General features: G+C 40.3%; 1 long non-coding RNA gene across 1 annotated transcript; it reads right to left on the reverse strand.

Moving 5' to 3' along the window:
* Positions 1-8238: 8238 nt before the first annotated feature.
* LOC115279505 lies at positions 8239-29298 on the reverse strand. The gene is made up of 3 exons (XR_003903474.1): positions 29264-29298; positions 13012-13150; positions 8239-8315 (listed from the first exon to the last, which is right to left on the reverse strand). It is a non-coding gene; the product is annotated as an uncharacterized LOC115279505 (long non-coding RNA).
* Positions 29299-72089: the final 42791 nt, after the last annotated feature.

A 72089-nucleotide genomic window follows, 5' to 3' on the forward strand; every position in this document is an offset into this window, starting at 1 on the left:
TGTTATAAATTCCTAGCCTACTTCCCTGCTTCTGCCATTGCTACCCTTCAGTATGTTATGAATTGTTCTGTTGAAATATAAGTCATTTTGTTCTGAATCTCTCAATGGTTCTTTATTTCACTCAACAGAAGAGCTAAGATTCTTGTTATTGTCTCTAAGACTATACAGGAGGTGGCCCTTTGTTTCCCTCATCTTATCTTCCCCTCCTCATCTCCCTGCACCACCCCTCTGCCCCCACCACTCAGCTCCAGCTACATTGGCCTTCTTACTGCTCCTTGAACACATTAGGCATTTGTTTTAAAATATACCTTGGATATGTTTTAATCGAGTCTAGTAAGACACGCACACACAGAAATGACTGTCATGGAGGAAAAAGTTTTAGTGCAGAGTTCTCCAGAAGCAGAAGGTTTGGCATGCCATGTGGGGCCACACATAGAAGCACCAGGGCCAGCTAGGAGGCAGAAGTAATGAGAGAAAAGCATGGACAAACACCTCTATTGTGGCTTCTGCAGGAAAAAGCATGACAAGACAGATTAGGTTTAGGATTACCTAGTTTGAAAACTTTCAGTGGTGTCTGAGGTATAGTGGCTCTCTCCGGTTGTCTGGTACCTGCTCCTAGGGTAATTAATATAGGCGGGTATTGGCCCTGAGTGTAAAAGCCCAATAAAGAAAGTAGCTGGGAGTGTGGAGTTGGAATTAGTTCATTTGCATGTGAGGTAGATGTGCTCTCAGGATGAGTTGCTTGCTGTCTCTAGGAATTAGCTGATCCTGGGAGGGTCAGTTTCTCCAGGATCAGCCAAGCCCCAAATGCCAGAGCATCAAGAATACAGAAAACAAGAAATATAATTAATAAGCATGCTCCCCATCTAAGTAAAAGTACAATTTTTTCCCTCTATGTGTATTGTCATTTCCATAGATATTTGCATAGATTGGTTCCCCATAGAGTCTTTACTCAATATTACCCTATAATACAGGCCTTCCCTAATGACTGCCCCGTGGACTCTGGCTCTCCTTTACCTCAGCCCATCATCTCCTTTCTCCTATCTTGCTTGCATATTTATTTATTTATTTATATTTTTTACTTGAGAGAGAGACACACACAGAAGGAAGGAGAGTGGGAGAGAGAGACAGAGGGAGAAAGAATCCCAAGCAGGCTCCACACTGAGCATGAAGCTCAACCCTGGGATTATGACCTGAGCCCAAATCAAGAATTGGATGATCAACTGACTGAGCCACCCAGGCACCCCACTCCTACCCTGCCTTTTGCTTTTCTGTTCTCTATAGCACTTATCACTTTTTGACATATACTTATTTATTTATTGTCTATCTCCTTCAAATGAAATGTAGACTTTATCTAATATATATATATGTTATCTGATACATATAATATATATCACATAATATAATAATCTACTTACATATCTACCTACACAGAGGGATCTTGCTGTGCATATCTGTACCTAGATTTATACATGTCTCCATATTTTTATCTCTATCTATCAATATAAACACACATATCCATGTATATCCACCCTTAGGACCTGAATAAATGAAATACTTAGTTTAAGATACAGCTTGTGTTTTCTTTAAAAAAAAAAAAAAAGACCCAGAATTATGACACTAGGCAGCATGACATGATTGTTAAAATGTTTTAATTCATATGGCATCTCCAGCAAGAAAAAGTAGTTGACTCTTCTCCCTACATACCAGACTCTCATAAATGCACATACATAAGAGAGAAAAGCCCAGCTCCTGGGCTCTGGGGAGATGATCCTATGTGGAGCGTCTCCTGCTCTGAAGGTGAAAAACAAGGGGGACCTTTGTACAGACACGGAGGCTCCTTCAGGATGGAGGACTTGCTTGGCCCATGCTTTCTTTTCTTTTTTTTTTTAAGGTTTTTTTCTAATGTTTTATTTATTTTTGATACAGAGAGAGACAGAGCATGAGAGGGGGAGGGGCAGAGAGAGAAGGCGGCACAGAACCGGAAGCAGGCTCCAGGCTCTGAGCTAGCTGTCAGCACAGAGCCTGACGCGGGGCTCGAACCCATGAGAGATGAGATCATGACCTGAGCTGAAGCCGGACGCTCAACCGACTGAGCCACCCAGGAGCCCCTGGCCCATGCTTTCTGTTTGGATAGTGTCCTGAGGCACCTTCCATGTTTCCTGGAGAGGGTCCTTGACAGAAATTCAGCTCAATTATGCAAGTAATGGTCAGAGAGGGACCAATCGTCTCATAACTGTCGTCTCACATGTCTGCCCCCAGAGGATGACCACGTGTGACAGGACAGTATCCTACCCTGAAGCCAAGAATGGGAGAACAGAGGAAGTGAATGGCCACACCTTTTTCTTTTTGTTTACAGAACATGAAAGAGCCTTGTTTTTCTTTAATAAGAGGTGGAGGCAACATCAGGTTGGTTAGTACAGGGAGTTGGGTGATAGATGATTTAATTAACCTGGCTCATCCAGATATCATTGTATAATACAATATGTGCAGTTTTAGACCATATTTCTGTCCTTTGGAATTGTAAGAATCAGTTTTCAAATGCATTAAAAATTAAATAAAAAACTACCTAACATGGTAATAGTGCTTTCCATCCTGGAAAATTTCCAAGTGTTCTTACATGTGTAACTTCATTCATTCAGTCATTCAATGTATACTTATTAAATATCAACTGTGTACTAGGCTCCGTGCTAGCCACCACAGATAAAATGATGAATGGGAAGCACAGGCATGAGGCTTATGGTCTAGGGAGGAAGATGATCATAGCCTGCTACCACAGAAGGGAGTCTGACGACCTAGGCACGCAGTGGTTGAGGAGGAGAAGGGCATGTGAGAAGGCTGGAGAGAGAGTACAGGCCAGACCCCTCAAGGCCATAGTGAAGTCTGCATCTCAGCAGAAGAGCAATGAAAGGAAGTCATTGAAATGCTGAATCAGAAAGTGACATGATCCCGTTCAAGTTCCTTGAACTTGTGCCAAGTTCGTTTGTTCTTTCTTTTTCTTTCCTTCCTTCCTTCCTAAAGTCTTCCTGTTTATTAAAAATTTTTAATGTTTCTTTTTGAGAGAGAGAGAGAGAGAGAGAGAGAGGGAGAATGAGTGGGGAGGGGCAGAGAGAGAGGGAGACACAGATCTGAAGCAGGCTCCAGGCTCTGAGCTGTCCGCACAGCGCCCCATTCAGGGCTTGAACTCACGAACTGCGAGATCATGGCCTGAGCAGCAGTTAGATGCTTAACTCACTGACCCACCCAACCTCTCCAAGAAAAGGATTCTTTAAAACAACTCCCTGATGATGTTTGTTCTTATGTTTGGTTTTTTATTTCTTTTCTTTTTATATTTATTTAGCTAGATCATGGCTACCACAGCAAAAAGCAGTTGCTAGATTTAAGGAAAATAATTATTACCAATTCATACTTTCTACTCTGAGCATAATAGCAGAAGAATCCTAGATTAAGAAATAAATTTGAATTTGATCCTACCTCTGTCACTGATTATTTGGGAAAATTTGAAAACAATCACATACCTTCTCTATCTTTCTGTTTCCCTGTCTGTAATGTAAGAAGGGTAGTAATAGAATATCTACAAAACGCTGCAAGTTTTGCAGCCATCATCTGGGACACATTGGGATATTCTAACCAAGTTCTTAACAAATATATAGTCATATGCTTAGAATGACACCCATTTTTACTTTATAGTCTCCATTACTGGGCCAGTCTACTCACATGAATTGATCTACTGACACACATACTTTAATACTCTTGACTTTTTCCAAACTACAAAATATTCCAGTGCTCATCCGTGAGATCAGAAGCATAAGGATTGAAAAAGATGTAAAGGAGCTCTTCTGCTACATGATCAAGTTTTATGATATCAATAGAATTGGCTGTTGGCCAAGTCATAATTAATTGGCTTGTTGGTAATTAGGAGGAATGCAACAACTTGTAATATTAAGTGGTGTCACGTTAGGTTTAACGGCTGTGAGACTGGGGTCACGTCTAAATTCAATCCTTGCATCTTTGATACTCACAGTCATTACGAGGGTCTGACCTGAGGTAAGCCTTGACTAGACCATGAAGAGGAGCACCTACTACTTTTCCCTTGGTATACGGGCTTTTAAGCAGTTTGGAGTTTTGACATGCTGTCTGCTTTTCCTGCTTCTCTCTCCCCAAATAGATGATGTGGACCAATTCAGCTTGATCATAAATCCATTTTCCTTTAAAAAATTGTTTTGCAAAAGGTTCTACAGCATGGTTAAAGCTGAGAATTGGCACTTGGGCACAGCAGGGGACACATTTGCTGCTTTGAATTTAGGTTTTCATTTTATCAAGTAACTTCCTCCCCCTCGCTCCCCCAAAGCCGTTTGGAGGATGTTCCCTAGAGTCTGTATTTATTGCAAAAATATAGAGCCATGGGCCAGATTTTAATTCTGTTAAACTTCCTATGCAATGGATGCTCAAAAGAGAAATGTTGATTAAGTTTATATATAAAAGCTGGAAATTTGGAGGCAAATATTTTCTCAGATATAACTGCTTCTCTAGATGTCCTTTCTCTAGGGCTTTAACTATTAATTTAGATCCCAGGCCCACTTTGTGTTTTCCATTTGCCCATGTGGTTTCTTTATAAGCAGTTTGTTTACGGAAAAGCTAAATGTCTTGTCTTTAAATAAGATGCTGATATTATTACTGCTCGTGGTAATCTCCAGCCTAATTTAATCATTCACACGGCACAGAGTCTCTAATTGAATTGTGTGAGTTATAGACAGTGACGGGGGCTCTAAGCTACCTGTTGTCCCATGGCTCGCTCATTCCCTCCGAGCAGGGGTCTGAGGTTTACAGAGGGATCGCTTGGTAAACAAGAATTTACAGAAACACACGCCAAGACCAATGGGGGCTGCTAAGACCTTGGATAATGTAATAATGTCACCCATAGCTCCGGGTGTACAAACTGCAGATTTATGCAAGTAACTAATAGTGTCTTGCCAAGAGAGTCGGTAGGCTTTTCAAAAGGAATCTTTCTTTGTGCCTTTTGATATTTAAAGAGCTGTAATTACAATGGCAGAGCTTTGAATTCTTTTTTTTTTTCCGTTCTCTTATACACATTAATTTATGGACCAATCCAGTATTACAGACAAGCTAATGAAAGAACCACACACTCCCTTTATAATTTTTTTTTACAGTTTCACTTGTGTGGATGAATGTAAAGTAGTTAATGCTATAAATAAGTATAATGATGTATCTCTTCTCTCAATTGCCAGTTGTTGATGCTGTTGTCTTGCACAATAGAAGAAAAGAATTGAATTTAAATCTCTACCCATCTCGTTTCTGCTTTTCTCTTGTGCACCAGTTAAGAAATTCAAATGTTTCTGCCATTATGAGGTGTTAAAAAAAAGACTCAAACTGGATCCCTCCCCCCCTTTATTTTTAGAGTTATGGAAGATTCAAGAAAATTACATAACTTCTGCAGTCAGCTTGGGCTTTGCCAGTTTCAACATTTAGCATCCAAGCGTCTCAGGAATAATTTCTTTCTTTTCCCTAGCTTTATGGAGGTAGAACTGACAATTGTATATTTCTATTAAGGTGTGTCAGGGCCTGTTTGATGTCCATGTACATTGTGAAATGATTACCACCATCAGGTTAGTTAGCACATCCATCACCTCACAGTAACCTTTATTCCCCCTCCTCGCCCCCCGTGTGTGGAGTGAGAAGGGCCAAGATCTCCTCTACGAGCAAATTTCAAGTGTAAAGTTCAGTATTATTAACCAGAGCTGCCCTGCTCTCCATGAACTCTCCAGACCCTATTCATCTCGTAACTGACAGTTTGTATTCTTTGACTAACCTCTCTTCCTCTCCACATCCCCCAGCCCCTGGTGACCACCATTCTATCCTCTGGTTCTAGGAGTTTGGCTTTTTTAGATTCCACACGTAAGTGGACCACACAGCATTTATCTTTCTGTGCCATGCTTTAGTCACTTGTCTTAATAACCTCTTTCACTGTGGTCAGGATTGGGAAGGAGCCTCCTGTGAATGGAGCATGTGGGCCCCAGGGCTACCACGGGGGCTACACTGCCGGTGTGCCTTCAGATGGTCACAGAAATCGTTGAGCTTGTTATGGAAGCACTTTGACCAGAACTATGTGCATGCATTCTCTGAGATCTTCGAATTTCCTTTTTAAGAGTTTAAAATGATGGGGACATCTGAGTGGCTCTGTCGGTTAAGCATCAGACTTCAGCTCAGGTCATGATCTCATGGTTCATGAGTTCGAGCCCCGCATTGGGCTCTGTGCTGCCAGCTCAGAGCCTGGAGCCTGCTTCAGATTCTGTGTCTCCCTCTTCACCTCCTCCTCCTGCTTGTGCTCTATCTCTAAAGAATAAATAAATGTTAAAAATATTTTTTAAAATAAATCAATAAGCATGTTTAAGCAAAAAGAGTTTGAAATGATATTTCCTTTTCCTACAAATAGGCCATTTTTGTATGTGACTTAACTAAAGGCATAAAGCTCCTTGGGACATTTTACCTAAATACACTTTTGAATACAAAGCTAAGGCTAGTACTCATGGGATTCAAATAACTGGGGACCAAAATATGGGCCACAATCATATAATTTTTACAGAGGCATGCGGGCCAAGACACTTCAGATCATTTCTGCATGTCATATTTCATGGAATTTTCCAAATGAAATACACATTGTGCTGCACTCAGTTCTTGGGACTTAATGACAGGTTCCATAGTACCAATATCAGGAAGGCTAATTCTCATCATCCATTTATTGTATGTATTCCTCCATGAATTTTGACTTTGAAGGAGCCTCAGCATCTAATCCGAATTTCATTTATTTCATGGCTGATAAAACTGAGATCCAAAAGATGAAAATGCTGTGCTTGGGTCCAACAGAGAGCTGATGGCAGAGGCAGGACTTAGGTCTCCATTATTCATGGATGGCATGTCCTTCTGTAGTGGAATCATTTGCTTTAATGACATCTGTCAGTTCAACAGGGTCAGAGGAGGAACAGTCATTCTGCTGATTTTTCAATTTGTTGACCCTTTTAAACCGCAATTTCCTTGAGGGCAAAGTCCTTATGTGTTTAATTTGCTCCTTATGGTACCTGGGAGAACTTTATAAAAAATAATGAGAGCATATAGTGCACATCGCACTCCAGCAGTAGCAGAGTGTAATTTTTTTAAAACCAACTTTGGGTACCATGATCTCGATGCTGTGAATGTTTCGGTGAATCATCTCGTTCAGCTTAACAATTCCAGAAGGGAGCCATTAAATTTGAACCATATTAACAACAACGAGAAGAGTTCTTGAGAAAAATAGAACCCAAATAATTGATACAATTTAATAAATATTTCAGCATTGTTTTGTACACAACAAATTACAAATCGTATGTAGTGGCTAGGCTAAGGGCATTAGCGTCGTGTTGGTCCTATAAACACCACGTGTTTCGTTGTCTTTTGGGGGGTTGTTTACTGATCTGTGATGGTATTTCAAATGTGCAGTAATTGGCTCTGGGAAGTTCCTCTTTTCTATCAAAACTTTTGTACTAATTGCGAAGAATTGCCAGACACTTTGTCTAGATTTGTTTAAGGTGACAACTCTAAATACTGGGTGATTATTAACTGTATTTCCATAGTAAGAGTCATTGTTATTTCTAATCTGCCACTGCACAGATCAGCCTGAAGGAAAAAAAGTGGCCTGTAATCTAGTTCTCTTCCTTTATGGGGAGATGGGGGTGTGTGCTGTTAAAGAAAAAAAATTCATGATAGTTGTTAAAGACAGTAAGGAAGATTTTATTTGTGGAGACTCCTACCATTGGGGTTTTGCAGAAGAGGAGAGAGATCAAGCTCAGCTCTAAATACAAGGAAAAGTGAAAATTTATAGCCAAGCATGATAGAAAATTTATAGCCAAGGTCAGTGGATAGAAAATTGCTAAGAGGAAACATCAGAAGTAAGGAGAGATTCTTCTTAAACTGACCTTCCAGGATTCTTGCTGAAAGCCAGCCAGAGTAATCACATATGGAAGATGGAAAGGGGAGGGTGTGTTTCTGGTTAAAGTGACTTAGCAGGATTCTTGCTAAAATTGGACAATTCAGAACAAATACAGAAGTCCAAAAATCAAGACCTGGTTGTAAAAAGAGCTCCGAAGACCTAGATCAGTTCAACGAGAGACTTTGTCAAAGCCCAAGAAAGAGAGGAGACACGTGATGGGGTGTTTTATCCCAGTAAGAAAGCTAATCACTAACCTGATTAACGGTGTTTAATAGGAGACGAGTCCTTATCCATGGAGTATTTTAGCAAGATGCCTCTGATTCAGAACGCTCTGGCAAACAAACATGGTATACATGGATTTATGGGGCATGCCTTCTTAGAAAATGTCACAGATCTGACTTTCTGAGTATTATTCAGAGATATAACCTAGAATGTTCTCTACCAGGAAGGAAAACAATACTTTACTTGGACAGCACACTCACTGCATGAACCCAGAGGGTACAACTAATGCAAAAAGTAAGAACCTAGAGCGTGTACTTGGAATATCAGAACTCACCTTGCTGTGTCTGTGGCTATTGTGTTCCTGAAATTATCACTAAAGCTCGACACTGCGTCAGATCCTTGATTTCTATGAGTGACTTAGCTACCCTGTTTTTTGGGTTAGCTCATCTCCAATACGGTGTTCTTTCTCAGTGATGCCCACTTGTAGTAGTGAAACCAGTGTTTTTTCTGAGGATCATTACTCTCTATGCCTTGTGCTGGAGAAGTCTAGGCTATGTAAATTTCTTCTTTTTTAGGCGTACAAGAGACCAACTTCTAGATTGAACACCACCTGAAAAATTCTCTTCAACCCTGAAGAAAACATCAATTCCTTGGGATTCCACTATTGAATTCTCCAAAAATTCTCTTCTTCCTGAAGCCACCTGGATTTTTATTGTTTTACAATTTTGTGTCTACTGTGTTTGTGAGCTGTGGGTAGATGGCAAACAATCATAGCAGTGTTGAATTCTCTTTGAGATAACTGACATTATCCATTCTTTATATTCTTATTGAAAGAATAATGCTTTTTCTAGTTATGGATTGAACACTAGACTGAAAGTCAATTGCCTTTCTGAAGTACCTAATTACCTTTCTGAATTTGAATGGGTAAATTATTTTCTGGTCTTCAATCTCTTCAAAAACACAGTTAAAGATTTTCCTTTTGTGGCAAGAGTTCTCAATCTATTTGTGTTTATGCCTGTGTATACATGCATGAGTATGTGTGGGAGACCGATAGTGAAATCTGTCGTCCTTGGCTCTGTTATAGCAGGCAGTAAATGTAATAAGCAAACATTTTATAATCGATTTTTAGATAATAGCACAGCATAATTTATGAGTTTTTAAGATCAAATATTCAATATACATTCAATAAAATGACAATAATTCCATTGGATTGATCGGCAGACAGATTTCTGTAACATAATTTGTAAGCAAATGACATACATGTTAACAGTTTTGATCTTTCTGACTGTCTCTTATGAAATTATAGTTTTAGAGCAAGGGGTCCTATATTTCCATATCTTTTTGTGCAGTGGGAAATAAACGCTTTAAAGCCGGAAAAGACTTGTAACTGATATGTGAAATTCTGTCCAAGGACAGTAAAGAATCAATTCAGTGACTTCTATAGACATATAAAATTTAATCAAAACAAGTTAAAAATGTATTTACCATTTATAACTCTAGTCTTCATCTTTTTCTTTAGTGTGTAGCTGGAAGGAGAGTCTTTAGAATATGTGTAAATGACAAAAATCAAGGATTTTATCTTTAAAAGTATCTACTTTTAAGAAAACAAAACTGCATGAAAAGTTGTGTAATATCCTGTCAGCTGTTTAAGCACGTGTTTGAATTCACTTCAACAATCATTTATTGAGCGCTGCTAAGTACTGGCTTCGGAACTACACGTAACGCTCGTAAGCGAAGCAGATAGTCCCTGCCCTCATGGAGCTTGTATTCTAGTGGGTAAGAAAGAACATAAATAAACTGAATATGTAACTTATAAAATATATTTCAAGCTGACACGTGATGAGGAGGAAAAAAAGAAAGCATATTTTGAGCAGAGGAAGTGAGGGAGTGCATCTTGTCAATTTGGGGGTAGAGCAGAAGCAACAGTTAGTGTAATAGGAGCAAGTCTTGAACGTTTGAGACTCAGTCAAGCGGCCAATGAGGTGAGAGTTAAATACAAAAGGAGAGCAGTAGGAGATAAGATCAGAGAAGTAATGGGGTGTGTGTATGAGTGTGTGAGTGTGAATTTGGGCATTTATATGGGCATGTGTGTACACACATGTACAGGCAGGTCATATGAGGCCTTCTGGACCATTGTAAGGTATAGCTTACTCTGAATGAGCTGGGAAGTCACTGACTGAATTATCTGACTTAAGTAAGTGTGAAGTATTCTGTCTTAGAGTAGGATAGGAACTTTACAGGTTGATACCTGAGACCTAGATTAGCAAGACTAGATAGGATTGAAAGGAGCATTTGGCTTGCAGTGCTGAAAATAGGTAGAAGCAGAGAGGCTAGTTTGGAAGATACAGCAATAGTCCAGGTGGAAGGCTTGGTGGCTTGGCCCAAGAGGGGAGTGTTGGATGGAGTGAGGCACGGTTGAATTCTTTGTCTATTGAGAAGGAGAACAGACATTGCAGATAGAATGGGTGTGGAGTGTTAGAAAAAGAGGAGTTGGAGACAATTCCAAGGTCTTTTTTTTTTTTTTTTTATCCGGAAGAATGGAATTGCCGATAATAGAGATGGGGATGATTTCAGAAGAGGAGGTTTTAAGGTCAGTACTGTATATGTCATATTCGAGATATCTGTCAGATATTCAAATGGCAATATCAAGTTGGTAGGTAGATACATGAGTCCGAGTTCTGGGCTACAGATATGAACCTGGAATCCTCAGTGAATAGATGTCATTCAAAGCCATGAGCTTGGATGGGATCCCTGGAGGCACAAATGGAGAAGAGAAGCAAGGCAGGAGGGTCCTGAGGAACTTCAGTGTTAAGAAGCTGAGGAGATGAAGTGGGACTAGTAGAAGTCTGTGTGGTGGGGGTCCGGCGAGGGGCAGGAACAACTCCATGAGTGTGCTGTCTGGAGGGCAAGTGGGCACCGTTCTGGGGAGGACAGAGACCGACTGAGCCCAAACTGCTGACTATTTTGGAAAATGATCTATTGAGATTTTGTCTTGAGCATTTAGAGATTCTCTAATATTTGTCATCGAAAAGATTAAAAGAGGAAAATTACTATAACATAAACATTATTTGAAATCCACCATTTTTCCTCTAAGAAGGGAGAGTGATATTCTTTTTTTTTTAAACTACTTTTTGGGAGAAATATCAGAGTAAAATCACATAAGTTTGTATATATTTTTTATGCTGGACTCCATGGCACTACTTGAAACAATTGGGGGCAAACAGTACTTAATGTAGGAAAGAGTGATTGATTTGATTTGGGTCAGAATGTGGTATTTAAAATTTAATAATCAACTGTGAACAAAACCTTTAAAATTGGACAAAAACTATGTGGTTTCCTTCCATTAACATGCTGGATATAGAAAATACTTGCTTTTCATATACATCCAATCACATACTTCTGGTTCTCTGAGGTTATTTTTTGTTCCCTGTGGTATATTTGGAAAAAGAACTATTCATTTTCGAGAGTGGGAAATTCAGGAAGCAGATGAACATTGAACATTGTACTAGATGGATGTCTAAAGCCTCACTCAGTTCAAAGATTCTAAGAATAACACTTATGCCAGTGGTTTGTATTAAGCCAAGTTGGGTGGGGGCTGGGAGCTGGCAGCCTCGTTCAAATAAGCTGGATTAACCTCACTGCCATTTCTCTTAGGGAAAAGGCGGCTCAGCTTTTTAGAGCACATAGGTCATCAGTAAAAGTTAGATTACAAAAGTCTTCAAGTCACAATCATCCCAGAGAGTAATAGAATTGAATGTGATTTAGGCTTAAGAGTGAGGGAAATGAATTTTTAGTTAAGAGTCATGAAAATCAGCACTATTTCATATAGTTTAAATAGACTGCTATTCGTGGTTCAATATAGGCATTCAATTGGTTCAGTTTCGTGGAGTTCAGAGGTAATAAAAAAGATACACATTTTTCTTCAAATTCAATCAGTTTTGGAAGGACCTCTATGTTTTAAAGCTATTTTTTTGTTTAAATTGCATAACTACTAATTTCCCACTGCCAATTTCAGAGAGGGAGACTAAAATCCAAATTTTTCCATAACTGTTTTAAGATTCCACAAAGAAAGCATGAGATGACATGACCCTCGAGAAATCTTTCACTTTTCAATTCTTTTCTAATGTTTCAAAGAGATCTGAAAATTGGACAGAATCTCCAAGAATTTTAGATCAGAAATTTCCTCCTCAACAACTCCTTTTATTATTAGTATATTGTAAACTGCAATTGCTTTTGGGAATGTTCCAGAAGGTTACCTCATTAAAGGGGTTTTCTTCACTGTCAGAATTAATAAAGGATTAAGGTTTATCAAAATTGTCTGAGAATAAAAGGTGATCTTATGGTTACAATACAGTGGAGTAAATTCGAAGGGATCACTGTTCAGTAGGAAAGTAACTTCGCAAATTGATGCTTGAGACACAGATTAGCAAGATCAGATTAGCTACCATCTGAGTTTCCAGAAGAGATTTATAGGCTTATTTTCCACCCTTTCTCCACTTTAATAATCTCTACTTTTTCAAGTGGCTCAGGAAACTATGTTGGGTTTGGGCTTACCTGTGTGTATCTTATTATTGAAAAATGTGTTGTTAAGTTTTCAGTTATTTGTTTTTGGAGCCTGGGATTTCTTCTGAGGAGGCCAGCCTGGAGGAAGGAGGCTGGGGCCAGGGGGCCGCACATCCCTGGAGCCCAGGAGGCAGCAGAGGGTTTTGGTCTGAGCACAGAAGCCAACAGCCCTTCTCCTGAGAGGCTACTTTGATATGTAGCCAGAGGCATTGTTCAACCTGAGGTCCCAACCAAACAAATACCTCTAGTGGCTTTTCTCTTGATGATCCTCTGCTGAGAATTCAAAGACGGCCTGGGGCAGACGTGGACTCCGGAGCAGGGTAAAGACCACGGGTGCATCCTCACTGGTCCGGTGTCTTCTAGGACCAGCCCCTTGTTCTCCTAGGATGAGTTGCAAGTTGGACGGGAAGTGAGGGTCTGAGTGAGACTTGTGCCACCACTTTCACATGTCTGACACATGTCTTCACCTGCAGTCAGGACAATACTATTTAAAAATGTAAAAAATAGATTTTTTAAGAGAATTTAGAAAACATAGTACAAAGAAGCAATTAAAATACCCTTCAAGTTCGCCAGTGTTAACTATTTGATGTGTTTCTTCCAAATCTTTTTTTCCCCATTTATTTATTTTTGAGAGAGAGAGAGAGGAAGAACGCATGTGAGCAGAGGGACAGAGAGAGGGCACCGAGGACTCACAGTGGACTCCACGCTGTGAGCAGAGCCTGAGGCGGGGCTCAAACTCACAGGTTTGAAGATCATGATCTGAGCCGAAATCAGGAGTCGGCTGTTTGTACACAGGTAACTCTCCCCCTCCCACTAGTCTCTCAGAAGATACCCCTGAGAACACAGGATGCAGTTAGGCCTTGATTTCTCCCACATCTCCCTACATTTGTGCGCATGTCTCTTCCTCCAGTTTCAGAAGGCTTAGGTCTTTTTTTCAAGGCTAAATTCTTCACTGTACTCCTGATGCCACCCCCTCCCCCCCTTGGTGATTCCCATTTACTGCCCTACCATTTACCCGCCGGTTCAGCATCCGTTGCTTCGGAGGCTTCACTGTTGGTTAGAAATGCGGGCATCTGTCCTACAGAGTCACCATAAGCACCCTCTTTCCAACAGAACAAATCTACAGAGAGTGTTTGTTCTATTTTCTCACCTCCTATTCACTCACGCTTTTTCCTCTTTCAGTGGCTAGTTTATTTTTTTAATAAAAAATATTTTTTGAGAGAGAGAGTGCAAGCTGAGGGGAGGAGCAGCGAGAGAGAAAGAGAAAGAGAGAGAGAGGGAAAATCCCCAACAGGCTCCACACTCAGTGGGGCTTGATCTTTGATCAAGAGTCCAACGCTCAACTGACTGAGCCACCCAGGTGCCCCACTAGTTTTATATTTATTTATTTATAGTTTAAAAATGTTTATTTATTTATTTTGAGACAGCGTGTGCACACATGAGAGAGGGAGGGACAGAGAGAGAGAGGAGAGAGAGAGAGAGCCCCAAGCAGGCTCCTCCATGTCAGCGCAGGGTCTCACGCAGGGCTTGATGTCACAAACTGAGATCATCACCTGAATGGAAACCAGGAGTCAAATGCTTAACCGACTGAGCCACCCAGGTGCCCCTTTATTTCCTAATTAAAGGAGTTTTAACAATGTAAGGGGGGATAAATAACAACTAACTTTTCCTCTCATTCTGTATCTCTGGTTTCCTAGTCCCACCCACCAGAGGCAGCTATATTAGGAAGATCTCATTCTTCCAGAAACACTCCGTGTGTTGGCAAGCATATTTGTCCCCTCTCCCTCCACCCCCATTATCCGTGCGAAGAAAGAAAATAATGGCACCATGCTAAACCCACGCCCCTGCACCTTGTTGTGTCTGGGACTTGGAACCTGGGTGTAGCTGTGTTGCCTTCTCAGCCTTCCTGCCTCTTGGAGAGGCTCTGGGCTGCGCACCCCCACCTCAGGCACCCCGGCCCTGCCTGCCCTCCCCTCCGGTCGTCCGTCCCCAGAGGTTTGGTAAGTGTTCCATCCTGGCTGTGTCCTGTGTCTTTGTCCTAGTCTAGCAGTGCCACAACATATTTGGCAAGCGATTAGGTGGATGTGCGCCTCCCCCCAGTCTCCATTTAGGTACCAGGAATGTTCTGGGTGGAGGTTGAATCTCTTGGAGGTCATCAGTCAATGGTCAGGATGGGACTGGGGGAAAGGGTGTTGGTCTGGAGGCTCGGGAGAGGTTGTTGGTGGTCACACAGGCACATGCCTCAAGTCATGGGGTGGGGTCCCTGGGCCCCGCGAGATTCTGTACTCTTCCGTGGAGTATTCCTTTGCCCAGTGATAAATAAAAGTCCCCAGGAGGGGACTGTGGAAGAAAGGAAATAAGTTATCGTTCGTATCTTTAGTGGTTGTTTTCTAAGCGTTTTGAACAAAGGGCTTCTCGCTCTCATTTTGCACTTGGCTCTGCAGACAATGTAGCTGACTTTGATTGCAACCGCCATGTATCTTCCTGGGTATCATCCCTGCTGCTTTCTCAACACGGCCAGCCCGCCAGCCAACCCTGGCTGTTTCTCCAGCCAGCTGGCTCCTTTTGTTCACAAGACCCCACCATGTTCTTTTCTGCCCAGAGGTACAGGCTCCTGCCTTCACTTTCCTCTCAGGAAACAGCATTATCTTCTACTTAAAAAAAAAAAAAGAAGTCATTAGATGAAAATTTCATCGATCATAACCTGCGTTTTCCTCACTCCTTCATTACCTCTTGTTACACGGGGCAGGGGAGCTTCTTCTGACCAATGTTTATCCCTCACTTGCGTCCCCAGAAGTGAGGGCGTCTCTTCTCAAGAAATAACAGGAAGCAGTGGGAGAGCATGAGCTCTGGAGACATCGCCTGGAACTGGATCCCAGCACTGACGCTTAGTACTTGTATTCTCAGACAAACCTCTTACCTTCCTGTGTCTCAGTTTACCTGACTGAAAATTAGGACAATAATAGTACTTATGGCACTTTGTTTTTAGGAAGGCTACATAAGGTAATATTGGTTAAGTGATTGCAAGAAGGTTGGCACATAATAAGTGTTACAGAAATGTTTATTTAATGAAGTCAAAGAAAAAAGTCCTCTTTTTTCATCTCCAAGTTTTTCTCTCCTTGACTCCTTTCAGCATACTTAGTTCAGCCCATCTTAAAAGTGACACTTTTTGATCCCCAAGTTCCTTCCAGCTGCAGCTCTGTTTCTTTCCTCCCTCAATAGCTAAATTTCCTTAATATTATCTGCACACAGAGCGTCAGCCTCCTCGCTGCCCAGCCTTCCTCCGCAGCTCACAATATGCTGTCTAGCTTACTGTCCGCTGAAATTGACCTTGCCATGAAAATGCATACATTCATGTTACCAAACGCAGCACACACACACACACACACACACACACACACACACACACACATTTTACTCTTATTTGATCTTTCTTTTGTACTTGTGCTTTTTGGTCACTTCCTGAAAATCTCTTTTCCCTTCTTTTCCATGATGATGCCTTCTCATATTTCCTCCTTCTTCTGTAGAAGTTCCTTTGTAATCTCCTTTACAGGGTCCTCATTCTCTGGCTGTCACGTAAGTGTAGGTTTTCCTCGAGGTTCTCTCCCACTTTCTGTCACCTGACATGTCCCCTAAATGATTCCTTACACCCCTATCGTTTTGATGACCATTTATAGGTTGATGATGCTCACATATGTATTGACAACACAGATTTCCCTCCCAAGTCTTAGATTATTTTGTCCGCATTACCCCTTGGGTGTTCCAGAGATGTCCATTTCTTCCATGGTCAGGCTCTTGGCAGCCTGTCCGATATTTTCTCTTGTGAGGCTCCATCTTGACCTCTCCACTATAGCCCAAATGAACTGATTGCTCTGCCCTGAATATATGAAGCTCAGGCTTCCACGCTCTGTTCCCAGAGCTGCTTACTTTCCTGGCCTCAAGGTTAATACTTAGTTATCTGTAGATCTTCTGTGATGTTTCTATAACTGTTCACAAACTCAGCTGTGCAAGGATTGCCACTTAAATTTTTCCCACACCTCAAGCCAATTTCTATGTGTACGCCTTTTTTAAATTATGCTTTTGTGAAACCTAATCTCAGTCCTTCTTGGAGTTTCTTCCTTGTCTAAAGTTGAGTCACCATTTTGGGATATAATCTAAATACTACAGGTTGTTGACAACACCTGTGTCCCTTTCCGTATAGCCCTGGCATTTCCAGCAGCTCTCTGACACTTCCAGGGCGTACTTGGGGCATGGAGGTTTTGGTCAGGTTCTCAGTGCTTCCTGAGTCCAGACTCACCACCAGCAAGTCCTCTTTGGAGAGCTTCTTGGCACCTCTTCAGCAGTATAACCATGAAGGTGGGCTGCATTCTGGCCCTCTCAGATCTGTCGACTGCTCTGCTTTTCTACCCTGAGTCAGGTGATCCTTCTTCCTAGGACAGGGTGTGGATAGGGTGGGAAGTCTTAGTGTTGCCCATATTTATCTACATTCTAGAACTTATTTTCCCATTTATCTCCCCCCCCCCCCCAGATTGTCTCAGCTCTTTTAGGGCATGTGTTGAAAACCCAAATGCTTTCAGGATAAGGTTGGTAATCTAAAAGTGAAGCAGGTGTATGTAAGAGATAATAAGGAGTCGTGGGGATTTGGTCCATTTAACAGGGGCAACGACAGGGCGCCTGGCTGGCTCAGCCAGCTAAACATCCAAGTTCAGCTCAGGTCATGGTCTCGCAGTTCATGAGTTCGAGCCCCAAGTCGGCCTCTGTGCTGACAGTTCAGAGCCTGGATTCTGTTCTCCTTTTCTCTCTGCCCCTCCCCTGCTCGTGCTCGCTCTCTTTCAAAAATAAACATTAAAAACATTTAAGGGTGCAACCACTACCAGCTCATCGATGCCACAAAATATATGAGTTTAAGTTTGCACAAGTTCCAGATTTTCAAGAGAAACTCGAAGTTTATTTTTTTAAATCATTTTTTGAAATGTTTATTTGAGAAAGAGAGAATTTGTGCACGTGAGTGGGGGAGGGGCGAGGGAGGGAGAGAGAGAATTCTAAGCAGGCCCTGCACTTCCCTACACAGGACCTGAGCTCACAAACTGCGAGATCATGACCTGAGTCAAAACTGGGGGTTGGATGCTTAACCAACTGAACCATGCAGGTGACTAGAAATTGGAAATTTAAAGTCTTATATGAAATCGCCACATTTGTTTATGTTGGCAATTAATTTTAAATTTATAAAAACATTGAACCAAGCAAACTATGTAGGCTTTCTACACGCCGTGGATCACAGGTTTGTGATCTCAATCCTTGAAGCTTAGGCATTTGCATAACAGAGCCATAAAGCTTGTAAGGTATTTCTTGAATGGGAAAAGGGTGGGAGAGAAATATCAGGGTGCAAAGCATCCCACATATTAATATTTGAACATGTTATCTTGCCACGTGTTTCCTGACAACCTTTATCCCCACCACCCAAAGAGAAGTGATTCACGACTTCCCGGGGCAACATGCTTCTCTCGGCAGAAAACTCCCAGAACACCCAGCGGCGCTACTCTACGTTTCCACTCTGTTTGTTTACATCTCTCTCTCACCGTGTGTCTTAGTCTATGCAGGTTCCTCTGACAAAAAAACCACAGATGGGGCGGGGTGGCTTCTAAGCGGTAGACACTAACTTCTGGAGGCTCTGGAGGCTAGCCGTTCGGTATCAAGGCACCTGATGATTTGGTGTCTGTGATCTCTTTCAGAGATGACCATGTTCTCTCGATGCCCTCACATGGCAAAGGGGGCAAGGGGGCTCTCTGGAGACTCTTTTAGGAGGGCACTAATCCCATTTGTGAGGGCTCTACATTCATGACCTAACCACCTCTGAAAGTCCCTGCCTCCAAATACCATCACGTTGGGGATTAGGGTCTAACATTTGAATTTTGAGAGACACAAACATTTGGTGTGTAACACATGCTAAATCCCTTGAGATGGGAAGTCCATTCGTGGTTTTTATTTTTCCAGTGCACAGCCCATGGATTGGCATGTAGTATGTGCTCTGAGCAGGGATTTGGGGGCAGAAAATGGAGGGAGCACTCTAGATAGAGGGAAAAGCACATGGAAGGACAGAAAGTCAGGTACCACGAGTGTTGTGTGTTTTCCAAAAAAGTCTTCTAGAGCTTTAGTTTTCTAGAAATAGAAGCAATAGCATGAATGAATAGAGGGGAGGAAGATGAAGGCACTCGAGGCATTTACATGCTATATTTGCAGCATATACTTAATCTTCAGGTAATAGGGAACCCAAGAGGTTATTCTTTTTTAAAAAAGGAATAAAATATATTAAAAAGTAATGCTTCGTGGTCCTTTGCTTCTGTGGCAGCTCAAACTGTTGAATGCCCTCCTAAGTTTTGGTACTTACCCACATTGTAAACTTTACATCTCAAAATTTCAATTCCAGTCCACCTTCTTAGGCTCCCTGAAGCTAGAGTACAGCCATGTGAACTTGGTACCACTATTCCGAGGTGATTGGGAGACACACGGATTTGGATCTGAGCAATGTTGAACTGTTGGCTAAGTGTAGGGAAACCAGCCTTGTAACAGGTAATGAGACAGACATGGCTGGCTCTTTGGAAGTAGTGACGCTGGAGTCCCCGGCCCTCAGCCTCCATCCTGCCAGGCACCAGGTGACGGTGGCACTGGTGCTTTTACTAGAACAGCCCGGTGGTATGTTGGGTGTTGTTCCTGGGTGTACAGCTCAGTCTGGATCTCTGGCCCTTCTGGAGATTCTGTGAGCTGATGGAGATTCTGTTACTTGGAACTAAGGACACTGATGATACAGGATGATACCCAACCATATACTGCCTTTGTTCCATTGAGAGCTGATTAGGACTGCATTGGGGGGAGAGCTTAGAGATGGATGCACAACATTGATTTAAAAGATGTTAGGGACCACCTGGATGGCTCAGTTGGTTAAGTGTCCCACTTCAGCTCAGATCATGAGCTCACAGTTCGTGAGTTTGAGTCCCACATCCGGCTTGTGCTGAGAGTTCAGAGCCTGGAGCCTGCTTCGGATTCTGTGTCTCCCTCTCTCTGCCCTTCTGCAACTCATGCTCTGTCTTTCCCTCTCAAAAAGAAATAAACATTAAAAAAAAGATGCTAGGGAAATTCTCTCTTATAGGCATCATTGATATGAAGGAGGAGTTCAGAGAATGAGGAGAAGAGTCAGAATAAATGCTGAAGAGAAAAGAAAGAAAATTGAAGAGCTGAATATCGTAGGGCCTCATGTTTCCACAGAACCGTATGAGGGCATTTGGTGTCAACTGTTGGCATAGCAATGGGTTTGGGGCTGGAGACCAGCAGAAACACTGATATAGTGCTTAGTAGCCTGAAAGTGGGACCTGAGGGAGTAAATGACTGGCCAATCTTGGTCTTTCAGGGAGGCAAGTGAATCCAAAAGGGAGTCAGTAAACTGAAGGAACAAGAAAGAGTCCAATTTCTCCTATTATTCAAGTTTTTGTCTGTACCCCCAGCCACTCAATAACTATTTGATAAAGGAATGAATGAATCAGATCTTATCAGAGGAGAAAAGAAAGCTAGAGAGAAGGACAGAATTTAAGATCTTGCTTTTAATGGTAGAACTTTGCTTGCTCTCATTTGCATAGTAAATGTAGAGCTGCAGATGGCTTCCTGTTTTTACAGCTGCTGAATCGACTTATATTGGCTGCAGAATTCTATTGCCCTTGCCATGGAATATGACCTTGAAGTACTGAAAAATATTTCTGGGCTTGTTTCAGAAGACAATAGCAAATGTTGGATTAATTCAAATGATGGTTCTTATATTTTAAGGTCCTTCAGATAATTCCAAGGGCAGCAAGAAGTCTTTTTAAAAAAGCATTAAAATCTGAATTTAGATGGAGAGGCTCCATAGGTCTCTTATTTTCACTTCCATGTTGTCTATTATTACTTAAGCATTGCCAGCTTATTTTCTATTTTTGATTACATTGCGCAACATTTTCTTTTCTCCTTTGCTTTCCACGCTTCCATTTTTAATAAAGATGCAAGAAAAGAGTGCCTTTTCTACTCGTTAAAATAATTTTACCTTTGCATCAGCATGTTTCTCACTTCTTATAATTTGTGAACATGTAACTATTATAACAGAAGTGCACAGCAGCCTGTCTGGAAGTCTGTCTGAGATTACAGAATCCCTCTTCACATCTAGAAGATCCCAGAAGACCAATGAAAAGTGCTGAATGAATTGAATGAGAGCTTGTGAAGAAAGGTTAAATGGATTGGGATTTTTCATCCTGTATAATAAGGGAATTTGCTAAAAATAATATTAATTTGTCTCAGACAATGTGATCTGTTGAAAAGAGAAAAGTATAACATATCTTAAAAACTTTCCTCTCTGTGAATCTTAAAGAGACATGCCTATCTTAGCTGAGTGCAGGGAAGTTCTGCTGCAGGTGTCTGATTTTAGGGTTATATCAGGGTCCAATCAGGAGAGGGAAACCTCACAGGAAGTTCAACAGGACAAGTGTAATGTAAAGAATTAATTACACATGTAATTATAACAGGGAATTGGAGTTACAAAGCATTGGCTAGTACTTCAAAGAATACAGAAAACGCAGGTGAAAGGAGCATCCAGTGCTCCTAGGGCTGAGGTTGGAAGCCCAAGGAAGAGCCTTCTTCCTGACCCCCAGGTGGATATTTAGTCCTTACTGGAGATGCCATGGCTATGGTTCAGTGATTGGCAGAAAGCACACTATGGTGTTCTTCTAGTAGAAGTTGCTGGAAACCCACCCTCCGGATCTTGCTAGAAATCTATTCTGTATACCAGGGGAATTTTTTGATAGAGAAGTACGTCATTGTAGGCAGTTGGCTACAGAACCTTCTGGAGAGAGAGGGCCACAGGGAGCTGCTGGCTGCTGGGTACTGCAGGCACTGGCCACAGGAAAAGCTGTGAGTCCTGTGTGAGTTTGCTCTGAAGATGCCGCAGGCACCACAGGAGCTGGGTGTGGGAGCATCTGAGAAAACACATCTAAACCAGGAAAGAAAACCCCTTTTCCTGTAATCACCCTCCAGTGCCATCTACTGGCAAAGCCTACATGCCACTTGGCAGAGAAAAACTACTTAAAAGATCCCTATCAAGTTTTGCTAAGCAGGCAATGAAGGGTGATTTTGCAGATGAGGTAGGTAATAAATTGATAGCTGGTCCAAGGATATTTTTGAGACATGACAGGTAAGTTGGAACGTGGGCTAAGGGAAGAATTCTGGCTTTGGTTCTAACTTGTGTGACCTCTCAGGATGCAGTGAGAAGGTTGGCTTGTATCACATTGATCCCATCCAATTCCTACCGGTCTGACTCTGTTCAGTCAGTGAATCTCCACTGGGCTTACATTGCCTGTGAAGTAGATTATTAGCTCATTGAATGAGATATTCCTTTTTTAGGTTTGAGGTGTGTTGAAAAAGTCTATCATTGGTATTGTTGCCAATATGAGAAGAAAAATACTTCTCATTGTAGGTTAATTTAGTTTTTTTTTTTAATGATTAAACCACTTCTGAATCTTTTCTTGGGATTTATTGTATAATAAAAGAAGCTTTGCTCTTTGCTATGTCTAGGTAGATTTTTGGTTATTTGGAGAGACCATTCCAACTTCTAGAACTTGGTACTTATGTTTAAAAAATGTTGTTTACATGGTAAGACACAGCTGGGGAGTAAAACACTTCTTTCTTCTCAAACTTACTTGTGCCAAAAATTATTTCCATTTTATTTATAAATGAAAGAGTAATAGGCATGGCCAAGTCATTCAGTAAGTCTTGTAAATACATTTTGGTATAAGTCCCAGAAATTGAGAATAAGGATGATTGAGTAAAGAATACTATTGCAAGACAGATGGTTGTCAATTCTCTGTTTTTTTGTGGAATTGAAGGAGATCCTTAGTGGCTTTTTGGTTGATAGATCATTAAAAAAATACTTCAAATGTCACTTTATGATATTTTTGGAAAATAATTTAGGAGTTTAAAGAATTTATTACATTGCTTAGACAAAATTCCTGCCATTCCCATTTACTTATTTATAAGGACAAAGTTTCTTAGCACCTGCATATTTGAAAATGAAAAATAGAAATATAATTTTTGTCAAATGTATCTCATCCTACTGGTGAGTGATATTGAACAATAAAAACACAGACTAATTGAAAAAGTAAAACAGCCGCATGCATCTCCCTAGATATTTTTCTAATGAGAAGTTACTGTGGTAGACAGTATTCTTAAAATGTGCCCCCAAGATTCCTGACCCCTGGTTAGTTAATCAGGCACTAACCTAGGTACTCTCTAAAGGGACTTTGTAGAATTAAATTTACTAATCACAGACCTGAATTATCTGGTGGACCCAATGTAATCACATGAACCCTTAAAAGAAGAGGAAGGTAGAAGTATTAGAGAGATGTGACAGAAGAGGAAGTAGATGAGATGTAGGGAGGGAGAGGGATATATTGCACAGCTACTATTTCTGAGCCAGGTAGCTACCTGCAGGGACCAGAGAGAAGCCTCTAGAAGCTAGTGGTGGTTGTTAGCTGATAGCTAGAAAGGAAATAAGACCTCAACCCTACAGCTGGATAGACCTGAATTCTTCCAATAATCTGAAAGAGCCGGAAATGGATCTCCCCTAGGGCTTCCAGAAAGGAATGCAACCTTGCTGACTCCTTAGTTTCTACTCTGTGAGACTTTGAGCAGCGGAGCCAGAGGAGACACACAATACCCAAAGTTTTGAACCACAGAGCAGTGAGATAACTAATGTGTTGTTTTAAGCTGGTAAAGTTGTAGTAATTTGTTATAGCGGCAATGGGAAGTGGATGGGAACTTACGCTTAATAATACTTCAATCAACGTATTCAATGCATTTTATGCCTCGATTAATTGTAATCAATGGTAATATTTAATTTGATAGCATTCCAACACTTAGAACTACATAGTCACAGAAAATAATTAAGTTTCATTTCAGTTGACATTCTTTTTTCACTATTCTTATGATAGAAGAATAAAAATACTGTTAAGGGTAAAATATATTACATTAACATAATATTCTATAAAGCTGTGGATGGAAATAAGCATTGAAGGAGAAAACAATAGAAAAATTTTCAGTGTTAAAATAGAGCTTGCTCATGTATATTTTAGAAATGGGTGAGTATCAGGATTATATAGTACTAAATTCCATTGGATATATTTAAAAGAGTGGTCTTATAGCTTTATTTAAAATATTAATTATTCACACGAGGCTGGAAACATATTTTGCACTATTTAAATGATGATGAAAATTTTTTTATAATTACTTAAAAATAAGCAAAAGGGCACTTAGTTTTTCCAAATTGCTCAAGGAAGTTTTCCTGGTGGTATAGTGGTTAGGATTCTGCACTCTCAAAATTCCTCCAAGGAGCAGGCAGACAAGAAACTCTGAGGCCCATTGACATGTAGGACTCCACTTTCTCAGTTTACACATAACATTACCTGCCAACCAGCGCAAATTTGGGGAAGAACCTGAAGCTTAGAGGATTTACTTATTCATTGACCAGTTTGTCCATTAAAGACCAATTGAACCTCTATAGAGGACTCATATGTTTAACTTATGTGAATCCAATTATATTCACCCATCATATCAAAGAAGGGAGAGATAGAAGAGAGGCAGAACAACCGGAATGGACTAGACAGGTTTGCCTGCTTGGGGCCCAAGGAAGGTGTGTCCTGAGTGGGAGTGAGACGGTGCTTCACGTCCTGCTATCTCTCGTGGCGTGAGTACTTCTTGACGCTGAATTTTATTCTAGTATTAAAACATACACATCGTTCTCACTTGTTCTAACACAAGCCGCTTGCTCATCTGGTGCTCAAATGAAGAAACAGCATGTATTTGAGAATGTAGCTCCCATATGGGATGCTGAGGGTCAGGCACTGTGCCCAAGGACCAGGTACAGCAATCCCGGTCTGGAAAAGCACAGAGTCAGGTTATTTTGTTACAAACGCAAGAAGACATATGTTATGCGGTCCCAGTTCTGGAGTTTGGTCGTACAGGATTTAGCGGTCTAAGTCTTCCCTCAATGGGCTTTACGTGCATTGATAAAATTCTTCCTGTTAATGGCTGGTGCATCTGCTCGGTCACCCATGCTAGGCACACGGGATCCTAGCCTTCTCTCCCTTTAGTCTCCCTCAAAGCACAGTCAAATCCTAACCAGGTTCGTCGCCCCCAATTTTTTAGCATGTCCCTTCTCTGGGTTTGTAAGCCCAGCGGCAATTCAGGTGTTTACCATATGTTGTGCCTGGTCTTTGTAATCATCTCCTCTGAGGCAACCCTTGAAACTCAATGCTCCAGGATACACACACACACACACACACACACACACACACACACACATATATGTATATTTAAGTCCTTATTTTATTTTGAGAGACAGAGACAGAGAACAAGCAGGAGAGGGACAGAGAGAGAGGCAGATACAGAATCTGAAGCAGGCTCCAGGCTCTGTGCTGACAGTTCAGAGCCTGACACGGGACTCGAACCCACAGACTGTGAGATCATGATCTGACTCGAAATCAGAGGCTCAACCGACTGAGCCACCCAGGCACCCTCCAGGATAATATTTTTAATGTAAATCTGCCTATGTCTCTTTTCCACTTAAAACTTTTTTTCCAGTCTTTGCTGCCTCCTTTCAGCTGTGTTACTCTAACAAGCCTCCTGTTCCACGCCTTGGCAGGCCATACCTTCTGAAAAATGGCCGCTTGCTTGCCGTTTCCTTGTCGATCTGGGCACACAGCTCACCTTTAAGAATCAGTGCGTACACTGTCGAGATACCAACCCCCACCCCCACCCCCGTTACGGTTCTGTGCTAGGCCCTTCCCATGTACACACTTTAAATCACACAACAACCAACGAGGTAGTTATTATTACTTCTCTTTTCCAGATTACGTCGCTAAACTCAGAGATATTAAATAACTTGGAATCAAATGGGCCATCAGTTTGCTTCACAGTCCAGTTCCACATTTGTGAGGGGGTGGGGGTGGGGGTGGGAGACGGGGCAGTTACTCCACCTCTCCACAACAGCTCTTCTGTAAAATGAGGATATTAGTGCCGACTAGCAGCACTCTTGTGAAAACTGGCAAAAATTTTTTTTTAATTTTTTAATGTTTTTTGTTTATTTTTGAGAGACAGAGAGAGAGAGAGCGTGAGCAGGGGAGGGTCAGAGAGAGAGGGAGACACAGAATCTGTATCTGTCAGCATAGAGCCCTACGCAGGGCTCGAATCCATGAACTATGAGATCATGACCTGAGCCGAAGCCAGATGCTTAACCGATTGAGCCACTCAGGTGCCCCCAAACCGGCAAAAATATTGAAAGGAAACTGCTGAGTCCTTAACCAATAAGGGCCACTTCTCCAAGTAACCACGGAGGGAGAAGAGCTTTAAACTGAGGAGACGTGCCTGGATGCTGTAACCCCAACTTTTGCCTCCAAGAACCCTCACCTTGGAAGCCCATGGCGGGCCTCCAGCAGGGGGCGCCGCTTTCCTGGTTTTCACGAAGGCTCAAGCATCCGTGATTTTTCCTTTGCTACCCCGTAATACAGTTCCTCTAAGGCTGGAAATCTTCCCTAAAAGCTGGGAACAACGAAACGGAAGCACACATGAAGAGTAACATAAAACTAGACAATTTGGGCTGGGAAATCCAGATTGCCTGGGGTTACACGGACATGTCCCAGGACTATCTACTAGCGTGTGATCGTGGCTGGCTTCTGAGGTTTGAGTTACTCTCCTTATCTGTAGGCTTAGAAACTATGCAGAACTATTTGGAGAGTTGAATTTATCCCATACACTTGAATTTACTGATTCCCCAAGCTAGGCATTCACTGACCACTACTATTAAAACAGTTTTTGCTGTTTGGCATGTGGTCTTCAAGGTGCTAACATACATTAGCTCGCCTAAGCCTCATAGCAAAGGGTGGAGGGTTCTACTTTTATTCCCATCTTACAGATGGCAAGAGTAAGGCCCAGAGAGGTTTAGAAACGTGCCCAGGTCACACAGCTGGCGGCTGACATATCTAGAAGTGGAACCCAAGCTACCTGGGCCCAGGAGATGGCACTTCGCTTCGATGCTGCATGCCTCATGATGGGAGTGGAGACCCCACCATCACGAAGCATACAGTTTGGTAAGAAATAAAGACATTCTTAATTAAAATCCACATAAGTGCTATGAAGGAAGCAAATAGAGTCTGTGGCAGAGAACAGTGGGGAAGGGGCTTTGGAGATCCGTCAGAGAGGGTGATCAGGGGAGTTTTCTTTGAGAAAGTGACATTTAAGCTTAGATTAAATGAGATAATGTATGTGGTGGAAGGAAATCTGGGGATCTTGCCAATACATGTCCCCCTTCCTTTCCTTTTACATACTGAAATAAAATTTTTAAAAATTCTATTGGCCCCGCGTGACCTCTTGGCCACCCCAAGGGGCAGGCTTTCAGGGAGAGTGTAGAGGGGATGTGGTCTTTCCTGTTCAGGTGAAAGCTACAGAAAGCAACAAGAACTGCAACCCTAGAACAATTGGCACTTAGATGCTTAAACATCGCTTTGTTTGCACAGGAGTTCTTTTATTAGATAATTGAGAAAACCTAGCTATTTACGGCTGTTGTCACTTTCGTGCCTTGAACAATTTGTTCGATTTCAAAAGCATCAACTTTGTTCTGTTGTTCACAATGGCTTTGAAAAGGTTTGAGGCTTCTAAAAATTCATTGAGGGTTAGCAGCATCTTTGCCTATGCTTTTTATTTCGAAATAATAGCTGATTTCTTTGGCAAACCCATCATTTCTAATTTAACGGGTAGTACTCCAGTAATTGAACTCGCTTTTTGAAAACTACAATGGCGGCTAAGAAAATCATAATAGGGTACTAAGAGAAGACAAGTGGGGGAAAAGGACACATTGCCTCTTTTTGCTCATCTGGTTGTTATTATTGTTAATAATAATAATAAAATTCAAAAAATTGATATAACTATCTTTTTTATCATCGTTTAAAGTATCCTTGGGAATGTCAGATAAAACCACCGTTGCAGCAGAGCAACGTCAATTACAGTACCGAAAAAAAATTGGCAATAGTGGCCTCTGCCTGACAATTGCCGTCTGATATTTTGAAAGCAAAATAGTCACTTAAATATTTTTAGGCAATTTCATGAAAAAGGAAAAAAGGAAAATCCTCCTTTGAGGTGAGCTTTACTCCTTGGTTTTTTCTGGCAGTGGTTCACTTAGATGTGGGGATGACGGTCGTACGGAGGCCGGCAGACTCCCCCACGGCCCGTGATCTCTGCCCGCTGGTGTTCATGCCTGTGTCCGCTTCTCTGAAGCGCAGGCTCGGTTTAGTGACTCACTTCTAACAAATAGGAAGTGGCAGAAATAACAAGATGCCACTTCTGCGATTCGGTTGTCAAAGCTTGTGATTCCGTCCTGGGTGCCTGCTCTTGCTCTCTCGGATCTCTCCTAGGAGGCAAAGCAGCTCCCACGGTCTGAAGAGCTGTGCGGAGAACCCCACGGGAGGAGCGACGGAGGCTTTCTAACGACCACACGGATGAACCAGAAGCAGGTCTCCTGTGGACAAAGGCCATACCCTAGGGATGGCAAAGCAAAAACACCCCCAAAAACCCTAGGAAACCGGAAAGAGCCTATGTGCTCAACACTATTGAGCTGCTACTCAGGCCTGCGCCACCATTTTGAATGTAGAAGTGAGAAATAACTTATCTGTTATATATGTTATATAAGAAATACCTTCGGGGCGCCTGGGTGGCTCAGTGGGTTGAGCCTCCGACTTTGGCTCGGGTCAGCTCTCACATTCGTGGGTTCGAGCCCCACGACAAGTTCTGTGCTGACAGCTAGCTCAGAGCCTGGAGCCTGCTTCCGGTTCTGTGTCTCCTTCTCTCTTTGCCCCTCCCCCTCTCATGCTCTGTCTCTGTCTGTATCAAAAATAAATTAAAAATATTAAAAAAAAAGAAATACCTTCTATGTTATATAACTTCTTTTATATAAGAAATAAGTGATATAAAGTCGAAATAAACTTCTACCTTGTTTAAACAAATTCTCACTGTAGCAGCTTAGCTTGTGCTCTGAGGCCGCAGCCATCTGGAGGAAAGAGGAAGCCCTAAAAAGTGAGCCATGAGGAGGGGGACACACAGGCTGGGCGGCTAAACTGGCCAACTCCCTCTACGTCTAATGCCATTACATAGCTTATTAGGTACATACTATTTTGCAAATGAAGGGTTCCATTTTCAATGATGGCACTAATATATTGGCGAATTCCTAGTTTGGACCTTTGCTCTGGCAACGAGCTTCTATCTATGGACAACATTTTATGCCGAAGTCATGGACTTTTTGAGCTGTTAGTGACTTTAGTAAATAAGCACCTAGTGCACGGGTCCCAGACCAGTCTGTCTTACACAATCTCCAAGGAAGCCGCTTGAAAATATAAACTTTTGCCCCCCCCACCCCATCACACGGGCTCTACTCACTCACTGTAGTGGAATTTCAGGATGAGTTGCTCTCTGTGGGCACTTCCCAGTTCCTGGGAGGCTAAAGATGTCCTAGCTGCTCACACGTGCTTCGTAAAGGGCCTGTGGAGAAGAATGTGCCATCTTCCTCATGGTCAATGCTGCCGCTGCTCTTGGCATTGGTCATTTGCTATGTCTTCATATGGATCGTAGTAGCTTGTCATCCTATTTGCTCAAGCCAGTCTGATTCCTTTAGCAGCAAGGAGCCTGCTTTCTGCTGTGGATGGGGCCGCCCTAAGACGCCTAAGCCTGTAAGGCCCTGAGGCTTATTTGCAGCTCCCCACCTTGACCCCAGCTGGGGGCTCCACAGCAGGGCTCCATCTCACAACGTTGAGATCCTGACCTGACCCCAAATCTGGAGTTGGACGCTTAGCCAGCTGAGCCACCCAAGTGCCCTGGCCCTGAGGCTTATTATCTGATCCCCAAGGAGGTTTGGGAATTTGGACATGCACCCCCAGAGCCGTCTGGATCTGGTAGCCCTGTGGAATGGTCTCCAGCGTTCTATACCTAAGGATGGCCAAGGTGGGTTCCGTGCCTCATGTTTCCATACCCTCCCCATCTGAGGAGACACTTGTTGATTCCCTGTAAAGGCTAAACCACAGAAGCTGATAATTTACAGCTGGGGTTAAGGAGGTCAGAAACTACAAATTAGGGGTACCTGGGTGGCTCAGCCAGGTAAGCACCAGACTCTTGATTTCAGCTCAGGACATGATCTCGCAGTTCATGAGTTCAAACCCTGAATTGTACTCTGCACTGATAGGGAGGAGCCTGCTTAGGATTCTCTTTCATCTTCTCTCTGTCCCTGCTGCATGCACACATGTGTGCTCTCTGTCTCTCAAAATAAATAAACTTAAAAAATTACTTATAAAAAAAGAAACTGCAAATTAAAATGCCCTCAGGGACCAGTTAGGTAGTAACATAGAAGTGAACCAAGACTGGCAGTGGCCTGGAGAGCACACTCTCAGCCTAAAGGGGAAGTTGCTACTGATGTGTTACTAATCTTGTTTGGACAAAAAAATGCCCACTGTTGTCCAAGAGAAACCGAAAATTGGGATTTTTTTCAAATGTGAGATATCCCTGTTTTAAAATATTGACAATTAACTTTTAGTTTCTTTAAAAAATTTTTTAATTTACTTTTGAGAGAGAGAGAGAGAGAGATTATGAGTGGGAGAGGGGCAGAGAGAGAGGGAGACACAGAATCCGAAGTAGCAGGCTCCAGGCTCTGAGCCGTCAGCGCAGAGCCCTATGTGCGGTTCGAATTCATGAACTGGGAGATCATGACCTGAGCCAAAGTCGGACACTTAACCGACTGAGCCACTCAGGTGCCCCTAACTTTTATTTTTTAAAGAACACAAAATGGGTTTTACATTTGAAAGCCAGATTTACCTGGTAGGTCACTGGTTCATAACCTCCGGCTAGAACTGAGCAATGCAGGTCCTGCTAATTCTCCTGGTGGAGAAAGGGGAAACATTCTTTTGATCTTGTTCCAAGAGTCTAAAACAAGTAAACAAATAACAAGACACCCCTTAGTTTCTCAATAAATCACCCTCTTACATCAATGATCATGTTGTAGGGATTAAATGATAAGCTGAATAATGATGATACACACAGCACAGTATCTGGCACTGGTTAAGTGATTGAACAATATTTAGCTTTTAGCATATGTTCTTCAGCTTACTTCTGTGTTTTCTGTTCTATTTTGTTTGTCTGTCTTTCTTTACACTCACACCAAACTCTTAACTACTGTGGCTTTATAAGATACTGATAGGACAAATCTTAAAAATAGCTCAGGATGTTATGGAAGTAAATTATTTTAATTTATTTACATCTGTGCATGCATTTAGACAGATGAAATCAGGATCATTCAGCATTTTTACTGGAAGGGATCCTAGAGTTCATCTAGCTCTTTACAAAGGAGGAAACTGAGGCCTGGAAAGATTAAGCGACGGGCTTACAGTTTTCCAGCTGGTCGGTGGTGGTATCAGGTGAGAAGTGACACGTTTTCACTTCCTGTCCAGGTCTTTGGTCTATAATGAGCTTCTGCAACTTCTTACATCCTTCGCCTATGGTTGATAGCCCCACCCTCTGAGCCACTCCTCAGGACTAAGGCACTGGGCACCAGGGATCCTGAATGCACGCAGCCGGGTGGCGCAACATGCTAACGTGCTAACGCGCTGGCCCATAGCAGACCCCTCCCGTTACGCGGGGGTGTGCCCAGTAGGTGCCCCGCTCACACAGGCAGTGCCGGGGCCACTGGTACCTAGGGCGTTGTGAGGAAGTCAAGACAAACCTCGTGCATATTCTGACTCTTCCTGTGTTGTGCTTTGGAATAAAAGCAGGTAGACAGGGATAAAATAAGCTGTCCAACTTGATTGGGATCAAGCTTGATTGGAAAAAGTATTTGCTCTCCTTGCCATCAAGTCAAGTAAAATTTTAAGTATTTGTGCATTGATGGCTTTCAGGATAAGTGTGTATACACACACACACATATGTACATATTCTAAATATATATATACATTCCCCCAAAAGTATAAATACACACATTTACATATCACAATAATGGTATCATCACCACCGTAGAATAATAGTTTACAAACAGGTGAGGAATGAGTAAACTCATTTTCCTAAAACTAAAACTAAATTTTCATGTTGTGTGCTAATCTTTTAGGGTTTGTTAAAACCTAAATTCTACCTATTCAAACTTCCCCTTTTTTCCTCTGGTTCTGTCATATTTCTTGGAAAGTTAAGTGATGTCAAGGAACTGGAAGGAAGAGAGACATCTGGTCCTCAGCCATCATCTGTCCACGTGTGTATCCACTGAGGCATCTGTTAAACTGCCTGGTCCTGGTGGGTGGTCCGTGACAGTCACTGCCGAGTCATCTTTTGTTCTTGCCACATAGGCCTCATCAAGGTCCGACTCTTGTTGTCACTGCTCCTTCACCACCACTCTTTTTTTAAATTTAAATTTGTTTAATGTTTTTTATTTATTTTTGAGAGACAGAGAGTGCAAGCAGGGGAAAGTCAGAGAAAAGGAGACACAGAATCTGAAGACAGCCTCCAGGCTCTGAGCTAGCTATCAGCACAGAGCCCCATGCGGGGCTCGGACCCACAAACAGTGAGATCATGACCCAAGCTGAAGCTGGATGCTTAACCAACTGAGCCCCCAGGAGCCCCCAGCACCACTCTTGAGGGCACACAATCATCAACTTCCAAGCAATAATAGTGAGACTGGTCCACCAAGACCCCACCAAATCATATAGGGTTCAAACACTTCCTTGCAAACACACAAGAAAGAAGGGATGCAGTCATGGGTATGCTGTTAACTTCTCCCTGTCTTTGATCCTGACAAGTCCTTCATTCCTATCACTAGAGACCCTCCTGCAAGAACTGGGAAGTGACACTTGTGAGAGGCCAATACAGGGACTGAGGCTTGTCAAGACAGCCTTAGACAGTCAAAGGCACATGACACCTATGCCCTGGATTAGAGTAACTTTCATTTGCTAGGGTACAAAGGGATACATGTGATAAACTTATATTTTGAAATATTTCTTAATGGCCTCACTAATTATTCAGCAAACTATTTCAATAGGAAATTGGAAAGAGTCAGAAGGAAAAATAGAAGGAAATCAGTTCTTAGTTTTTGAGTGGTCAGAGCTAGACTTGTCTTATCTAATATGGTAGCTCCTACCTATTCCATGGCCATGCACTGTTTAAATTTAAATTAATTAAAATTAAATATGAAAAAATCTGCTTCTCATTTGCACATTTGAAGTGCTCAATAGTCAGATGTGGCTATGAAGGCTAATATATATATATATATAGTTCAGAATTATAGATCATTTCTACCATGGCTGAAACTGGATACCTCTAGGCTAGACATGAGTAAAAGTGAAGCTTTCAGCCTCTGGGACTTGAAAGGATTTCCCTGCATGGGAAAATGGAAAAGGCTGGAGAAGACATTAGACAGGAGAGAGAATGGTGGGTCACCTGATAGAGCTGGAGTTCACATCTTGAGACGCTCAGTATTCATTGGAGAATGCTGTCTACTGCTGTCATCTTAGAGCTGTCGAGGGGGCTGAGTCAGTGTTCAAAACCATCTGGTCTCTGTTTAAGATTTCACCATACACAGCCTGCCTGGAGGGGTTGTGCCAGGTGTTTCTGTCTGTGGTATGAGTCATAGGAGAATTGTTGGTCCTTGTCTGGCTTCAAGGCACTGACAAGATTTGAAGTGTGATGCTGTGGGTCACAGATGATACAGAGGATAAAAGTGTAAATTAAGAGGATGGTAACAAGACGCTTAAGGCTTTTCTTTTTCTTTTTTAAAGAGCTGAACAAAACCATGTTCAACTCTAGAAGATTCAGCAATATCATCATTAAAGATTCTTCTTCAAATGTTCCCCAAGGGCCTCATTTTAGTTGATTAACCATTATTGTTTGTGAGGGTTGTAGGAATAGAAAGTAAAGACGCCAAGTGGTAGATGGATGTAATGCTGTGCGGATGTTGTTCTGAAGCTCTGGCCCAGTCCATTTTCTTGAGTTGGAATGCGTTGGATTTAAGTATGGGGATCAAAATTGATCTCAGATTATCCTTGGGAGACTTGTACTCTCCCCTATTCACATTTATCTGTCTCACTCTTCTTGTGTTCTGATAGGCCATAAAATAATCATCCCATTAAAATATATCTTCCCACTCCCTCATGACCTAGCTTTAATAAATGTTAGATTACAATCTCCATGAAGCCAGGGCCTGCTTTTTGTCCTAGTTGTCCCACTGTCATTTAATTCACAATATAAAAAACATATAAAGTGTATCAACAATAACCTAAAATCTGGGGGGCAGGAAAAGTAAAATTATAACCTTTATAAATTCTGTTGAAGTTAAGGTATTGTCAATTTAAATAGGGCATTATAAGTTTAAGATATTTTATATAAGGCTTATGATTACCACAGGGGAAAATACTGTAGTAATTACACAAAAGGACCTGTTAAAGAAGTCAAAGCATACTGACACCAAAAGGTATCAAAACACAAAAGAGGTAGCAGGATAGGAAACAAAGAACAACAGATCTACAAAGCAACAAGAAATCAATTGAAAAAAGGCAATAGTAAGTCCTTCCCTCTTGATAATTACTTTAAATGTAAATGGATTAAATTTTCTAATTAAAAGACATAGAATGACTTAATAGATTAAAAAAATAAAGAGATCCAATGATATGTTGTGGATGAGATACTCATTGTAGCCCTACAGACACACATAGACAGAGAGGGAAGGGATAAAAAAAAAAAAAAGACATGTCAAACAAATGATAACCAAAACAAAAAAGCAGAGTTAGCTATATTTGTATCAGACAAAATAGGTTTTAACCAAAAATGGTAAAAAGAGATGAAAGAAGTTATTACATAATGATAAATGGGTCAATACATTATGAAGATACAACAATTGTAAATATTCATGCACCCAACATTGGAGCATCTAAATATATAAAGCAAAAACAAACAGAGCTAAAAGGAGAAATAAACAGTAATACAGTAATACCTGAGGACCTTAATAACCCCTCCCAACTATGGATAGATAATCCAAACAGAGAATTAATAAGGAAACAGCAGATTTGAACAACACTGCAGACCAAATGGACCTAAGAGACATATATAGAACATTCTATCCAACAATAGCAAAATACATATTCTTCTCAAGTGCATATGGAACATTTTCTAGGATAGACCATATGTTAGACTATGAAACAAGTCTAACAAATTCAAAGAGATTGAAATCATACCAAGTATCTTTTCTGAGAACAAGGACATGAAACTAAAAGTCAATAACAAGAGGAAAACTAGAAAATTTACAAACACATGGCAATTAAACCCTCTCATGAACAATCAGTAGATCAGAGAAGAATTAAAACAAAAACAAAGTTTCTTGAGAGAAACCAAAATAGAAACACAAATACCAGAACTATGGGGTGCAACAAAAGCAGTGCTAAGAGAGAAGGGAAGTTCATAGCAATAAACACCTATATTAAGAAAGAAGAATGAGCCCCAAAGAAACAACCTAACTCTGTGCAATAAGGAACTAGAAGAACAAACTGAGCCCAAAGTTAGCAGGAGAAAGAAAAGAAAATAGTAAAATTAGGAAAGAAATAAATGAAATAGAGAAAAGAGAAACAATAGATAAGATAAATTAAACCAAGTGTTGATTCTTTAAAGAGATACAGAGATAAAAAACCCTTAGACTAACCAAAGAGAGTTATAATTATCCAAACAGTATGGCACTGACATAAAAACAGACAAATAGACCAGTGGAACAGAATGAGAGCCCAGAAATAAATTGAAGCAAGTATGGCCACCTACTATTTGACAAGAGAGCCATGAATATTCAATGAAAAAAAATACAGTCTTTTCAATAAATGGTGCTTAGATAATTGGATTTCACATGTAAAAGAATGAAACTAGATCCATATCTTATACCACTCACAAAAATGAACTCAAAATGGAAACCATGAAACTCCTAAAAAAAATAGAAATGCAAATCCTTGACATGGGTTTTGGTAATGGCGCTTTGGATATGACACTTAAAGCACAAGCAACAAAATAAAAAAATAAGCAAGGGGGACCACACCAAACTAAAATGCTTCTGCATGGCAAAAGAATATTGTACAGAGACAATCTGTGAAATTGGAGAAAAGATTTGCAAACCATATATCTGGTAAGAAATTAATTACCAAAATATGTAAGGAACTTCTAAACTTAATAACAAAAAAATCCCCAAATAAACCAATTAAAAACTGGGCAAAGGGCGTGAATAGATATTTCTTTAAAGAAAATAGATGAAAGACCAACTGATACTAAACATCGCTAGTTGTTAGAGAAATACAGATTAAAACCACAATGCGAGATCACCTCATGCCTGTGAGAATGGCCATCTTCAGGAAGAGAAGAAATAGGGATGCCTGGATGGCTCAGTCAGTTAAGTGTTTGACTCTTGATTCTTGCTCAGATTATGATCTTATGGTTTGTGAGTTCAAGCCCCACGCTGTGAATGTGAAGCCTGTTTAGGATTCTCTTTCTGCCCCTACCCACTTAAATACACTTAAAAAAATGGAAGAGGTAAGAAATGCTTGCATGGATGCAGAGAAAAGGGAAAGAATCCTTGTGCACTGTTGTGAAAGAGTCTTCACAACACTACTTGAGTACCTGAATCTGGCAATGCCTCAAATCATAGACTAACACCTTGGGTTTTTAGTTGTACTTGTCAGTAAATCCTTTTTTCTGCTTTAGGCAGTTTGAGTTGGGCTTTCTATCATTTGCAGTGGAGAGAGTTCTGACCAGTAAAATGGTGGTGATGGTTACTTCCTTTTTGAGTCTTCAAGAGAACCTTTCGGGGGTCTCAGACCTTGGAATGGCCTTTTCTCTTCTGAATAAGTGCTTTGTTTTATGAACACTTGTCATATAAGCATTTCTGCTTTCGGAAAAAGCTCAGAACTATATTTTGTACTCACTTCCAGTCAGATAGTTTTATCACACTTGTTTTTTTTAGTGTGCCAACACTACTCATGTCTCTATCTTATTTTTTCTACTTTTATTATTCTATTGCCATGATTCCATCAGCCATTTTTTACTTTATTTTATCTTGTTTTATTTTTATCTCTGTAAGTCTAATTTTTTTTTTAGCAAAGGCAATATATAAATAAATAAATAGGCCAAATGAGGAGAAAATTCTTTAAGGTTCTGTTTACATTTCTATTGTCAACTAGGGACATCTAATTCTTTTGAGAAGACACGTCCTTAGTGTAACCAAACCTCACCGCCCGCCCGTTAGAGGCAATGTGCACAATCTTGGATTTCTCAGTGGACTTGTAGCTTTACTTACTCTTTTTGGCAAAAAAAATATATTGTTTTGAGGGAAGAGCATGAGGTCTTATTTAGGTGGTTATATAATTTCTTCTCACAACAAACATGTTAATAGCCATGAATGTGTGGATTTGCTAGAAGTGGGCCACCCTGCTGGGGATGTCAGCCTAAGTCATCGGTTTGGGCATTTTTTTTCCTGTAACATCTTAAAGTGTTTATTTTTTAAACTTTATTTGTTTTTGAGAGAGACAGAGAGAGGTAGAGCATGAACAAGGGAGGGGCAGAGAGAGAGGGAGACACAGAATCTGAAGCAGACTCCAGACTCTGAACTAGCTGTCAGCACAGAGCCCGATGCAGGGCTCGAACCCACGAACTGCAAGATTACGACCTGAGCCAAAGCCAGATGCTCAACCGACTGAGCCACCCAGGCACGCCCCCCCCTTAAATTGTTTTTTACATGTTGTTTCATAAATGTGAGACTCTGATCAAGGGGTGTTGTCTCCACACTTCATAAGGTTTCTCTAACGCTACTCTAGCCCAGTCTCTTCTTGTCCTGTTTCTCGGTTTCTGTAAAGGTCCACTGAGTTTGCCGCTGTCACTCACTGCACCTTCTCTCTCCACATTGTCACCAGAACAATGTTAAGAACTTAGATAGCCGTGCTGTAGCAGTGTCAAGTCCCCACTGTAGTTCTCTGGTGACGTTTTCAGAATCACCTCAATGGGGTCATATACCGAGTCTCCCCCTCAGGCACACCTGTCTCCTCTCTGTATTCAGAGCGGACTTTTGCTCACGCTACACTTTGCTCAATGCTTTCTTGCCTACAAATCTTTCTGCAGTGCAGGTTCTGACCCCAGCATCACATTATGTGCAATTGCATATTCATTGCCATAAATAATAATGACATCTATGTTTTTCTTTTGTGCAAATAATTTGTTTCTTAAGAATAAGTAAACACTTATTGAAGGGAAGTATTGTGCCTTTAGTTTTTGCTCCCCAAATGTTTAACATAGTGCTACATGCACAGTACATGTCTAGACTATGTATTAGGAAACCTGAAGTTCACTTACAAGTTTGTTCTTGGTTAGCAATCTGATCTCTCTCTAGTCGAAATTTTTCCTTTTGAGGCCTCTGATTTAAATAGGGGAAAATATGAATGTCAAGTTCTCTCTCAAAAGAAGAATCATCTAGAGACAGTCTGAGGAATGTGAACAAATAAGGGTACATGTTTCTTCTTTGTCTTGGTAATGACTGAAAGGAATTTTATGCGAGGGACCAGTAATTTGTACTTGTATTCCACTACTGGGCACACACCTACGTTAAAACTTGCAGGCTCGCTTTTGGTTAAATGTGGCCACCACACAGTCCTGGCCAGTGGAATGGAAGTGAGGCCTGTGTGTCACTGCCAGGCCTCGCTGATACAAATTCTTATACTTCCTTTTCTCTTTTTCCCTGTGTGAGGTGGCATGGAGAGAACTTTGTGGACTGGTGTGGGTAGGGACAGGTAAGAGAATTCTTTTCTTCTTCTTGGGAACCAAGCTGGACTATGTTTCCGAGAGTCCAGTGCAGTTAGGTATGACTATGAGATTGACTTTTGGCCAAAAAAAATTGCACCAGAAGTCACATGCCCAAATTCCACGTCCAGCCTGTAAAATCCTCCTACTTCCTTTGTCCACCGAACAGATAATAACTCCAAGGGCAGAGAGGAGCTTGGAGCCACATAATGGAAGTAGCTTAGATCTCAAGGAACATTATGAAACACAGCACCCACTCCCCTCCCACTGTGAGTAAACCAGGAACTGAGATTTCAGGGGCTATTTATTTATTATAACAGCTAGCATTATTTAGCCTAAGTAATACGTATTTTATGGGCCAGCTTGTAGGATATGTACTTTGGAGAATTTTCAGCCACAGCTAGCAGAGACAACTTTTTTCTATCTACATGGTTACTTCCTAGAATTTTTATTCAATAATCAGCAGGTTTGGGTCACTCAAAAATAAGGAATACCATAAGCTGGAAACTCCCTGAATATAAGGATGACACCTGTCTCACTCCCACTGTGTCCTTTGCATGACACATAGTAGGTGCCCAGCAAACACTTTTAGAATAAAGCAGTCACCTCAAGTGACCGTGAAGTAGGTGTGAATTTTCCTGCTCTACTTTGCCTCTGATCAAATATACTTAGGGATGAAGAATTGATTTAAAGACTTCATTGTGACAAACTGGGAACTCTATCTTTGTTGACTTAAAGAAAATATTAATGTAAATGGAAAGTTCGTTTTTTAAATGTTAAATAATTTTGCAAATAACGGCATTCAGAACTGAAGGAAGGATTTGTACTATTTCTTGGTTCCCTTGAAATAACGTAGTTTGCAAAGGCAAAATATGGTCACACAGAAACCTACAGCAAGTACTTGTTAGCTGTTGTAAAGCCCCAGCTTTGGGAAGGACAGTGACAGACACAGAGGCAGCCATGCCTCCGTAGGGCAAGGGAGGCTGGGGGCCACCTTCACACTAATTTAATTTTATAAAATCTTTACCTACACCTTGGTCACTTTATAGGTTATGGGTTTTTAAGTAACCACACGACCCTTAGTTTGACCATCCAAGATTTAACTTGCAGTGCATTTAGCTGAGAAACTTGATCACTGGTTCTTTTTTTGCCAGGTTATATTACTAGTGGTTTCCATGGAAATAACTCTGGGTTAGAGCTGCCAGCTGGGCTCCGAGACACCCTTGATATTCCCCCGTGGTAGCCAGAGCCGGTCATCGGCACGGAAAGCCTGCAGGATGCCACAGCCTCCGGCCAGGCCCTCAGAGCTACGGGGACTCAGACGATGCAGGAAATCTGATATTTTGGCTAGCAGTTTGGTAATTAATTTAAAAACTTTTACAGAAACTAAATTACCTAGATTGGATATCTTCTCAGGTCTCCAGTTAACTGGATCAAATATTAACACTTCAATTTAATTTAGACTCATGTACCTTTTGTGATAGTTGATGCATGACTTCTATAAATATGAATTTGCCCAGATTATTAAAAATTTCACAATCTTTCATTCAGGGAAAAAGAAAGCCCAACTATTGTGTACCTCAAGGGTATTCAATGGGAAATATGTTCTCCAGTATTGCATGATAAACTGGGAATACATGTAAGTGTTTTTATTAAACTTTGTAACCATAGATAGACCCTACTAATAACTTGCTAGAAGAATGGGCCAAGCTACCTAATCTCTTGTTGCCTTTGTTTGCTCATTTATTACATGAAGTTTCAGTGAAGTAGGAGTAATGAAGACTGACATCTACTCAGACAAAAATGGCTGTAAGGTTCAGAACAGTGTATGTTACTTAAGAATATTAGCATATAAATATAATTAACATTTATTGAACCTCTACTCTATATGGTTACAAACTGGACTGTTCTGGAAAAAATGAATATTCTGCTTTATTCATTGTTGGTATATAGTCCACATATGGCTTAGCAATTTTCAAACAGTTTGATACAATATGTTGGATTTTAAAGTTATTCTACACATTACTTAGTATTTGATGATTCAGAAGTCACTAACTGTGCAATGTGCATACTATATTATGAAAATCAATTATAGAGTAGGAATGCCATAAACATTAAAAATGGGAGAAATTGGATAGACATGTCTTCCTAACTCTTAAAAATTATTATTTTAATTTAGTTAAAAATTATTCTCTGACGATATTATCTTTACCACAAAAGTAAAGCTCAGGAAAATCATTCTGGTTGACTGTTCCACTAACTTAGCCCATGACTAAGATAGAAATTAATGAATAGTAAAAATCAATATGATTATATATAGGTAAATGTGGTTAGTGAGAAAAAGACTCTAAAGATTTACCAGCGTACTTGGAGGAACACTGATCGATGGTTAAAATGTGTGCGTGTGAACAGAACTGGAAAGTACCTCATCCACATTCACAGGGGAGTAAACATGTATGTTAACTGAAGCTGGTAAATCACCTATGGTAGAATATGACCATATTCATGTTATCATCTTTAAAAGCAGGAAACAAGATATTTTGAGTAGGTTTAAGGTTTATTATAGACTACAGAAATTCAGACCAGGAACACAGTAAATTTCATTGATATTTCCAATGTCATTTGATTATCTTACCCTTCATGTGATGCCAGGTTTTTTTTCCGTGTTAGCAATTATTTTTTATATTCAAGTCACAGTACTCAGGATATTACAGCTTTTGATATTTGAATTTAATATCCTTATAGGACAACTGCTGAATCTATTAGTTAGCCATCTGGTTTAGGGTAGCTTGCCTGCTATTTCTTAAGGCTTTCAAATTCTTGAAATGTTTTGTACTTATGATCATTTGCATTTTAAATGTGTGCATGCATGTTCATGTATATACTGACATCTTGCTATAATATTTCTCTCTTTTAGAGCCGAATGAAATGAAGAAATGACTTCCAAGAAGATTTAGTAATTAAAATGCCAAAGTGATCTCATTACAAAGTTTTATTCCCAAACGTATCAGCTTCTCACGGCTGCTGTAACAAAGTGCCACAAACTGGGTGCCTTACAATTCCGGAGCTCTGAAATCAGTTCCATTGGACTGAAACCCAGGTGTTGGCTGAGCTTGCTCCCTCCGCAGGCTCTAGGAGAGACTGCTTTTCCTTGCTTTGCCAGTGGAGTTCCTTGCATTACCTGTCTTGTGGCCCTTTCCTCTACCTCCAAAGCCAGTCCCTTCGCATCTTGCTTTAGTCTTCATATTTTCTTCTATCTCATGATAGTTAAATATGCCTCTGCCCCCATCTTATAAGGACCGCCATGGTTACATTTAAGACCCATCCAGATATTCCAGGATATCCTCTCCATCTCAAGATAGCTTAATCGTAGTTGCCAAGTTCCTTTTGGTATATAACATCTACAGGTTCCAGAAGTTGGAGCATGAGTATTTTGGAGGGCCATTATTCAGCCAAACAAGAAAGGGTTGACTCAGCAGGCCTGAGTTGCTCAAGGCTTGTAGTTTCCCAAGGTCTTCATGACTGGTTGTTGGCCTGGCCCCTGGAAGCTGACCTTTGAGTCCTAGCAGTATCCTATTTGATACATTTCCTCAACAAGCAAATGACATAAATATTACTATTCTCACTTTACTGATGCTGAGATTTTGGATGGCAAAGCCTGAAATCACACCAAAGTGGGACTAATTTGAATTCTGTGTCTTTCCCAGTCTGAAAAACTACTAAAAAAACCCCAGACTTTCAATCAGTGATGACTTATGCTTAGCACTTCACAGAATTTCCCACAGATTACAATGATCACTGCCTTCAAGGGACCACTGCACTTTATCAGGACTATCCTTTCACATCTAGTCATAGATTTGCCCCACGGCTCCCTTACACTGATGCCTGAAGATTGATGTCTGTAGATTTTTCCCTTTAACAAAATTATACTTTTGTAAAGGGTAGAAATCGTGTCGTATGCATTTCTGTCCATTATACAGTACCTAGTGCAATGCCATATGCATAGTGTTCTTACTGAGTATTTAATTATTTTTTTCTCTCATGATGTAAGGTGGAACTGTCATCCCTTGTAAGTGACCCTGTTTTCTTGTAAGTTATATGTAGATAGCACACACTTAAAATTTACATCTTGCATGTGATTTTCCCATAATTCCTTGGATAGTACTAGCATGTGGTAAACATTTATCTAATAATAAGAGCACATATACACAAATATGAAACCTCTGATGTTGGAACTTCCATATCTCTTTTGGTGATAAGGAGGTAAGTAAAGATAGCCATGGTCGGTTACTGTCAAGGGAAAGAATTATTTGTTTGGCCCTTCAATTTCCTTCAATTTCTAGTTTGATAGATATTGACAGTCTCGAGGGTACAAGTGAAGGACTTCTAAAGAGAATTCAAGAGTGCTTCCACCATGCTGGAGATACTATAGTAGAATCATTTGCTAACAGGATCCAATGACATTGAATGGGAATTTACAGACAAGATGAGACACTTTCAGTTTTAGCTACTCTTAGGACTCCTCGCTTCTCAGTTAACAGCACTTATTTATTTTTCTTCTTTTTAAAATATTTTTAATTTTTGTTGTTTTGAGGCAGAGAAGAGGAAAATAGAGAGAATCTCAATCACGCTTCATGCCCAGTACAGAGCACAATCCTGGGCTCAATCCCATGGCAATGAGATCAAGACCTGAGCTGAAATCAAGAGTCAGACATTCAACCAACTGAGCCACCTAACGCCCCTATTTTTTTCTCTTCCTTTGAAAGGACAATAGTAAACTTTGTCCATAGTTAATAAGTTAGAAGAACTTTCCTTCCTTCCTTTTATTAATTAGATCAAGGAAAGAGGACAAAAAAGAATGACAATTTTTATATATTAAATACAGCTGCTTTTTTTTCATCATAAAAGAAAGTTGTTTATTTGAAAACATGGACAAGATAAATGATTTTTCCTCCAACATCAAACATTGATCATTCCCACTATGACAGATAACTAAAAAATTCTGCCTTTGAATATATGTTTTTATGTATTTGACATGAAGGAAAATATTGATCTTGTTTAAACTTTCAGAAGAGTGTTTCACTTGAGAACGTTAGTGAAATACTGTGGTAGAAAGGCAGAAGCAGAAAAGCTGTGATATCTCTTTTTCTTCCTACCCATCATGCTCTTAACAATTTTATTTTTTTTTTCACACAGCTCTACACATCCTCACTTTCTCTCATATGGTCCCTCCAGACTTCTTAACACTTAGAGAACACTTGCAAGACTAAAAATTTTTCTATCTCAACTATGCATTAAAAAAAAGATTCTCACAGGTAAAAATAAAAGCATTCTCATTAATTTTAATGAGTATTTAATATATCCTAGAGTTTCAGGGAATATTTTTTCTTTTTAAACAAAGGCTTCTAATAATTGCTAAATGTCAGTCTTAGTATTTTCTCTGTTTTGCCTGGTTTCTTAGGACTGTTTTAGAGAGTGAGTGAAGTCAAACATGTTCTTTTTACCTCTCCATTTTCTAAAAATAGGATGACCAATAGATCAAATGAAAAGGAAATTAAGAAAAGAAAATCTGTGACTAGTCGTGCTAAAAAGAAACCCACTAAAACCAAATAAAAATTTAAAAAACGTAGCAAATTTTGCACTTGGAAAAAAAGAGAGAGAAAAAAAAGAATAAAGGAGTCCAAATCAGTAAAAACTTAACAGAAGACCATGGGGGAATGGGGAAGGGGTAAAAATAGATATAGACAGAGAGGGAGGGAGGCAAACCAAAAGAGACTCTTACAGAGATCAAACTGAGGGCTGATGGGGACGTGGGGGAGAGGGGAAATGGAGGACGGGCGTGGAGGAGGGCATTTGTTGGGATGAGCACTGGCTGTTGTTTATTAGCGATGAATCATAGGAATCTAGCCTCAAAACCAAGAGTACACACTGTACACACTGTATGTTAGGCAATTTGACAATAAATTGTATTAAAAAACAGAAATTATTCACTCTGTTAAAATAGCACCACTGGTCTTATTACCTAGCTTTCTTTTTCTCCTGAGACTGTTTTTGTCTTTGTTTTTATTTTTTAAGTTTATTTATTTATTTTGATAGAGAGTGTGAGTAGAGGAAGGGCAGCAAGTGAGGGAGAGAGACCATATGAAGCAGGCTTCATGCCCAGCGCAGAGCCTGATGTGGGGCTCAATCTCACAACCGTGAGATCATGATCTGAGCTGAAAGCAAGGCGTAAGTGACTGAGTCACCCAGGCAGCTTATTTATTCCAGATTTTAGATTTATAGAACTTTATTACTCCTAGGTTTTTAAATTTTTTTCATTGAGGTGTAATTTACATACAATAAAATTCTTCATTGTTAGGTAAATGATTTTATGAGATTTGATAAATGTATACAGTCATGTGGCAACCACCAGAATCATGATATTGAACATTCCATCACCCTAAAATTTACTTATGGCTATTTGTGGTCAATTCCTTTCCTCTGTAAAAGCCCAGGTAAACCACTGACTTTTGTTCCTTTCTGTTTGTGTTTTCCAGAATTTCATATAAATGGAATCATAAGATAGGTACTATTTTACGTTTGGCTTCCTTCCCATAGCATAATGCTTTCAAGAGTCATCTGTGTTGTTGAATATATCAATATTCTTTTGCTTTTTATTTTTGATTACTGTTCCATTGTATGATATACTAGTTTTCCATTATGTAGCTGAGGAAATTTTTGGTTATTTCCAGGTTTTTGGCTATTCTGCATAAAGCTATTATGAACTTTCTGGGACTCAGCTTTGTGTGGACACTTTTTTTTCCCCCCATTTCTCTAGGCTAACTACTTAGAAGTGGGATTTTGGGCTAAATGGTAAGTTTGTGTTTAAATTTATTGAAAATTGCATACCATTTTGCATTCCCACCAGCCAGTGATTCCACATCCTCACCAGTACTTGATTATATCGGTCTTTTAAATTTTAGATACGCTGGAGAGTGTGTTAGTGGTATCTTAATTTGTGGTTTGATGACTAATTATAATTTATATCTTTTTACATGCTTATTTGTCATTTGTATGCCATCTTTTGTAAAGTATTTGTCTAAATTTTTGCTCATTAAGACATTGAGTTGTCTGCTCTCCTATTAATGAGTTTTAAGGGTTCTTTATATAATTCCAGAGATATGTCCTTTATAGGATATGAATTTGGAAATATTTTCTCCCAATCTGTGGTCTATGTTTTCATATTTTTAACTGTGAATTTTGAAGAGCAGAAGTTTTAAATTATGATGAATTCCAAATTATTAATCTGTTTTTTGAGTTGATGCTTTCTGATAGTAAAGAAATTTTGGCAACAAGATCAGCAAGACTTTGCTCCTTTCGTTTTCCATTTCACGTTGTTATATATGATATTAGATGAAGATCCGAGATTTTTAAAAAATTTGCATATGATTACCAAATTGTTCTAACACTGTTTAAAAAATATAATTTAGCCATACAGTTATTTTGGTATCCTTGTTAAAATCAATTCACTACCATTATGTGGGACTATTATGGACTCTCTATTGTGTTGCATTGATTTTTATGAGTGGCCTTTATTCCAACACTACAATTGTTGTGGGTACTGTAGTTCTATAGAAAATCTTGCAGTAATGTGTGAGCTTTCTCTGCTGTTCTTCCTCTTCAAAATCACCTGGCTTCTTTTAAAACAAAATAAAACAAAAACAAAAACAAACAAACAAAATCACTTGCCAACTGTTGATCCTTTGCATTTCCATATACATTTTTAGAATTGGCTGGTCAATTTCTACAAAACAAAAAGTCTGCTGGGATTTTGATTGGTATTATGTTGATCAGTTTGGACAGAGTTGAGATTATAATAATAATGAGACTTGTTATTCACCAATGAGCCTTTCTTTGCATTTATTTAGGGCTTTTTAAATCTTTTCAGCAAATCTTTGTAATGTTCAGTGGACAGGTGGAGCACATACTTTGCTAAATTTGTATTTAAATATATCTAAGGTGTATATCTGTGTACTGTCATGTATCCCTGGCTTTCTCCTTGGCTTATCTCCTCTGTGGCTACACTTTATAAGTGTCTGTCTTCTAAGAAAGTAGTCATTGTCACGCTGATAATTTACCATTTATTTATTTGACCAATATAAATAGCTACTGAATTAGAGACAGTTAAAAATACCTATTTAAGAATGGAATTACTAATACGGATTCTGTTGACCTACTATTCATTTTGTGTTGAATTCCTCAATGACAGAAAGCTACTTTTTTATAGTATGCAGCTTAACTCAGTTACTATGTATTAGATTATATCAAGTTGATTAAATTTGCTTTATATATCTCAACTGGCAGTCATTTCCATGGGCAAAATAAAGACCTTTGAATTATCTTCTTACTTGATTAGGACATGCAGTATTTTTTTAACCTCTTTCTCTTTCTTTTCTAAATTAAGATTTAGTCATGTTAATCAGAACTGGTAGACCCTACAGCCAAATTTTAAATCAAGCCAAGGGTCTCATTTTTTTTGAAATGGCAGTGGGCACTTGTATGGGGAAATCTTCCTTTATTACCATTCACTATGGCAGAGGGAAGCAGAGCAATTACAATTGCAGAGTAATTTAATACTGTTTTATTAACATGCTCTTTCATCTTGGTAAGGAGTTCTGGGATTCATGAGGATGTCCATTTTCTGTGAAATACTATCCCACTTAAGTAGATTAATTCACAATCTATAGTTATAAAAACATAAAAAGAATAAAGATGAACTAAAATCTGAGTAGAGAATAAAATGTAAGAATCAATTAACTTGCATCCTTTTTAAAAAAATTATTATACTATTACCTTTAATAATTAGATACACTGTTCCTATTTCTTACCTGAGCTATTGTTCTTTTTTATGTCAGATACTTGACATGTGAGACTAGAGAGGAAGAATTAAAACTTGACTAATGGTCCCAAATAATTTAGAGTTTAAATCATTCAGATAAAATAAATGGTATAAATGGATGCTTGTTTTTAAGAAGTGGATGGGTCTTTTAGCAGACATTATTTGGTGTTTAAATTATAGTTTGCTATCTCTGTCCAGTAATTTTTTTGAGAAATGGTATTGTAGGCATTTCAGAGAACTTATGTGAAAGGGAATATTTTATGTAATGCTTTTTGTGTAAAACCACCATAGAAATGTAAACTTTTCTCATATTACTTCTTTCTTTTAATCAAAACAATTATTTCTCCCAAAGGGGAGTAAAACTTAAATCACAGAGAAATGAAAGATTGTCTTTTAAAATCAGATAGTCTTTAATTCCTTTGAATATTTATTTTATTCTTCATCTCTGAGCAGCCCTTTATTCCTCCAGATCAGATATTTGTGTTATGTTGTTTTCTTTATATATTTTGCATGTTTTGTATGTCTGTATTTCCATATGTATAAAATAAATTGGCTCCATGGAATTTTAGGCATGGAAAAGGCCACATCAATTTATTTATTTATTTTTTACAATAAATTTGGTTCAGGTCCCATTTAATATTTTCAGTCCTCAGAATGATACTCCGTTCCCCAGCCTGAGTTTCCCACACTGACTCTCAGCTCAGCTTGAGAGGCCCATCGTGACGTCTTTCTGGCTCTCTGCAGTGGATTGTGGTGGTGAAGCAGTGGCTCTTATGACCATGGCCAATTCTACCTTGATCTGCTGTCTATTAGCAAAGATGCATTTAGACATTTTTTCCTTTCTTTCCATTCGGAGTCATAGATATTTGCGCTAACAATGGAGGTGGGTGTTAGGGAACCTTTCCTTCTCTTCCAGAGCCCTCTTATTTTTTCAAGACCTTCAACTGTGCTTTTGGTAGATTATTTTCATGGATACTATGATATTGGGACTTACAAGTAATATATCTTTGGTCATTGTTTTCATCTCTGGCACAGGGTCCCTAAAATCCTCAGAATTTCCTAAGTGATAAGGAAGGAAATGTGTCTTTTGCTCTCCTAATGAGGTAACACCTGGATTGCCCCTAAGGATGGTAGCTGGCGGCTGGGAGAGCCAACCACATGATTCGAGGGTTTGAAATTCGGTCTCATCCCCACCAAATCTATGACAGGGAGGCTAGATATTGAGTCTAGTCACCCATATGCAATGATTTAATCAATTATGCTTATGTGATGAAGCCACCATAAAATTCCAAGAGGACGAGGTTTGGAGAGCTTTCTGGCTGGTGAATGCCAAGAGTCCAGCTCCAGCAGGTCCAGGGGGTCCCCAAAGGATGGACAGTGTCGGTGAGAGAGAGTGATGAGAGAGCCACAAGTTTCTTTCTTGATCACCAGGTAGGCATCTCTGCTCTGTCTGCTTTGATGTCTGTTTCTTATTGGTCAAGCAATAACCTGACATCAGAAAATAGAAATTGTTTACAGCGACTAATTCTTAGTGGTAGGATGCTCTAATCATTGAAAGTGTACAGAAACAAGTTTTACAGAAGTATTTTTTAGAACCATCCCATTCATTCTTGGCACCAATCTCCCAGATTAAGAAAATAACAACTTATCTTATTTTGTATGGGTTGGTTTTTTGCCAATAATTATGACTTTGTTTTTAATTAACAAGTTACAACCAAATCATGTAATGCACTTACAGTGAGGTTGAGTAAATCTTATAATCAAGAATATAACGGGATGTTTTTAGTAAAATACAGGATTAACATACATATTATTTAAGTTAGTAAAGCTAAGATTAAAACATAGGTAAGTTGTATATAGACAGGCTAAGAGTTATTGTGATTGGCTCATTAACTACAAGAGAAAGAATGCTTGTTAACGAATTGCTTGAGAAGGCCCCTTTTTTGATGCAAGCACAATGGGGGCCCTGTGTGTGCTGGCCTTGCATCTGATTTCCCACATTCTTATCCATCCTCATAACTGAAGTCAGTATAAGGGAGGATATGTGTAGAATGTAGACCTTGGGAGGGGATCATGTTCTGATCTTGTCTTCCACTTCTAATCTCCACTTTAGGCCCCAATTCTCTTCAGACCAGACTCAAATCAACTATGTTTTTGTCTTTGTTTTTATTTCTTATCTCCAAATTAGGCTCCTTTTCTGCGGGCCAGACTCAAATGCAACTTTTGTGTTTTTAACCCCTTCAAGTCTATGTTTTGGGTCTGCAAGGCTGATTAGAAGGGACTTTTGCCAAATATTTATAATGTTTTGATCTAAAATCTTTTATGCAGGGACAGGAAAATGTTCTTTCTTATGGGGTAACTGTGTGGGGAATATCGGTCTGATTTGGAACTCTGTAAGGCCTAATTAATGACAACAGGCTTGTTTTCAACATGAGCAGCAGTAGTGGAAGGAGATACCAGTTTTGCCTCTCATGGCAGGAGCTGTGCAAACATCTGCCATTTCCTCACTGTGGCTGTGTCATCCAGCAAGGCCAATGAGGCTCCCAGAAGGTGAACACGTGGAGATTGGAGAGAATGGCATTTTCAGAGAGGTCAAGGGAACTCTGTGCCCTTTCCCATACGTTGGTCTATGCATCTCTTCCATCTGGCTGTTCCTGAATTATATCCTTTTATAATAAACTGGAGATTTAGTGAGTAAACAGTGGTTCTGTGAGCCACTTTAGCAAATTAGTCAAACCCAAGGAGGGGTTCATGGGAACATCAGATTTATAGTCAGTCAGTCAGAAGTACAAGTAACAACCTGGACTTACAATTGGCATCCTGACTTGGAGGAAGTCATTGGAATCTCCAATTTATACCCAGTTAGTCAGGAGCATAAGCAGTAACCTGGGCTTGTGATTGGTACTTGACGTGGAGGGTGGCCTTACGGGACTGAGCCCTTTATCTGTGGAATCTGATGCTCTCTCTGGGCAGATAGTGTCCGAATTGAATTGAATTGTAGGACACCAAGTTAGTGTCCTGAAAAATTGCTTTTGATGGTATGTGGGGAAACCTCCCTGCATTGGAATTTGGTGTGGGATCCCTTTAGGTACCACAAAACGTATGCCAAGATGTCTGTTCATCTTCTTTTTACAGTGGGACAAGAAAGAATACTTCTGCTTCTTTAAAAGTTGGTTGATGTCTGAAACACACTCCTGCTATACCTGGGCAAAGCCAAAATCTTCTTCACGTCTCTAGAGACTTATGTCCTTGCTGCCTGGTTATGGAGTCTGCATGTTGTTGGCTTACCAAGGACCACACCCAAGGTGCTGGATATGGACAGGGTCCAGTCTCACCACTCAGTAGCCAGTTCTGAGCATTCTCCAAAGCCACATAGTAACCATGATCATTTTCTCAAAATCACTTTGCTCCAACTGTAGAAGCTATAATACATGTTGGGGAACATTATGCTTAGAAAGATTCTTGGCAATCTGGAGACACTTTCCCATTATACAATATAATACATTTGCTTCAAATATGTCACACCTTTATTTAAAAAAAGTACAAATTTTTATGTTTATTCATCACGATTGTCATGAAATTCAATCTTGGTCATTTGGGGCCCTCTTTTCCCTATTCCTTCAGGATGATATAGGAACCACAGAATGTGCTTAGACTAGAGCACCATTTCTCCATCTTGACACTATTGACACTTTGGAGCAGATACTTTCTGTCGGGAGGGACTGTCCTGGGCAGGGTAGGGTGTTTAGCAGCATCCTCAACCTCTACCCACTAGGTTCCAGATCTGAGTGCTTATTTGAGAAAAGTAAAACTATTCCCCAACCTTCCACTTCCTGCTTCAATGGGGACATCTGAACTGCCTCTAGACATTGACAAATATCCCACCGAGGGCTACGCACGCTTGGTTAAGAGCCACTGGTCTGGAGCAATTGGGAAGAAGGCTAGTTTCAGTTCCACTTTTCCTCAGTACTACTCATCTTGGTCTCTGACTAAGTCTGCCTGTCATTGTCTGAAGGCTTGTGCATCCACTTCCTTTTTGCTGAATCATGAAAATCTTTGCCAACGCTCCCAAGCTTATTGCCCAAGCTTTAAAGGCACACACACAGTGATCCGTCTTAGTTATTATAAGGCCCAGAAGTGCTGTGCACACAAGGTAGAGTCCCTCTTGGGAGACCCTGTCCTCTGCTGTTTGGGGATTCAGCTATGTCTGAGTTCAGATCTTTTTATTTCCTTCATTTCTACACTTCTTCTCATCTTAACCTCATTCAAGTCAGAGAAAGACAAATGCCATATGATTTCACTCGTATGTGGAATTTAAGAAACAAAACAAAGGAGCAAAGAAAAAAAAATGGAGACAAACCATGAAACAGACTCTTAACTGCAGAGAACAAACTGAAGGTTACCAGAGGGGAGGTGGGGGGGATGGAGGAAGAGACGACGGGGATTAAGGAGCGCTCTTGTCATGATGAGCGCTGGGTGATGTATGAAAGTGTCGAATCACTAGTGTACACCTGAAACTAATATAACACTGCATGTTAACAATCCTTGAATTAAAATTAAAAATTTAATAAAAAAGTCTTGTTCAATACTGTTATGAAATTAGTTTTGAGAACAATTGTTAATTATCTGGGAAAAGCAGAAGCACACTTGCAAAACACAGAGCCCTGGTTTTCCTGTCAGCGCCTGGCATGGGAAAATGAAATCTGCCTGACGTCTTTCATTGACGTTACTATTCGGTAGTAGTTACTTTCTAGTATGCTCTCCTGTTTCTGCTCCAAAGAAGACAATTATGAAACAGCACATCCAGATAAATGAGGAAGAATGGGAACCTTAGCTCTCCTAGATATCTGTGGATTCAGAGGAGGCAGACGCTGGGAGTTATGCCCATCTTCCGAGAGAAAAAATGAGTTGTATGTGCTTGGATGGGACCCTCAAACCATTTATTGTAAAGTATAAAATGTAATATTAAAAATTTACAACGCCCTCTCTCTGCCCCTCCCATGTTCATGCTCGGTCTCTCTCTGTCTCATAATAATTTAAAAAAAAAGTAAAAATTTCTGTTTTTAAAAAAGGGGCGCCTGGGTGGCTCAGCCGGGTAAGCATCCGACATCAGCTCAAGTTCTGATCTCGCAGTTTGTGAGTTCGAGCCCCGCGTGGGGCTCTGTGCCTGGAGCCTCCTTCAGATTCTGGGTCTCCCCCTGTCTCTGCCCCTCCCATGTTCATGCTCTGTCTCTCTCTCTGTCTCTCAATAATAAATAAAAGTGTTAAAAAATATTTTAAAAAACATACAATGCCAATACAATGATATGCTTCTTTCTTTCATTCTTTTTTTTTTCAAATTCATTTTGTTTATATTCTTTACCTCCTAAGCAAGCAAGGCTCACCCCTTGAAGTAAATAAGCCCTTGGCCTCTTTCTGTAGATGAGGGAACAGGCTGGGGGACACAAGACGTTGCTTAGTGGAAATGCTTTGCCGTGGGAGGGATAACTACTATAACTTCTTAGAGTATTAAAAAAAAAATCTTTCTGAAGCAAAGTGAAAGCTGAGGCAGGATTGAGATTCATCTATAAATTGGGATGGAAAAATTCTTGGCAGGGTTTTCAAGCTGGAAAATCACTGGTTTTCCTTGACCTCATCTACAGAGGAAGCGTATCAGCCCCGATACCGTTGCGCCCATCCCCCCACATGCTTCCCAAGTCTGACCGCCTACCAGGCCGCCCCTTCTGGACTGCTCCCCCGGGGTCGCCCCCTGCCCCCAGACCTCTGGAGAGTGCTGATGAGGTCACTCCTGCTTGCCTTCTGAGTCTGTCCTCTCCTTCCCACAGCCACTGAAGGTGACTGAAGGACAGTTTAATTTAAATCCCTGAGTATCATTCTCATAGTTGTCTAGACTCATTATAACTGATGCTCAACAGCTGCCCACACTGCACCCTGATTTGCACCCCGATTCATGGGCCAATAGTCTCCTGATGATGTTGCTCTGTGTAATAGCAGTTTTAAAAATAGACTGAATGTTTTGGGTCATTTTTAGGTTTATGGAAGAATTGAGTGGAAGGTGGAGATTCCCCTTCTATGCCCTGCTTCACACATATATGGCCTCTGCCATTATCAGCATCCCCGCCAGGATGGTGCCCTTGTTATAACCGATGAACTATGTTGAAACACATTACCACCCAGGGTCTGCAGTTTATCTCCATATAATAGCTTGTCAAGTTAGCTCACATTATACTTAGGTAGACTTAGAAAATATAGCTGGCTAACAATTTCCAGCAAAGTGTTCCAGATCTATTAAAATAAAGGTATAAATGATTATATCATGAATATTACCAAACCTAAGAAATTTAAGCTTCCCTTCTTTCTGGCTTATGTACTGGGCCCCACTGCACTGCTCTCTCTGCCCTCATAGGTTACCACTTATTCTAAATTTTGACTTTATTATTCCATGCCTTTCCTTATATTTTTACTTCATATTTATAGAACATGAGAGGCACTCAAGCATGGTGGTTAACAGCATACGCTCTGGAAACAAACTGCCTAGATTTGACTATCAGGGCCCCCACTCACCAGCAAGGCAGTGTAAAAGTTATTTAACTTCTTTATATATATACATTAGTTTTCCTATCTGAAAATGGGGATAAGAGTAACTCATTTGGTACGTGTAAAATCTTAGAAGGGTGCCTGGTGAAATTAAGTGTTTGCAATTATTATTATGTTAAACCAATAAATTTGCATGTTTTAACCTTTATACAAATGATGTATTATGTATATGTATCCTTTTACAATGTTCATTACTTGCTTGATATTATGTTTGTGACCTAATATTCATCCACATTGATACACATAGTTTTCTTTTATGGTATCTTATTGTGTGATTCTATCCCAACTTATTTATCTATTCTTCTCTTGAAAGATATTTGGGTCATTTTCAGGTTTTGTTTTTGTTTTTAATAACAAATAATTCTATGAATATTTTTGTATATGTCTTTCTATATTTAGGAGCAAGATTTTTTTTACAATAATAGGATTTTTGGGTTTAGATTTTGCTTGTTATCAAATAATTGGATAAATGTATTCACAGTTTTAGCTTCCCAACCCCCACCCTTCCCTAGAAAAACATTAATCTTTCTATACAGTGAAGTTAAGCTTTTTGATTAAGGACAACTCTGTCTCTTTGCTTTAAGTGGTCTATCTTGGATGACTCATATCTTTGAGTAGATGATGAATTTCCACATTTCGCCTGGTCCCTTTGTTCCTTGCTAAGGTGACCTCTGGGTTTGTAGGATGGGTAGGGCTCAATAATCTTGCAGCAGTGGGGGGAGGTGAGTCGGCCAGCTCCTTTTGTTTTCCTGAGGAAACTTGCTGAATCTTCTCTCTGGTCTGGCATTCGCTACTAAGGACTGTGATCTTGATTCTTTTTATTGGTTTTGAAATCACCACATAGTGATGCTGTTTTGTCTTCTTCTCTGTCTTCTGCTGTTTCCCCAGCAGTTGCAGTAACTCTACAGTACCACCCTCAGTGGAGACAGATGGAGACTTCTGGGCTCTTGCATGAACTGGACAGGCTGTGAGGAGCCAAGAGGGCCGCCTCCAGCTCATGGAACTGTCATGCCTCTGTGCTGTGACATTGCTTCTGCTGTAGGCTAGGTGTGACTGAACGGGCTCCTGGGCTCCACTCCCCACAAAGCACACCTATCCAGGCTGGTGTACTAGCACCCTGCTTGAGGCTTTCTCTATCTGGATCTTCTATTATGTCTCCTTTTGGGGTTCCACCTCAGTCGGGGGAAAGCGTAAACACTTGCATTTGATGTCTCAACTTGATTCTTCTCTCATTCAGGATATTCATGTGGGGAAGGAAGGCGATGATTCCCCATTCTTTTTGTCTTTGGAAACAGAGCTAATCTTCTTGATATGCACTTGTCTTGCCCTCTTGTCTGTGGCCAAAAGGGCTGGAAGGGTGTGGGGAGGGAGAAACCCATTTCAGGTTAAGTACACCAAGATGAGGTAGTCACAGCATTGAAGCTGCTACCCAAGTGCCAGAGTACAACCTGGAACAGTTGGAAAATACCGCTGACAAATGACAGGATAGGAATTTAAATCCAAATTCTGGTGGGAAATCCAAATAGGTCCTTGGCGTAGTTCATACTCTTTATGAGGCAGACCAAAACGGTATTTGAATGGGAACTTGGTGAAGCCAGAAATCTGGCCTTGTTTAGTAATTATTCTGTGCAACTAGGAGTATGTGTGCTACATAGCAGCGTCGGAGCCCCACCGTGGCAATGGAAGAGTGGATGTCACCAGGCGAAGGGAACCTAACGCATGGCCACGCAGAGCGCATGGGTCCCGTCATCCGTGCGGCCAGGGGAGAGGGCGTGTCTTCCCCTCCCTCCGCGGGCTCTGCCACCCTGCGTGTGCGCAGCCCGTGCGGCTTTAGTCAGAACTCCATTATGATCTCTCTACAAATGATTTATACGCCTCTCAGAATAAGATCTTTCATGTCTTTTGCCTCATAATAACGGGTTTAAAGAATTGAGGAACAGGGGAGAAGTCAAGGTGACCTTTTCAGACCGTCATTACCTTGCTCATAAAAGAACCCTATAAACTTGCCAATATTATTACAGGCTAGTTAGTTGGAGCCATCACTGCATTTCAGGGGCACCCTGGGTGAAGGGCTCTATTCCCTCTGTCTCATACCCTCATACGGCTACTTTCACAGGGCACCAAGGAGTTCAGTCAGGTATGGTGAAAGGGGAGAATGTGCAAAGTGTTCCACTGTGGAAGCAATTTCACTAAAAGAGACCAGACAGCTTAGTTAGAAAGCTCTTTGCTTTTGTGAAAATCCTCTCTTTAGATATTAGTTATGGGAAGAGGAGTTAGAATCTAACATTCAGGAATGAAAGAGTCTAGTTGCTTGCAGAAAAGGTGCAAGTTAATTAAAGATTCAACATTTTCACCCCTGAGTGTAGGATAATGTCAGTTAACCAAGTAGCAATTTCAGAGACTGGGCTTACTGGTTTGATGCCAAGCCACGCTGGGGTTTTACCAGTTATGAGATGACAGAGAGAGGAAACAAAGTTAGCTGGAGGGAAGGAAACATAGGCTGACTATCTCTGGAAGATGTGTTAACTCATTTCCACTCTCCGATATGATTTTATGAATTTCTGGACATGGGCAGATGCTTGTCGGGTCTGCCCCAGCCAGCAGGGCGGAAAATCCTCCTGGGTTCTTGATCCTGATGGAGGGAAAGGGCAGGAAAGGGCGCACAGAGAGTGAAGACAGACAAGCGATTTCTGATCAAGCCTCTCTCTTTATTAAGAAAACAATTTTCTCTTATATAGGGTTTGGGGCGGGGAACTGACCCAGGTTGGTTGCCAGGTAACAGAGTCAAATGAATATTAGAGAAAGGGGTAAAACGAAACTGAAACTCCGGACACAGCCTCAAAAGGAAGCGCGCAGACTAGCGTCTGCAATGCTGGGGAGGGGAAGCTTAGCGCTGAATAATCCAAAATGCGGCTTGATCTTTTGATCACCTTGGCCTTTTTTTTTCATCTGGCTCAGTAGGACAGTCTCCAAAATCTGGACCAGGAAATGCACTCTCCTAGCCTCCAGATGTAAATCTTGTTTTTCTGGTTCACTTCCTGGAGAGCGATATCTCCTTGCCCGAGGCAGCCAAAAGCTCAGTGGCTCCCAACAGGTGCTGGTAAGAGTCAAAGGTCTTACCAAAAGTTTTTATATATGTGTATGTAAAGTTGTGATATACACAAAAATACATGTTCAAATAAAAGAGCAATATAAGGAAGGAAAGAGAAAAGAAATCATTTTGGATAAAAGGAAAAATGACAGGAGATCTAAATCCAAACCTTTCCTCTTCCTCCTCCTCCTCCTCCTCCTTCTCTCTCTCTCTCTCTCTCATACACCCACCCACACACACACACACACACACACACACACACACACACACAGTGGTGTTTATTGTATTAATTTGGGCATGTTTCTTAACCTGTTAGTGTTTCATTTCCATATTTATAAAGCCAGGTTCCTATTGCTGGCTCTTTATCTCACTGTGGGCTAGGAGGGTTATTGGAATCTTGCACTGGTTCTGAATATCAGCCTTCCTAAGTGCAAAACCAAACTCCATTTTCCACAGCAGACCATAAGTGTCTCCCAAATGAAAGAGTGGGTAAGGACTGCTGTCTTTTCCTTACCTGCACTCTCATAGTCGGCTCGGGTCATTCAGCTCTGATCCCACAAGCCCTCTCTCCAGCCAGAACTCTCTTCTGATTGCGAAGATTAAATTGGATTTTGGAATTGGGCCTGGAGTGTATTCTATTAGTTGGTGTTGACAGATTTTCGTAATATTGAGACCAGAGAATTGAGTGGCCAGCCTCTGAGAGCACAGGCAAGAAAGAGGAAGAAGAATGTGCTGAAGTGTGAGACAGGAATGCATTCCCTGGACTACACAATGTGCAGAAGTGAGATAGGACCCAGGAGTAATGTTGCACAGAAAAATACAAGTCTCCAGTGAGAAATCTGAATCCCTGTGATTAGCATCAGTAGGAGTAAGAAAAATGACCTTCAGAAGGGAGAGGTAGCTTGCAATTTCCCATTGTTTTGCTGTGAGTTCCCTACTGGTCCTTTATCAGTTTTCTTTTTCTGGGTCTGGAAGGTTCAAGGCTGGTTGTTTTTAAGGGACAGCTCTCTTTTCTAGCTTTCATCCCTGCAGTAGTACTAAAGGGTTGCAGTTATTAACGGCAGACTCTTTCTGGGAAGAGCTACATAATTTTCAAGGGGACCTAAAATAATTTAGTTCAGCAAAATACCATTATGATCGGCCAGCTCAAAAAAGTGGTGCTGAGCTGGCAATAATTCATCTGCCTCCTTCAACAGCTACCATTTAAATTGCATTTGAACCTGAAAACAAATATGCTTTCATTGTATGTCTGAAATCTTTAATACAGCTTCAAAGTTCCCGAAGAAAACACTGCATTACAGCTCTCCTGTTTTTGCAGAGAATCTCTGTTGGCCTGTGGCTGGTAGAGGAGGCGCCGCTGCAAAGGCAGCCTGTGTTCAGCTCAACTCAGCAGATCCCTGAGCTCCAGAACATAATGAGAAAAGTGTCCTCAGCCAGCTCAGGGGCAAAGGAGGCGGGGGAGAGAAGGTGAGATGCACAGGTACTGATTAAATCAGGTTTGTTATCTTCATTTCCTCATTTAAGAAAATTATTGAGTGTTTGTCAGACAGTACATTTTCTTTGAATAGTCCGACACTCTGGTGTTTTGGAGAATTTATGGAAGGGGGCCAAGATGCCAGATATATTTCGGCCATTGCCACAGGCCCTGCACAACTACAGCAGATGGACACTCTGTGTCTTGGCCATTAGCAGGCTGGTCAGAGAAAGGCTTATTGCAAACTGAGCAAGATTTAGTGGAACATTCATCAGATAATGGTGTTCAGGCACGCCGACGCTCATGCATGTACTGCTCCATGCGTTGAATGATGAGTTCTACCATATTCCAGACACGGGAAATGCATATAAACAAGACCCAAATCATCCACAGCAACAGCCGCATCTTAATCCTTGCCGAATTGCAGTTCTCATGCGTGTCTACAAGTCCCGGCTCCCCGGGGCCCCAGCCGGCTCCAGGATAGCGACTGTGTTCTGGCCTGGCCCGGGCTGTCTCGTGACATTTTCTTTAAGGTTTTGCTGCTAAACTCCGTTTGCTAAGAAGTGGAGCACACGCACAAGACATATAAACATTTCTTTCGCAAATACTGACTTGTGATTTAGGTACTATTTATTACCCCCACTTTGCAGATGGAGACTTGGAGGCAAAGTGACTTGCCCCAGGTCACTCGCCAAGGGAGTGGCAGAGCGGAGACTCTGACGCAGGCCTGCCGATTCCCTCCAGAGACCTTACGCCTCGCGCCTTGGTCCCCAGGTGATCTTAGGAGGAGCTGATTTTGGCTTTGGGAGAGCAGAGCCCAGCCAGCCCCTGCCCACATCCTTACATGCACTGCAGAGGACCAGTAAGGTGACATTTTAACCAGCCTTATGAAAAAAAAAAAGGCCCTTCAGTTTTTCCATGGCAGTAATTTACACTCACTGGATGTGTATCTCTACTAAACAACTAGTCTGCCAAAGATTTGCTTTTTCTTCCTCTTCCCTCGGTTCAGTGAATAGTGTTATCTAATGCCTTATTAGAGTGTTGTCTACTTAAATCAGTTATGATAGTTTCATCCATCCAAAATCCTGATTTAGCAGCACTGCATTTTCCCTTTAATGGTATAAAGAGAATCACACACATAAAAGCCTACCGTATGGGACTAGTGTTTTTTCACAACAACATGCAGCTTCTGAAAATCATGTCTTGAGTTTAAACAGAGAAGCCTTGGCTATTACTCCACAAGCAGGTTTGTCTGGGGAAAAATGTTTTGCAGCTGAGAGCAGTTTGAAAGAGGCTTTTGGTGAGCTTTTGTTCTTGCCTGTTTAACAGCTTAAGGTTTAGAGAAGCCTATGTGAGCTCACCTTTTGCATTTGAGTCCAAAAACTGAATTCATTAAAGAGCTCTCTCGAGCCCGCCGTGAATTTCAGTGCTCCGGGGAGGACGCCCCAGGGGCACTTAACAGGTTTGAAATCGCATGGCCTCAGGCTTCACTGTCTTTATTTGAAGGAGGATGGAAGCCTGGGAATTAGTTCAAAAGACGCAACCGCTTTTCCCCTTTTCTCTCTAATTTCTGTTGTTCAGCCTTGGTTCCACACTATTTGCAATATTTTAAGAGCCATTCCCGAGGACGTTGGTTGTAGCAGTTAGAATTAATATCATTCTAGCACTTCTTCTATTACTTTTCATGTATGTGCTTTGGGCCTTGGAAATTTGGAGGATGGAAGAAAAAAATACTGCGGACCTTCTCTTCCACCCCAGATGGAATGTTTATTTGTTTTTGTTTGTGGTATTTGGGGCGTGTGTGTGTGTGTGTGTGTGTGTGTGTGTGTGTGTGTGTTGGGAAGGTAGGGAGAGGAAAGAGAAGGAGAGAAAAGGAATATAGAAAATAGAGAAGACTTTGATCTCTGGCGGCCAGAGGTGCAGAGGATATATATTTTCTCTGCAGGAGGGGGTCCAGAAGGTAGGAAAAGGATGCATCCATGGGAGATAATGTCTGGGGTTTCCTAATTGCTCCCAAACCACTTTTTCCTTCAGTTTAAATCACAGGCTATCTATCCATTTATCTATCTCTATCTATCTATCATCTATCTATCTGTCTATCTATCTATCTATCTATCTATCTATCTATCTATCTATCTATCTATCTATCATCTTTCTATCGTACTTGCTCCATGAAGCAGAGCAGGACTAAGAGAGCTTCTGAGCACCTTTAGTGAGGAGCTGTTCATACTAAAAACCTGTTCCTGTCTTTTGGTGTGAAACAAGGTCTCATCAGCTCAGCTAAATTGGTCAGTAAGAGCAAGAACAGATGGAAAGAGGTGGCCCGGGAAGTGACGGACTCTGTGGTCATGGGACTGATTGTGGAACTCTGGAAAGGAGGGTGGTTGAAGAATCAGCTGTCTTGACTGTGGCTGTAGAATATCACTCCAGTCCGCTGTCTGGGCTCCAATCCCATCTCGGATAATGGCACAACCTTCATTAGGTTACTTAACTCCTAAGCCCCAGAATCTTCATTTATAAGATAGTAATAATAATGAGACTTAGTTCTTAGGTATTTTGAAAGGATTGATGAAGTAATGAATTTAAAGTACTTGGTACAGTGACTGGTACAGAGTATGTGATCAATTAATGTTGACTAATAATTGGATTATCATTACTCTTTGGTGATTAGATATACCGAAGACTGACAACTTTTTTCCAATTCCATTTTCCTTTCCTCCTGGGCACACAGCTACTGTGTGTCCCAGCCTTCATTAAATTTATTAGCTGAGGCTGTTCCCTGGGCAACAGGAAATGGCTTGTGGGCAAGAGTGCACCACTTCCAGGTCTGTCCCGTAGAAGCCTCATGTGCGACCCCCATGTTCTCTCTCCTTTTCCAGCAGGTGGACTCCACGGTACAGCAGGAAACCTCAAGGCATCAAGGGATGGTGGAGCAGGAAGTGGGAAGGAGCCTGAGTCCCTGGATGACTGTGTGGAGACGAGCACCCTTCCTCTCTCTCTACCTGTCATCAGTTGGACTTGAGTTAGAAATAAACTTGACTATGTGAAGCCACTGAGTGCTTTGAATTACTGTGTTCAGCATTAGTGAGTTACCTTATGACACAGAATCTCCTCCACATGTCGGAGCATGTAGAAACAATCTGGAAATCCATATATGAAAAAGTTCTTACTCTAATTTTGACACAGAGCTGGTTAGGTATTAAGTAAATTACCACATGGTAAAGTGGATGGAAGAAAAATGATGTAGTATTAGATGGAGATAATCAGAATTGGGACTAATCTAAGACTAAGACAGAGATACTTATGTAGCCACATTAGGAGTTTTAAAAAGAAATTAGGCCTTCAGTGGGTCAAGCTGGTTCATGTTGGAGGTACAGATAGTTGTCGTGCAGTTAATGCTCTAAGGGAGTGTGTGAGTTAATCTTTTACTAGCACCGAGAGCAAAAGTGGAAGATGTGGGGTTTCTTTTTTATGACTTCTGAATAAAACTCCTCTTGTGAGCTGGATCTAGCAAAGTGAAATGAAGCCGCTTCCCCTAACCCCCTTCACAACGCTGGAGCTAATAGTTTTCCTCATCATCCTAAGACTTGGCATAATACTTAAAAAATCACATGAATGGATTATCAGGGGGAAAAATTAAGGAAGACAGAAATAGGAAGCATAATTAGCATATGGAAGGCTTGGCCTCTAGGATTAGCATGCTGCTGTCATGGTGGAAGGAATTATTCTGTCCTATTTTCCTTGGCCTTCAGTGCTTGATGCACATGGTTAAAATGGAATTCGCAGCACCCACTCTTCTGGGGAGGAAATGGGGCAAGTGAAAGACAAGGGTTTGGAAGTAGAAAGAGAGAAAAGATTGAATCCCTTAAACAGAGCTGGAGCATGTGGAGGGTGAAAGCGGTGTTGGGGAAGGAGAAGGTTTTCATCCCCTAATTGTCGGAGCCCCTGCGCTCCAGTTAGGACTTTGAACAAGGTGCTCGGAGGCATCTCTCCCCAGCACTCGCAGGTCACTTATGTAACTCAAGAGTTTTCAGGTCCCGAAGTGCCTGATTTCTATATTGTTCCCAGAATGACTCAAGCTCTTCACTGACTTTAATGGGCATTTTAAGTACCTTAATTTATTTCCAACCATCAAAATTGTTTCCAAACCTCTTGTTTTGTTCAGAGATTACTCCCCCACTTAAAATTTGCTTTAGATTGAAGGACGGAAAAGTAACATTGGTTAGCTTGAGTCTGATGCTTTGAGGGAGTGAGTCTGAGCTGTGATGATGAAGAATCTGTGATGTGGCTTTCATGGGAATACTCTGGTTTATGCGTCTGGAACCTGGAAAGCCAGGAAAGGCTCTATGCTAATGGGTCAAACTTAACAATTACTTCTGAAACCAAGCGAAGTTGCAAATTAGACCCACTGCACACAATTCAGCTTTAAAGGCGTGGTTTGTCAACTGATTATGCTGAGCTCTGTAAGTTAACTCTACTTTCTATACTCAGGTTCCTTTCATATCTTCTTGCTTAACTTTTTTGATTGCTTTACCTTTCATTCACTCATCCATCCATCCATTCATCCATCCATCCATCCGTCCATCTATCCATCCATCTGTTTACTCAGTGACTTTACTGAGCTTCTGTTATGAACCAGACACTGCCTAGATGCTGGAATATTCGGCATACTGGCCTGGAGCTGCAGATCCTTGCAGGCATCTCCAGTTTGTGCTGCCTCCATCCTTTCCAATCACGTACCAGCCCCTTTCTTGGCTAACTCCTTCACCATCCTCTGTAATCTAGGCTTCCAGTGTCATGCTAGCAATTCCTGTATAGATCCCATAGCCACCTTAATCAATTAATTAAGCCACCTTAACATTTATTATCGCTACCTTCCATTCCACTAGGCATCAAGCTTTTAGAATCGTGACAGAGTAGAGCTAAACTACTGGAAATGGGGGCAGGGACATTGAGATAGTAGCAGGTGATAGAACATAGTTACATATTTGAGGTGGGTGTCAGGGGACCTGAAGACGACTAATGATTTATTCCCATACGACCTCATGGAACACCACAGTTGGGAAGAGCTGAATAGGTTATTTCATCCAGTTTCCTGAGAATCAGAAATATCCATGACATCTGTAATCAGATCAAGATCCAATCTCTTCTTTAAGGATTCCAGGGACAGAAGCTTCATTCAGCAATACACTTGTAGTTTCCTCTAACTATTATAAAGTTCTTCCATGTATTTTTGCTGGTTTCTGCCTTTTCATAACATCAACACATCGGTCATTGTTTTATCTTAATATGGAAACAGGAAGAATGTCCAATTTCTTTTCCATGTCACAACTGTATGAATGTGGATTTTATTTTTAATCTGTGTATAACCAAAACCCTATTTTAACTAGCTTAAGCAAAAAATAGACTGTAAGAAGGGTGCAGAGTTATCTATGGGAACTAAGAACAGAAGTGCACAAATGCACTAGGCTTCGAAACTGATCTGGAATCAGAGACTCAAAAACATCAAGATTCTTTCCATGCTCTCATCTGTGCCTTAACCTATGCCCCTCCTGTACTTGCTCGCTCTCGCTCTCTCCCACAGTTCCTGGAGAGGACAGTGATTGCCATGTTGGGTCAGATTCCACCCCTGAACAAATCTTCTGTATTTTGAAGGTTATGTCACATAGGAACATGGTCTTCCTGTTGCCAACTTGTAGAAAAAAGGAGAAGAATAGGGCCCATTTCTAGAAAAAGAACACAGGCTAGGTAATTGTGTGCATTCTACCAATACCACATATTTGCAAATATTTCTCCTAATTCTTATCACCAGACTGTAAACCTCCAATTTCTCCAGTCTTTTCTCATATATCTCAGTTTCCATGAAGATCCCTTCTCCATCTGGTTTTCTTTACTCTTAAGAAATTTTATCATGAAAATATGGCTTCTAGAACTCATTACAACAGATATATTTGATCAATATAGAATTAAAGTCACCCATCAAGATTTGGAGGCCTTCTGAGAGATATATTCCCTTAGAATATAGTACTTAACCTGACCTAGAAATTTCCATTATTGGTAGCAGTTGTGATCCCAGAGAAATTTTTCTGTATAGAGAATTCAGAATGAAAGACTGAATAATGACATTGGCCAAGGACGATCTGAATCCAAAGCAGAGTGAAATCCTATTAATAATATAACTGGAAAATTTTGCCCTGAGAACAGTGGCCTATTACTTATACCAGGCTTTTAGAGACATATTGTCTCCTTTCGTAGTTAAAATTCATGAGCTACAAATAGTAAATGCATACAGGAAATATTTTGTCTTTATATACTGTTTATCTCATCTATAATGGTACTTACATGGTACTTTAAAAATTACTTAATGTTTTATAATTGGTTTAAGCTTTATTATTTCCTAAAATAACAAAATCATCTTCACCATTGCATTATTTAATTAAATTTAATAATCATTCATTAAGAACCAACTAAAGATATGTTTAAGAGGTACAATGCTAGGTCCTGGGGTTGTGGAAGTGGAGATGGTGCTTGAATTTCAGGAGTTCATAATCTAATGATACACGTACATAGGCACACATCTAAATGGTAATGAAAGGTGTATTTTGGGTTGACTTCAGGCAGCTACAAAAATCAGAAGACAGCAAATTTAAGTAAAGGGCAATATGAAGACATGGTGAGCTGTAGGGTTTTGGGGCTGGACAGACTTGCTTTTCAAGCCAGTCTCTGTCAATTATGTCTCTGCTACCTCCACAGGGTAAATAGCCTCTTTGAGTCTTACTTTTTTCCTCCATGGAACAGGAAGAACAATATTTATCTGACAGGATTCTTGTGAGAATTAAATAACATGATAAGACTGTACAAAGTACTGTTTCAGTTTTTTATCCTCCAAACATTTAGAAGCTTTTAATATGTTAGAGGATTCAGAAAAAGGAGCTGCCAGTAACAATGCAATGATGTAAGTGCTGCAAAGAAGACCAGATTTAAGAGTTTGGACTTTACTTTTTTATTTGTTTGGGAATTAGAAGCCATTGAAAAGTTTCAAGGAAAGTCTTACACTTTCAAATGTGTTTTAGAGAAATAACTGGTCATAATATTATGAATGGATTCAAGGAAGTGGATTGGAGGGCGAGAGACTTGTTCTCTTCTGCGACTGCAGAAGTCCTAGGCAAGCATTGCGGAACAAAGACCGTAAGATAGAAAGTGTAAAGTTTATTAGTTTCCTGATGGACTGAATGTAGAAAAGGAGAGGAAGAGAGGTGAAGCATGGTCCTGAGTCGTAAGTGCCAAAGGATACAAGAAAATAAGTAGGTTGGGGTAAAGGATAATCAATAATCTTTTAGAAATGCTGAATTTGAGATGACTGTGGGACATCTAGGTGAAAATTTTAAAATACCCGGGTCTTCTTTTTTATTTATTTTTTTCTTTTTTCTTTTTATTATTTGTCTTCTTTTTTAAATGTTTATTTATTTTGAGAGCAAGAGACAGGGAGAGAGTGTGCGTGAGCTGGGGAGGGGCAGAGAGAGAGAACCCAAAGTCTGTGCCATCCACAAAGACCTTGACATGGGGCTTGATCTCACAAACCATGAGATCATGACCTGAGCCGAAATCAAGAGTCAGACGTTTAACTGACTAAGCCACCCAGGCGCCCCTTTAAATATTTGGATCTTGAAGAGAATAGCTAAGGAGAGAAGTCTAACCCAGAGACATGGCTTTAGGCTGTGTGAATTAGCTAAATAATCTCTCAGTGGCTATGTGTCAGAACTCACTCCCAGAGGCCACAGTGAGTAGTATGGACATGGATTGAACATTGGAAGACAAAAAACATTGAACAGGATGAGGTGGCAGATCTTGCCTTTTGACTAGTTTGAATATACCCCAAAGTTTTCTTATTTATCAGAGAACCACTCATCCAAGTATGCATTCATTGCCACCTAGGACCCAACAGTTGGCAACAGATTGTCCTGAGGTAATAGACTGGCAGACCAATTAGTCACAAGTGGTCACATTGGGTCCAGTTCACATCAGGAGTTGGAAAAGGAAGTCTCTACTTCAAAAGCTATCATAGAGATACAATGACATGAACAAAATGGTAAAAATTGTGGTTTAAAAATTTATTCTTGAGAGACTTAGAAATCTCATCAAGAATTCCAGGAAATCAAAAGCTTCTGGTAAAGTGTGAGTCACAGGGAAGGAATACTTTATCTTCTGGCCAAAGGTTTAGTGCTTAATGATGAAAAGTCATCTTTGTCTCCTCTCCACTGATTTCTCATATCCAGTCCATTGCCAAGCTTTAGTAATTTGACCTCACAGATGATTTTCATCTCTCTTTCTTCCTTTTAATTCCTTGCTTTGGCACTAATTATCTCAACCTGAATTTTCACATTAGATTTCTTCCTACCATCTAAACCATTACACACTACACCATATGTATCTTCTTAAATCACTGGACAGGGTTCAGTCTGGCATTCAATTTCCTCAGCAGTATACATTGAACTTGGCTTTATTCCCTCATTCATTCAACAAGCATTACAAGTGCAGTTGAAAAGCTGGAACTTTTCTAAACACAGATTACATTCTTATCTATCTGCAGTTTTCCCTTTCTTCCTTTTTCTGCCATTCTATTCGTCCATCTTCCTTCTTAAACATCTACTTCCATCTATGAGTGCTTACCTGCCTTCAACAGCCGGCCTACATACCTCTTTTCTTCAGATGTTCAACCTGCCGCACTAGTTGGAAATCCATCCTTTCATTATACAGAATTTGTCATATGCTACTTTTACTGATTTCGGTAAAAATGTTATTCTCTCCATTCAAGTATATGCTCTCCTAAATCAGGGAAATGTTATTTTATTTTTGTATTTTGTACCATGCCTTCACACAGTAGGTACTTATTAAATAACTGTAGAACAAATAACTGAGGCCATAGCTCATGAACCTTCCTTATTTTAAATATTCCCATTTTAGCATTCCTCAGAGCCATCCAGCCTCCTCTTTGGAGGAGTCAAAGTTTGGCCAGGGGATTGTTCTGGCAAATCTTCTTACAAGTGTGCCTTAACCTTTGTTTAAGTCATTGAAATTCAGTCATTCAAAGAACATTTATTGAGGGGTTATTAAACCTCAGAGAGTACTGCGCCAGGCTCTGAAGTTACAGAGCTGAACAAGACAGTCCTTTCCCCAGAGGACTCCATGGTCTGTAAAAGCATGTTTGCAATGCTGAGGGGATCCTGGGGAGGGAGCTCTAACCTTCCTCGCCTGGGGAAGTAGGAAAAGAACACCACTATGTAATGTTTCATTTCTTTAACAATGCAGGTGTTTTCTTATCATTCAATCAACAGGATTTATTGGGAATATAATGCTGTATTTACACACTCTGCCAGTAGCTGAAATACATTAATTTCTACCCAATAGACATTTCCACAAAATGCAAGAATCTTTAGCTAAATGTATCAGGCATTATTCTAAGCATTTCATAGACAATATCTCACTTAATCCTTGTGACAATTTTATGGGATATGTACTATTCTATATCAATTTAATAGGTTAAAAAACACCCTAGGCATAGGGAGCATGAGTTAATTGTTTATATTAATTGACAGGACTGGGATTTAATAGAGTTATTCTGATTTCATAACCTGTTAACTATCATATTACATGTTCAAATGGTTCTAGGAGACCATAAATTAGAAAAAAATTATAGGAAAATCAGCCAATTATTTGACATTTTATATTTTAAGATTGATTAAATCAAACCTAGAAGAGCCACTTTTTCTTTAGGTTCAATGTAGTAAAAGGAAAAAAAAAAAGCATTTCAGGTACTATTTTAACGAGAAAACAATGAGTAAACCAAACCCTTTCCACAGAATTGTGAGGTTTATAAAAACATGAGTTTCTTAAAAATAGCAGAAATGAGAAGTGTGTTATATTTCCATTCTGAAAACGGTCATAGCACTTCACTTCACATTTTTAGTGCTATATTGACTTCTTGTATTGTATTTTTATTTTTTTAATGTTTACTTTTGAGAGGGGGGAGGGGCGGGGAGTGAGAGAGACACAGAATCCGAAGCCCACTCCAGGCTCTGAGCTGTAAGCATAGAGCCTGATGTGGGGCTCAAACTCATGAACCGTGAGATCATGATCTAAGTGGAAGTCAAATGCTTAACAGATTGATCCGCCCAGGCGCCCCTTAAATTTTTTTTAATGTTAAAGGCACCCCTTAAATATCTCAAAATTTTATGTCAATACTCCTCAATAAAGTTAAAAAAAATAAGTAAGTAGGAGAAAGAAAAAAGTAAATAAAAGGGATTGATTATACTTAAAAGGAAAGAAAACACAACAGTTTCATAGCCTACCTTGCATGTGGTTAGGTGGTCAGTAAATATATTGAACAAATGACCAGACCGTGTAAACTGACACAGGTCACATTGTCCCTTTTAGCTGTATGTCAGTCATCACGTCCTTCTCATCAGTTCTCCAGTGAAAGGTTGAATTGTATCTGAAAGGTCTAATGATGTCAATTGTTTGTATATTTCTATAATTGTTTTTTATGTCTGGAGATACACATTATTATAGTCTCCAACACTATATTCACTTAATGGAGGAGCGTTCTAGGTATGAACGCAGAGATTCATACACAAGGAGCTTGAGTTGCGAGAGGGAGATTATATATGTAAATCTATGTACATATGTATATGTCTCTGCAAAGAGCTCCCCAATCCTTTGTAAATTGTTAAGTGAGAACACTAGGAGCACCTTTTGTTCTAATGAAGTGACTCTGGGTGGGCTCCTAGATGGCTGGTCTCCAGAAAGACAAAGCCAAGATTAAAACTTTGGAATTTTTAGCCCGCGGTAAACATGGTACCTCCAGGACCTAAAAGATCCGACTGAGGAGCTGATTTGCTAGGTAAAACTTTCCTGTGTTTGTGAGCTCTCTAGTCTACAGCCCAGAAATAAATCCATGTGTGTTTGGTCAACTGATCTTCTACTGATTGTGTGCCAAGAACACACAATGAGGAAAGGAGAGTCTTTTCAATAAATGGTGCTGGGAAATCTTGATATCTACTTGCAAAAGAATGAAATTGGATTCATATCTTACATTCACCCTATAAAAAGATCAACTCAAAACAGATTAAAGACTTAAATGTAAGATCTGCTACTGTGAAACTCCTAGAAGAAAACATAGGGTAAAATCTTCTTGACACTGTTCTGGGTACTGAGGTTTTGGATAAGGCACCAAAAACATAGACTGGAAAAAGCAAAAGTAAAGTAGGATTGCGTCACACGAAAAGCTTCTGCGTGGCAAAGGAAAAATCAACAAACTGAAAAGACAGTTACAGAATGGGAGAAATATTTGCAAAGCATCTATCTGATAAGGAGATAATATCCAAAATATATAAGGAACTCCTATAACTCAATAGCAGAAGACAAATAACCTGATTTTATTTTTATTTATTTATTTATTTATTTTTTGTTAGGTCACTTTAACTTTTTTTTTCATACTATTTTATTGTCAAATTGTTTTCCATACAACACCCAGTGCACTTCCCCTTAAGTGCCCTCTACCGTCACCACCACCTCTTTTCCCCCCTCCCCCTTCCCCTTCAACCCTCAGTTCATTCTCAGCATTGAATAATAACCTGATTTTAAAATGGACTAAACCTGAGTAGACATTTCTCAAAAGAAGATATATAAATGGCCAATGTGAAAAAGTGCTCAGTATCACTAATCAAGGAAATGCAAATCAAAACTACAATAAGATACCACATCACACCTGTTAAAATGCATATGAAAAAAACAATGAATAACAAATGTTTGTGAAGTTACAGAGCCAAAGAACACTCACACACTGTTAGAGGGAATATAAATTGGTTATAATATTGATTATGGAAAATAGCATGCAAATTCTTCAAATATTACAAATAGAACTGCCACATAACCCAGGTATCCTATTTCTGGATATCCAAGAATATCCAACGGAAATGAAATCACTGTCTCAAAGAGATATGTGTCCCTTCCCCCTCATTCATTGCAGCACTTTTACAATAGCCAAGATATGGTTAAAAAAAAAAACAACAACTAAGTGTCTGTTGGTGAATGAATGGATAAAAAATTTGATGTGATATATATATTTATACACAATGTAATATTATTCAACCATTTAGAAGGAAATCTTGCCATTTGGGACAACATACATGAACCTGATGAATGTTATACTATGTGAAATGAGCCAGACACACAAAGCAAATATTTGACAATCTTACTTACAGGTTGGATTCAAAGTTTTTAACTCCTATAAAGAAAGAGTAGAATGGAGGTTACTAGGGGCTAAGGAGAAGGGTCAATGAGGAGATATTGATCAAAGGGTACAACAGTTCAGTTATGTGAGATGAATAAGTTCTAGAGCTTTAAAGTATAGCATCGTGACTGCTGTTAATAATATTGTATTATATACTTGAAATTGTTTAAGAGAGTTGATCTTAAGCGTATCACCACTTACACCAAAAGACATAACTATGTGAGGTGATCAATGTGTTAAGCAGGTTGATTGAGGAATCACTTCACAAGGTTCACACACATCAAAGCATCGTGTTGTATATCTTAAACATATACAGTTTTATTTGTCAAGTTTGTCTCAAAAGAGCTGAGAAAAAAAGAAAAATCAAAATGAAGATAAAAAACTTGCACATGTTGACCGTGATGGGTTTCCTAGAACTTGGGAAGGTAATAAAGAATGAACCCCTCCCACCAGACAAGATAAAAGCATCATTCAATGTGTGTCGGTGGAATTGAAACTAGAGGTGAGGTTTGAATTTGTAAAAGAGGGAGAGGAAGAGGAAGAGGAAGGAGGATGAGAAGAATAAAAAGAGTAAGATGACAGAGGAGTAAAAGAAGAAGTAGACAAAGAGGAGGAGGAAGTGGGGAAGGAGGGAGAAAGAACTCCGGATATGTCAGCGTCCAGAGAGAAGTGAGGCTAACATTTCGGTGTAAGCACAGACACACAAACACACACACGCACAGCAACCTCAATACTTTTCCCAAACTTGGCGAGTGTGCGTAACTTAGATGAGGGTCGTCAACGGTCAGTGTCTCAGGTTTGTCATAGTGATGCAGCCTTTCGGAAGCTGTATTCGAGAGAGAAAGTCGGCCCCACTCTGAAAGACGGGAAAGAAAGCAGATGGGCGAGTGGTATTTCTAGGAGTTGTCAATCTCTCAGGAGTCTTGAAATAGACATCATGGAGGGAAGGAGCTGCCTGAGTGGAGCTGAGAGCACCCATATGGAGGGAAGCAGGACTAAAACCGGCCTCGTGAGGGGAGCGTTGATGGAGAGAACGCTATCAGGGGGCAAAATCCAGTCGACTGAAACCAGAGGAAAGGAGCTTGAGACTTT

This window comes from Suricata suricatta, chromosome 15, assembly GCF_006229205.1.
Source record: "Suricata suricatta isolate VVHF042 chromosome 15, meerkat_22Aug2017_6uvM2_HiC, whole genome shotgun sequence".
In the NCBI taxonomy this organism is placed as follows: domain Eukaryota; kingdom Metazoa; phylum Chordata; class Mammalia; order Carnivora; family Herpestidae; genus Suricata; species Suricata suricatta.